Genomic DNA, 71150 nt, shown 5'->3' with positions numbered 1-71150 from the left:
GGGGGGGGGGGGTATAGTGTTCACAAAACATGCTAGTTCAATTACAGGGAAAAGGGCACATGGTGAAAAAGATCAACACTTAGAAGAGTTTCAGTTATTGACCCCATATTCACGCGGTGGGTGGGTGTGTGCGTAGTTGCGTACTGACCGGTCATTGAGTTTCTCCAGTAAGTAGGACCCCAAGCCTGAGCCCGTCCCACCGGCGATGGAGTGACACAAGACAAAGCCCTGCCAGGAAAGGACAGAAGGTGACTTAGTACAGTATGTGCAGCTCAATAGGCCTATCGCAATTATTAAATGATTAATAATTAATTAATTATTAAAACAAAATCGTCATCGTTTCCATGTTCCCGCTATTTACCGTGATTTCTAATAAAATAATTAAATGTCAGTAATTTATTTGTATATTTGTCATAATCTGCCCCGTGCAATTTGTGATTAGAGCCTAAAAAAAACAAATTTAAATTGCATTCACAATGTTCAATCATGCCAAACTCACAATTAAATCGTTAATCACAATTATTTGAGTGACAATTAATCGCCAACTTAAATTTGTAATCGTGACAGCCCTATCCAGCTCACTGCTACTGTGAATGCCACGTTCGCGTTTCGCCCTATACTATAACTGCGTGCCCAACGCAAACGTCTGTGTGTGTGGGAGAGCAATTGCCTCCCTCCCTAGGCAGTTGGCAGTTATATAAATGGGAGTGCAGCCCCACCTCACAAATAGGCTCCCTCTCCTGTAATACCTGCCTTCTACACTAGCCCAGCTATTATCACCCGACCTCCAACACGCCACACCCTGCCAACACACACATACACACGAGCACTCCACCTACCTACCGTCCAACCCAGCACACACACACACACACACTAAATAATAATGTGGGGTCATAATGTGAATGAATAACAGAGCTCAGAGCTCCAAGGGGAGGTCTGAATGTTGTTTTATGGGGTGGCTGGCTGTTGAGGAAAGTCTCAGAATAATACCGAGCATAGCTTGGGCTTTACGAGGACATGCGTGAGCACTGAGCAGCACCCGTTTTACATGGACTTTCTACCAAGTTGGTCATTCAATGCTCAAGGAAAACATTTTCTACCAAACCATTATTTTAAGAGGTATTGGAAGTGGGGCGGGCGGGTCTATACTCTATAGGTTAACACCTATCAGTCAAAATAATCTAACCCATTTCTCATTTTTCACCCCGAAGCTGCTCCTTAAAGGCCCAATCCGCACGTCCACACACCATTCTTCCTCTCCATTGTGTGTGTTTATTTGAAACACAAACTCTGCTGTTGAGTGATGCAAGCCATGTTCACACTCAGTCTAACAGAGAATGATTGTCTGCTGGTGAGATTGGTACAAAAACTCTCTCTCTGCTGTTGGAGATGACATGTTATTGTAACATCTGGCCTTTCATGTTTAACAGGCAGTCAGTGTGATGTTCCTTTAATCAACAATATGACACAAAGCATGCCAGCATTATCTCAAATGTTCTGCTTTGCCCCCTTTTTTGCAGGCATCATATGCCAGCTACAGTTCAAAACTGAAAATAAAACAATTAGAAAAACAAAACACTCATTAAGCTACACATTTTAAAATTGCTTCTATTTTCACATAGTTTGCAATGTTTTGTTGTGGCTCTTGCTGTATTGGCAGTATCGATTAATTATACCTGTAAAGTGTAAATGAGGTCAGCCGATTACAGCAATGCTCGTGATTTTACTATCGTGCATCTGTCAGTCTAACATCCCACCTAATGTAAACCTGCTTCTGTAACTCATCATGAATGCAAAAGTAAAAATAAAACTCTGAGCTTGCCTCCAAACTGTCGCTGCCATCCGCCTCCCGGTCAATGATGTCAAAGATGTCTTCGTGGATTTTCTCTCCCTGGAAATTACAGCATTGTTTTTTTTAAATTTAACGTAATTGAATGTGTTAAATTCAAATAAAGCAAAGATGGAACAGTGACTTGTTATGGTGTGACTGATTACTACCTGTGAACCCACTGGCCCAGTTGTTCCCTGGGATCACTAACCTGTGAGTACCCACTGGCCCAGTTGTTGCCTGGGATCACTAACCTGTGAGTACCCACTGGCCCAGTTGTTGCCTGCTCCTCCACCGTGCTCAGACAGGTAGATGTTCTCTGGGTTGTACAGGTTGGCGTACGGGGAGTTGAGGATGGAGTGGATGACCCTGGGCTCCAGGTCCAGGAGGACAGCCCGGGGGATGTAGTGTTCGTCATCCGCCTAGTGCGGTTCACACGGGAAGGGAAAGGAGGGAGAGGGCTTTTAGGAGGACGACTAAATATATTTCCAATAGGAATATCCTGAACAATGGGGGTCGTCTTATAATGAGAGTCATCTTATATTCGGTTCAATGCTGTATGTCAGTGGTTACCAAACTTTTCAGGGCGAGACCCAAAAGAGGGATTAGACACTAGTTAGAATAGCAGCTATACAAGCACACAACTTGTCTTAGATGTTTGTTTTAAAATGTATACAATTATTTAAAATATATTATATAATATATATACTTTTTTAATGTAGGAAAAGAAAATGGGATTTTTACTCGAGTCATGACCCATAAAAATTGGTCCGAGTCCCACAAATGGGTCCCAACCCACTGTGTGGGAAACAGTGCTGTAGTGTCTTTTTAACAGCCACCTTACTCCAGTTTACACTGCAACTACTCCATCTAGTGGCTGATGGAGGCACTGCAGTGGAGATGTGGGTCATATACTGTAAATGGATGGATCAATTATTTCCTACTCAGCTTTATTTAAAATTTGACAATGCTTTATAGCAGTGGTTTTCAACTAGTGGTCCAGGGACCACCAGTGGTCCTTGAGGGGGTTCCAGGTGGACCCCAGCTAAATGGAAAAATTGACCATAAAACAAATTGACCCTTTAAGATCTTTAACTCTTGAGAGCATAAAATGAAACCAATCACACTCAAGATTTAAATTATTGTTAAACATCTGCATTACTTAATTTACAAGATGTCTACATAATTAAAGAATGTAGAATTGTTATTTTGATCACTTTTTGCCTGTTTTCTCTCTTATGGTTCAACATCAATACAACATGGAATTTTGGACAAAATCTTATCCACCGACAAATTATTTTTTAGTCTTGGGTCTGAGAGGCTAAATGTCATCAAATGGTGGTCCGTGGCTCAAATGCTGAATACATAATGGACCTTGATGTGAAAAAGGTTGGAAAACCCCTAGTTTATAACAACATAAGCTCCAGCTGGATGAGAACAACAGGATCCTGTCATTCATTACCTGATAGAAGAACACGTCCTTTCTGTCGTTCCCTTCGGTTGCAAACTCCTCCACGATCCCCTCCGGACTGATGCCGTGTTCCGCACATAGCTGCTTCCAGAACTCGAACCCAACTGGAACACGAAAAATAGATGGGAGGTCAGTCACGTTAACAACATGTCATGAACTACAGAAACATGGCCGTTTGCCTCCATCAAAGTTTGCTGGACTCAACAAAGTCCACAATCACACCAGAAGGAGTTCAACAAACCACGTGCAACCCAGATTCGGCTCAAAGGGGTTCAATTAATTTCGCTCCTATGCCAATAAAACGTGGAACACCCTACCAGCGGCCGTTAAGAAATGTGAATTTATTTTTTCTAAATGTAGTCGGTTAAATTAAGTCTCATATCTGTATGCAAATTACATTCTGCACATAATTCTAATCTACATTCATTCAAACGACGTAATACGTCTACGAGAGTCTAAATCTTGGGCTGATCAATATTCAATGTTTCACATTTGGATCTATTATATTAAGGAGTGGGACATCCGATCCATCCACACACCAGCTAACACACCTAGCCCGTCTCCGGACCCCCCGGGTTGAGCTCCTTTGGACCCCTACCACGTAGGGTCCGGTATCACCGGCTTCAAGCGACATGGGATGCAATCTGATTTACCCTGACTTAGCCCTGTGCTGCGCTGTGGGTGTTACGCTGACATATTCCAAACGAAGCATATGAACGCTATAGGAGACAACGAACCATCTGACCCCCCCGCGAACGGCTCAGAAGCCGTTAAGTATTTTTAATGTTTGTACGACCGTTTTGGCAGCTACCTGCGACAGAGGCAGGAACGCGCAGATAGCCAGTTCCGGCGCTCTGTCGCAGGTGATGGAGGCGGTACAATAGGATGTCAATAAGGAAGTCAAGGAAGGAAGGAAGAGAGCTGCCAAAACGGTCGTACAAACATTAAAAATACTTAACGGCTTCTGAGCCGTTCGCGGGGGGGGGGTCAGATGGTTCGTTGTCTCCTATAGCGTTCATATGCTTCGTTTGGAATATGTCAGCGTGACACCCACAGCGCAGCACAGGGCTAAGTCAGGGTAAATCAGATTGCATCCCATGACGCTTGAAGCCGGTGATACCGGACCCTACGTGGTAGGGGTCCAAAGGAGCTCAACCCGGGGGGTCCGGAGAGGGGCTACTAACACACCGTGACTTCATTCACCATCACTCAGTTCAACATAATGGCAGGTGGTCCCCAGCTAAATGATGGAGAGTTGGTAACCAAATGGACCCGTAAAATTGTTAAACATCTGCATTACTTAAGTTAATTTACAATTGATTGATTGATTGAAGAATTTATTAACAAGACGTCTACACAATTAGTAGCTCTGGTCCATAGCCCTGACCTAATGCCCTTTGCTGCCGTTGCAGCTATGGACCAGAGCTACTGTGTAGAATAATTGTTATTTTGATCAACGGTTGCCACTTTGCCTGTTGTGTCTCCTAGCATGGACGTCACATGTGTGATGTGTACATATTATTTAGTTTAGTTTTGGGTCTGCAAGGCTAAAAATCTCATCAAGTGGTGGTCCGTGGCTCAAATGCAGAATTAATTAATAATGGGCCTTGATATGAAAAGGGTCGAAAACCACTGTACTAATAGCTGACAGTTTGAGGGCTGTACTGTATGTATCCAGCTGATCAAAATACAACACATCTTTAGCCCATGCAGTTAGCTACATCCACTCACTCTAGTCTACACATACACAATAGCCAGTTGGCTAGCACCAGGCTAGCATGGAAAGATCCATGGTATGGTATATAAAACATACTTTGATTTCCACATTGTCCTAGTTGGAGAGTGATGATTTCTCGCGGCATGGTCCTTCCTCTCCTCTTCGTATGGGTGTTGTTTAGCTAGCCAGCTAGCTACAGTACAAACAAAACAGTCAGATGCAGAGAGAGATGTTGTTGTCAGTCAGTCCGCTGCAACCCAGCTCCTTCCCGCTGGAAACACAACACAGCAGTTCACGACGTGGTTGCGTTCCAGCTCACACTCACTGTGTTGAGAGACTGCGTCGTTTTTTAATTTAACAGGTTCACAATCACCACCCGAAAAGTAAAGCAAATTTGTATTTGTGGAACATAATAAACGTTTGAGTATTTTGAATTCATTATATTAAAAAAAATCTGTTTGCATGTGTGTTATTTTTTAATTACCCTTTAATATTTATTTTACATTTGGAATATAACAATATCCCTACCTATATGTGTGTTCGGTCTGTAATTAATACTAGAATACTACTATTTTTGTACATCATATGTATTATTATCATTATTACAAATTATTAATTTATTAAATATAATTTCATAATCGAGGTTCTCTGGAACGTCTCCATCACAGGGGCGCGCCGCTGCGCAGGAAGCACGAGCGCCGCACTGACGTGGACTCTGATTGGACGAGCGCGATCCCCTCACGTGAAGTCACGTGCTTCCAGCCTAGCCTACCGTGTTCGAGTAAAACAAAAACAGGTGACGCCATATTTGTGAAGAAGACATTAAAGATAGGCTACGACGTTATTCTTTCTGCCAAAATGTCAGAAGAATAGCCATGATATAACAACAAGTCAGGGTCAGATGTTGTTGTTGCGTCTCTTTCCTTGTCCTTCCCTGTGATGGTCTGACACCGAGTAGCGTGTCTGACAGTTTAGCTGCTACTACTAGCCTAGGCTGGCCCGGCGTTTGCACACGGTTGCTAACGTTAGCTTAGGTTGCTAAGCTAACGTTAGCTAGCAACCGTCCTGAGTCCGTGGTGTCATAGCGAGCTGTACCTGTTCGGTGAGTGACTAACGGTCTATTTGCAGCAGGCGCCTTGAATCAATATGCTGCACGCCAAGAAGATGGAGGAAGACGCCGCCACCAAGCAGCAGCAGCAGGGCTCTAGCACTAGTAGCGTCGGCCTGAGGAGTCGCCCCGGCTCCAGCGAGAGAGACGGCCAGGTGCGGGCTGTCAAAGCCGCCCTCCAGGCGAGGCTGGGTCCCTACGAGCGGCTGCTCACCTACCTGCAGTCCGTGCTGGTGTGGGAGAGACCCGTCCAGTGTGGTCTAACGTACATGGCGGTCAACGTTGTGTTCTGGTGAGTGGTGCTTTTATCTGTTTGTTTTGTTTTTTGCACATTAAACACAGAGTGTACAAATAGATTCACTATAACACTAACACTGTGGGGATTTGACTGCGTCTACTGTTGTTGAATCTAGGTTGTATATAGACAACCCAGATTCAGACAACACGGGATGGACAATGGATGCGTTTGGCCGTTATAATGCGATGCTTGAGCACAATACAAGCATGTCACCTGTCAATTCAAGACAAGACAGATGGCTCTCGCTAGAGTGGCTATTTATGGAGTGACATAAAGTGCCTCTGTATCTAGGGCCCCGACCAGAGGGCTGTACACAACACCCCTAACCTAAATGCGGTGTTTGACATGTGGCTTAACGATCAAAACACAAATGAGCAAACACCAGCTGAGTTTGGCATTGAGACCACAAATTGACAGGAAAAATCAACAATATTAATAATTATTACATTGTAATGATATCATGGCATGCTGTGTTTATGTGCCTAGCTTCCCATTGGGTCTCTAAAAATGCTGAACACAGTTGTCATACAGTAAAGTAAAGAATAAAGTAGTTTAATGTTGCCCTGTGACATAAATCACTTGACCTGCAGCCTGGAGGGACAGGGAGGCCTGCTCTTCCAGTTCAGGAATCCACCCTTTATTTGATTAGACCACTGGGCATATTAGGCACTCTACTGTTTGTCTCTCTCTCTCTCTCTCTCTCTCTCTCTCTCTCTCTCTCTCTCTCTCTCTCTCTCTCTCTCTCTCTCGCTCGCTCGCTCGCTCCCCCTCCCTCCCTCCCTCCCTCCCCTGGTTACTTGTGCGTCGGTGAACATTAGTTTCAGCCCAGGATTGATACAGTATCCCAAAGAAAATGCATGGAATGACAGGGAATGGAAAATCGTATGCATTATGAGGAAGGGTAAGGAATAATGGGTACCGTATCTCAGCCTTCCCATCCATCAACAGAACTTGTGGCCTTGATTAAACAACTGGGAGATCCAAATCATCCAATAGGATATTGTCTTATTGTCTTACTTAAGGATATATATATATATATATATATATATATATATATGAGAGAGAAAGAGAGAGACATTTTATTTAAAGGATAAGCCCTTTGAGATGCATCATCTCGTTTTCGAGGGGGTCCGCGGGCGCAACACATAGACAAAACAATACATCAAACATTCAACAAACATAGCAATAAACTTAACTACATCAACAATTACATACACACTCTGAACTATTTTGAACACATGGGCCCAATTCTGCTGAGAAATTTGCTAGTTTTCTTTTTATTAGGGTTTGCTTCCTATCTCGCTTAACCACTAGTTATTTGATTGATCTTTTTATAATTCTGGTGAGATGACTGAATCATGTTACTCTGTTGTGGTGGTTAAATTGTGAAGCCGCCCGTGACGTGTGTTCTTACAGAGGTACAGTGGTGCCATAGAGTCTGATACTGTAAGTCTCACAGGGCATATGTTATTCCTTCCTCCTAATACTAAAGCACTCCAGCCAGTGAATGTGAATAACTTTCTCCCAGAGCTAGAAACCAAAGAACAAACCACTCCTCCTGTGATCTCTGAGCTGCTTCCTGATCTTCAAACTACGAGCTCACAACGCGTTGTGCTCTTAGATGGAATAGTGTCGGTGTGACAAGGCTGTGCATGCAACAGAGTATATTTAATGACTGGATGGTGTGCTGACAATCTCTTAGGAGGAAACAGGAAAGCTTATTATACTTAAAAATATATCAAATTGCAGTAGGTTTGCTTTGCTTTCCCTAAAAACAATTATCACATGGGTTCACTTTATAAGCCTAAGGTTATCACATGCTATTGGTTCATTTATATTATCCCTATTTCTTAGTGATTGGGGATGACTATAAGTTGATAAATACTTAAATAATTTGTAAAGACATTGTATAACATTGAATTACTGACTAGCAGGGTTATTCCCTCCTTTAAAGTGGTGTGCTGTAAGCTAGTTTTTTATTCCTAGGATAGCTCAGGTTTAGGAGCGCTCGTTTTACCCCTCCGCCACATCTTTTACTACCGCGGATTTTTTAATAGTTTTTGGATTAAGGTTGGTGAGGGGTACGTTAATAGTTTTTGGATTAAGGTTGGTGAGGGGTGCGTTGCTCCCCTGCTTGCGGTTATGTTTAGGTTAGAGTTAGAGATAGGGTTAGTACTAGTCATAGAGTACTAGTAGGCATAAACACTTGTGTGCGGTCCAAAACACAGCCCAGCGCTTCCTACTCCACTGACAACCAATCACAGCGCTCCAAATTCCCTCCCATCATAGGAATAAAAAACTCGCGTACTGTAACAGGGGCAGCCCAAGTCTTGTAATGTATATTTGCTGCAGTGCTAAAGTACAGTGCTCATAGCTGTGGAAGTCGAAGGGCAACAGTTTATGGAACAATGACTGTGCAAATGTACAGTGTATATGGTCAAAACATTGTCTGCAGACTCTGGATCACTATTCATTTTAATTGAATTAAGGAATAAACCTGATCTTAAGTTAAATAGGTTCTGAATAACATCACGAGACATCCCAGTGACTCAGCCGACCACATAAACAGCAATGACCATGACTCGATTCCGGCCTTCTACGGTACGACACGGGTCGATGTTATTGATTGATTGATTTATTGCCATTATTTAGAAGTGACACTGACTGTTGTGCGACATTGTAGTACAAATTATAAAATCAGGCTTAAAGATCGAGTCATTGATCTTATAAAAAAATAATTTATATTAAATGTGCTATTCGATTAATAGAAACGGTAATCAATAGAACAATGCTAAGAAAATAACCGACAGTTGCAGTTGCAGCCCTAATTCAATTTCACTTTACCCTCGAATCATCATCCATTGTCAACTTTTAGTCTCTAGCTGAACATTGTACTAAAACGGTTACTATGCTTTGGTAGCACACACCTCATGCTCACAGTTGTGTTCTCTCTTTGTGTCATAGGTTCTTTGCTTTGACCTCGTTTCGCCTGCTCTTCCTGGTGGCCTCTGGACTGTTATTTGTTGTCTGTGTGGATACCTGGAAGAATAAGATCTGGCCTCAAATCAGAGGTATCTATCTGGGGGATCTCTCTCTTTGTAGTTCATCTGTATTCTTAAGTCTAATCTACTTCAACAGTGTCACTCTCGAATATAACCGATTTGTAAGAGAAACGTTGCTTATAAATCAGTTATTTTCATTCAGTGACATTGTTGTGCAACAAAGACTTTAGGGGCTCTGCTCTGATTCTGTCTGTGTCCTTACCTTCCCTGCAGAGTCCAATGGCCCTCTTTAATTATACCATAGCTCTAATTAATCTGAAAAAGTTCATGGCTCTTAAAGGACCACTTCACCACTTTTCAACCTATCTTCATATAATAGGTCCTCACTAATAATCATGAAAAAATGGCGCAATTTCTTTTCTACTCGGCCTGTGTTTCATAAGAGGGCTGTGGTCAGTCATCGATGGGGAATACAAGCTAATAAAAACGGCAGGCTTTCTAGTCCTGAAAAGTTGCAATGCGAAAATGGAAGCCATCGTTCTCACGGTAATGAAAATCTAAACATTTTTGTAAAAAAAATCTTGTTTAAAAAATAATCTGCCTAATGATGATGTCACTGGAAGACGGTTTCTAAACTGCCCACAGCCCTCCTATGAGACACAGACTGAGTAGAAAAAAACCGTGCCATTTTATCATGATTATTAGTGAGGACCTATTGAAGAAGATAGGTTGAAAAGTGGTGAAGTGGTCCTTGCAGACTCAGTGGGCGGATTTTTAAACGGTGGAAAAGTGCAGCTGAAAAGCGCAGCAGTGTGCAGAGACCTTTATTCCACTCTCCTTTCCTTTGTGTGAAATGTAATTGCTTAAAGATTAATTCTGCTGTGAAAGCCCTGTCTGGACATTGCAAGTGCTATTCATTATACCAGACACAATTGATGCTCCTTTTAAATCTTCATAGCCCCTTAAATCTTTACTGATAACTACAGTATGATCATGTACAGAACAGATATCCACTAAATATATGCTACATGAAAATGAGAACATTGGTAAAAGATGTGTATTGTACACTTTGTTTGTGGTTTTATAATAATATCATGGATATTCTCTCTCGTTCCACAGTCACAAAACTGGACGAATCAGAAAATGAAGGGTATGTTCCTGTGACTATGGTATAGTATGTACTGTAACCAGCAGCCGCTGAGAGATGATTATGATGATTAGTAACATGTTCTGTCTGTCTAGTTGGGGCCTGGTGCAGCCTGGGGTTCTGAGTGTGCCTGAACTGTGCCACCACATTGCTGAGACCTGGGTCACTGGAACAGCCCTCATGTCCAGAATGGCGCTGTACAAAGGACTTAATCCAGGCAAGGTAAAGAGAACACAAACTACCTAGTGCCGTCGCACACAACGATGGTGTTTATTTTACCTGGCGCAAAGTAGCAACATTAACTTTAACAATTTAATGGTTTAAGTGACACTTGCTGACTTTGTTGTGCGTGCTTGTGCTTCGTGGTGTCAGTTTTGCCTCATGAGCTGTGGAGTCCTCACCTTTCTGGCCATGATTGGACGCTATATTCCTGGATTGGTGCTGTCCTACTCTGCTGGTGAGTCCGGTTGTATGTTGGTCCCCAGACTACAAAGCCCAGCCCCATTCAGAGGGCGTAATTGGCAGGGAACACACAGCCTAGTTGCCAGTGTTAAAAATGCATGGGAAGGGAAACCAGATCTGGGGAGCCTTAGCAGCGAGCAGAGCCTAGTCTGTGTGGTGATTAATGCCACGAAGGGAGGGAGCTACCTAGTTGGTTAAGGAGGTCAAGCTGAGAAAGAGCTAATCTCCTAACCTCTAACACTAGTGTAGACCGGAGAGAGTCTTTGAAGGCCGTCTAGTACACACTCAATCATGTCACAAACAATCCAATGTAGTCTGTGCATGTTAACCGTGTCTATGTGTCAGTTAATATTCACGTGTTTTGAAAGGATATAATACCTAGAATTGTAGGTTTGTGTAAATGGGCCAAGGAGAGTAGCAATTTGACAGTTTTTGTTTGCACTATAGTAGATCACAAATGGATGCATTGTGCATTGCATCCCTTATGCAAAAACTAAAGAGGGAGTTATCCTGTCTATTCTTCTCCCCTCTCTCTCCCTACCAGTGTTGGCGGTTCTCTTGGCACCATTAGCAGCCTATCATCGAGTTTTGCAGCATGTGTGTGTGAAGCTGGAGCCAGTCCTGCAGCGGCTGGACTTCAGCGTCCGCGGATTCATGATGTCAAAGCCTATGGACAATCAGTGTAAGTAGTACAGTTTTACAAGCATCATTAAGTCGAACTCCAAACACAAATTTCCAAGCTATATTTGTCATATACAGTTGGAGGCCATCGATATTGTCCTTTTCTTTTTGCTGAGGTTTGCGTGATCTGCGCAAAAGGACAGTTAACCCATTTTGGGCGGGAACCCCTTTTGGTGTTTTAAACTATGTTATAATTTAGCTATTGAAAAATAGCAGATCTACAAGCTCATAGCGCGCCACCGAGTGGCGCGCTACGAGCTTGTAGGTCTGCTATTTTTGAAAAATCGTGAAAATATTTATTTCAGAAAACTGGAGGATTTAGAAGGATTTTTTAAAATGTTGAGGTCAGGCCTAAATGGGTCAAATGATAAGGGACAATATCGGTGGCACCCAACTGTATATGTTATATGTCATATGAGCAGTAGGCTATTTCGGTTGTGCACCTTAATGTCAGAGATTCAGAGCAGTACAGTAATATCTATGAACTTTGGTCTGACTCTGCATATATGTCTGTGTACTCTGCAGTCCTGCGTAAGCCTATCCACGGCGCAGCCTCGGGTGAAGCAAGTGACAGCGAGGAGGAGCTGGCTGCGTTCTGCCCCACAGTAATTTATATGTTCTATTTCAAATGCTGTTTGAAATAGAAATGTTCTGCGCTTTACATTAGCTTGTACAGTTGATGTTGTTGTTATAAGTGGCCGTGTGGTCCATGTAAAATGGAACGCACTAGACTTCTACACTTAAAGATCGCTACTATTAAAGGACCACTTCACCACTTTTCAACATCTCTTCATATAATTGGTCCTCACTAATGTTCATGATAAAACACCACCATTTTTTCCCTACTCAGTCTGTGTCTCATAGGAGGGCTTTTGGCAGTTCGGACACCCGTCCACCAGTGACATCATCATTAGGCAGATTTTTTAAAAACAAGATTTGTTTTAAAATATATTTAGATTTTTATTATCGTGAGAACGATGGCTTCAACTTTTGCATTGCAACTTTTCAGGAAAAGAAAGCCTGCCGTTTCTATTGGCTTGGATTCACCATCGATGATGTCACTGGTGGACGGGTTTCTGAACTGCCCACAGCCAAAAAATTGTTTTTGCGATTATGTTCTGCATAATATCACTACAAGTCATTGAAAATAACGTGCTTTTTCCTGTGCAGTATGGCCTAACATCTGTGAGACTGCATAATGAAATGTATTGAAAACGTATCGATCTTATCTTTTTCTAGTTTGATGACGATGTTGTGGCAAAGGAACTTGCGCTGACTGATTCTGAGCACTCTGATGCGGAGGCGTCTTACACTGAAAATTGCACCTTCAACCTGTCCCGTGGCCAGACACCTCTCACAGAGGGTTCTGAAGGTGAGCGCCCAGTCACTGGAGATGTAGAGGTGGCCTTTAATTTAGTCAGTGACGCTTTCAGTAAATATTATCTTGTCTTACAGTATGTCTGCTCTGTTTCCCCATCATCATCATCAGATCTAGACAGGCACAGTGACCCCGAGGAGTCCTTTGCACAGGATCTTCCAGACTTCCCCTCTATAAACCCAGATGCCACTTTGATGGACGATGACGATGACACCAGCATTGGGCTGCCCAGCCTGGGCATGTCTGGGCGGGCTGGTGGTCCCCGGGGGGGTTCAGTGCTGGATGTGGATCACCTGGACTCGGACCAGGACGACCTGGACGCAGAGCTGTCCCTCAGCGGCCTGCCGCCCGCCTCTGACTTCGCAGGTGACTTCGCAGGTGACCTAGCAGGAGTCATCGCCAGCAACATGATCCAAGCGGCGCTGGCCGGGGCGTTGCAGCCGCGACCCCGACGTAGGGAGAGAGAGAGGCCCCCGCAGGGGACCCAACAACGAAGCTACCGCAAGCAGTCCAGCTCCGAGCTGGACACAGACTTGGACGGAGAGGACTTTGAAATGCTGGATCAGTCTGAACTGAACCAGATGGATCCCTTAGCAGGGGGTAACAGCAGGCGGGGGGAGGGCCAGGGGTTCTTGTCCAACTTGTTGGGGAAACCACAGTGAGGTGTCCTGGTGTGTATGCGTGTGTCTTTAGCCCAATTCCAATACCTAAATATCTCTGCCACTCGCTCACTCACACTCTTTGAAGATATGTGACAACATGACAGCCATCAACACCACCAACATCAACTTGTGGGACCCAAAGAGTCTGGAGATCCGTACTTTGGCTGTAGAAATGGCGGACAATGTCTGTGTCCGAATGTAAATCGTTGCAGTTTGTTTATCAGCAGAGTTCAACCTAGGCAGGTAACCAGTTTTACCATAACACGCCATGCTGGAGTGTGACTGAGCGAGTGGCTGAGATTTTGGGTATTGGAATTTGGCTTTTGTGAGGTTCGTGTGCAAGTGTGTTTGTCTTTGCGTGAGTGCGTCTGTGCGTGCGTGTGTGAGATGTTGTTTGGTTCCAGCAGCCATGCTCCTGATTGTTTCAGTTGATATCACTGTGAAGTACATTTTATTTTAAATCTTCCTCCTATGTTTTAAATGAATTCACCATTATCTAGTAAAACTTTTATTTTTTTAGGCTGAGCATTATAACCGCTACAAAAAAAGGTAAGATAAACTTAAAATATTTAAACGAACCAGCATTATTGAGTTATATGCACCTCTGAGTGATAAAGATTCTTCACTGATCACAAGGAAGAGAACGATACATTATCCAGAAACATACAGGGCTATTTAACATGGGACCAAATACTACATTCCTGTTGGTTCACGTTAAATTGTTACAACTTAACACAACCTCCAGCGAAAGATTTGAGCAATATCTCATTGGTCTTACCATTTCGGAACATTTGCTTATTTGTTAGGAATAATCAACTATGTTCAGCATCCCCCTCAATGTCTTTTTTTATGTTTACAAACATTTATTGAAATGCGTTTTCTTTAAATAACCTTTCAAGTGACATTTGGCTGTGGACCATTTGGGGACATTTAAATTCACATCTTTTCAGAACGAATTCAAAAGGCTTGTGTGTAGATGTGAATAGTGTTTGCTGAAGCATGGGTTTGCAGTTTGGACAAAAGTTATTGCGTCGATAAGGTTTAATTTATCTTACTTCCTATTGTTATCCTCTGATCATCCTAAGAAGACATGTTTACGCAATGTATTGCTTTTATGTTCTCCATCCTAAAGAGTAAATGTGACTATCTTATGATACAGATCTCAGAGAAACTTGTAATGTTTTTAAACCATAAAGATATATGATATATAGATGTTAGATGCTCCCTTGCATCTGTCCCTCAAGGTGAGGTGCTTATTTCTGTTTGGAAAAAGGAGGTAAATGTCAGTTTTGTTTTATGCCATGTATGTTCAACCCCCCCCCCCCCCCCCCCCCCCCCCCCCCCCCCCCCAGCAACATCAACCCATTTTGGTTCCCCTTTCTCATTTCAACAAATTGACATGATCCAACCGCGTTGATCATAGAGCTTATTATAAATTACTTATTTATTTCATAAATCTGTGCTGTTTAAGGAAAGATGTTTGCGACAAAATGCAACCATATTCAAACTTAACCGGAGCAAGAATATAAATGATAGGGCCTGCCCTGCTTTATACCGTTTATTTAATTAAAAGATGTTGGTGCTGTAAGTATTATTTAAAAAAAATAAATGGGAATTGCACGTGGTCATTCAAACTCAAATGAGCCACAGCTGTGGTACTGAAATAGCTATCAAACAATCACATGACATGGCAATGTTGACTTCCCTTTTTTCCCCTTTTTTTTTAATAGAAATGGCAAATTGCTCAATTACATTTTCATTTTGTAAAGAAAAGCTGTGGGAGATGGAAGATAGAACTGCTGGAACCAAGGAGTTGCAGGAATTCAAGGAGGTCGCCTTTAAAAATCGTCAAGGGGAAGTTGTTCCGTTTTTAACCACATATTCAACCCTATAGCATCCCTATTCTGCAGCAAACATTCATTGACAATAGCAAAGTGAGCTTGTAAATTGGCTATTTATGGGAAGAGATTTGGTGTAGGGCGGAAAAGAAGGGATTGTATAGAGACCTTGGGGACCCCCAGTCAATTAATTATATAGGGTTGATGTGGTTAAAACGTTTGTATATGATTTGGCTACTCCAGTTCTGATGATGATGTCCACCATCTCTAGCCTGGGAGTCTGGCTTATTAGCCAGGCTACACCATCTCTACATAGAATCATTTCCTCAATATATATATCCAGACAATGTAATGTGCACAGTAGTGTATTTCTTCCTTCGCTGTAATTGTTTTTGATATGTTTTGATGTGGACATCTTATTAAATAGAATGTTTGGAATTAATAGTTTGTGCCGATGTGCCCTTTTTTATAGTAACAATTACATTGTAGATGGGCTATTAAATTAAAATAACTATTTGACCAAAACATGAATTGATATACAGCCTAGTCTGTGTATAAACAACAAGCCTATACATAATTATGGACTGGCCACAAATGAATTTGGTAATGAGCCAATACAATTAATTACATTGTGTGTGAAGGAACATAGCAACAGAAACACAATCACAAACAAACATGGATACATTATGAATCTTTCGTTGTGAAATCGTACCACTGTCTCCGATATTAGCAAACTGTAAATAAAGTACCCAACGGAGAAAAAATACATTCTGCTGCAGGGGGTCAATTTCAGGTTTAAAGGGTAAGACCACTTTTGTAGAGGTTTGGGTTTTGTAGTTACCTTGCCATGATGTAACTCCAAATGTGGACAAGAAATCAAAAATAATTTCTCCAGTGATTAGAAATTGATAATTCAAAATATGCTCCTCATTGACTTACATTGTACGCTGAAACAGCTCTCAAAGTCACTCTTTTAGTACGTAAACAAACACAAACAAAGTTGTTTCAGACAATATAGAGCAACACCAAAACTCATGTGGTTTTATTTCTTCATAAAAATGGTAACTTCCTGTTGATTTTACTATATGAAGATCTGGATCCGGATCCATGGATCCAGTCCGGGTTTTCTTCTGAATAAAAATGGACAAATCAACAGGAAGTTACCATTTTTATGAAGAAATAAAACCACATGAGTTTTGGTGTTGCTCTATATTGTCTGAAACAACTTTGTTTGTGTTTGTTTACGTACTAAAAGAGTGACTTTGAGAGCTGTTTCAGCGTACAATGTAAGTCAATGAGGAGCATATTTTGAATTATCAATTTCTAATCACTGGAGAAATTATTTTTGATTTCTTGTCCACATTTGGAGTTACATCATGGCAAGGTAACTACACAACCCAAACCTCTACAAAAGTGGTCTTACCCTTTAACACCCTTGACACTGACAGTTATAAGAGCCTGACGTCTCTGGATACGTATTGACATTGTTGATAAATGTTTTCAGTGCAAATGTTTTTTGTGACAATACTGAGATGGATTAGGGGCAGTTTCAGTGTACATAACATAATTTATTTAGCTGATATTTGAGTTCATCATGGTCTCTCCAAGTTCCAACATTGCCATGCGTATAAAGGCGCAGGGGTGAGTCTCCTGTCTAACCCTCTGCGTAACAACAGAGTTGAGTTGCTACCCTGAATGTTTTGTTCTGTGACGTATATTTCGCGCGTAGCACGACTCTTCTCCAAACTCCAAAGGCAGGTTGTTGTGAAAGGAGAGAAGGAAAATGTCCAAGAAAGACAGCGGAGGTCAGTCCACTTTACATTTCTGTTTTGGTCGTGACTAGCGCCTGCCACGTTTGTGCTGTAGTGTAAAACAACAGCTGCTATTGCTAAGCTATCACAGGCAGTTCCCAAAATGCTTCCCGGCGCTAGCGTAGCCAACCAACTTTTGGCATCTCTTTTTAACTGATCGTCTAATTTTGTTTAGATTCCTCATGCCATGGCCCATGGTCACACACATTTAATTTCACCTGACCAAAGTGAAGTTATCAGTTCCCATTGCTGAACACATTCATTCACAGGTGTGGCACTCATTCTTTCTTATCTGAATGAAAAGAATCGCCCATACAGTGCCCAAGATGTCTTTTGTAATTTACAAAAACAACATGGATTGGGAAAAACGGTGAGATTTACAAGATTTACAACATTGACATTGTTTACATGCACAATACAATAATTATGCTAACTTGCTCATTGGTTATTCACGTTACCAGGCAGTGGTCAAAGCAATGGAACAGTTGGCTCTGCAGGGGAAGATCAAAGAGAAACTATATGGGAAGCAAAAGATTTATTTTGCTGATCAGGTTGGTGTGTGAATTTATAGTTGGATGATTGGCACATGTTGGCACAACAAGCCCCTGCCTGAATATAATGTATTCTTCCCTTAGGCTCAGTTCGAGGAGGTGAATGATGGGGACCTAAAAGCAATGGACAAACAGATCTCAGACCTCAATGAACAAGTTCAGGCCCTTACCCAAAGCTGTAAACAGCTGGATGCAGGTGGGATACGCTTTCAGTAAATGCAGTGTTTGCTTTAGACATGTTCCTTATGGCTATCATTACATTACACAGTGCCAAATGCCAATAATGTATGTTGTATGTATCTGTATGTATAAGAATTATATTTAGCATGTAGGCTATTATATATTTTTTATCAAAAACAATTACTGCATTTTGGGATCTGTATTTTGTAATGTGACGAATTGTATGCCTACAGAGCTGAAAGAGCTTAACAGTGCCCTGACTACAGAGGAAATGATGACAGAGATCCGAGAGCTGAAGGCAGAGTGTTCTGGGTACAGGTTACGCACAGAGAAGATAAAGTCAGCCACAAATCATGTCTCACCGCACGAGAGAGACAGGGTGAGGAATGATTGTTTCATTGTCAAGTTGGAATTCACATTGTTAGAAATCCAGCAAAGGATGGTCTTTTTTATTATTACAATTTACCTAAATATAAAATGTAATCTTTGCTAATTGTGTTTGTTTAGGTTTACAAAGAGCAGACTGTTTATGTGAAGGAATGGAAAAAGAGGAAGAGATTGGTAATATTACTTTTAATTTAATGAAACATGGATCTTTAAATGACTACACAAACTTTGTTTCAAATATATTTTCATGTTTACATTTTTTCTGATGACCACCGCATGGATTCCTACATTGCTTTTGTTCTGTGTTTCTCTCAGGCATCAGACATGATGGATTCAATTTTGGAGGGATATCCTAAGAGCAAGAAGGAGTTCCTGGTGAGTCATCATACAGACATACACTATACTAGTCTACTAGATCTGTTAATGGCACTGACAATATGCAGTGCCACAGAATAATGTGAAATCATGGTTATCTTTTTTGAGTGGTGCAACCACTCCAAGGAACAGCAATGTCTGTGTTGTTCACCTATGTTTGTGACTATGTATGTTTGTGTGTGACTCATGAGTACCAGTAGGGGCGCTGTTGTGCCAGAAACAGAGACAGAGAGATAGAAATTACTTAGTGATAATTTGGATGCTGCTCTCCCTTTTTATAGGAAGAAGTTGGTGTGGAGACTGATGAGGACTGTAAGGTAGCAGTACCAAGTGTTTGAGGGAACACATTCTGTCAGCTTGCCAACCGAAACCGATGTGGTTCACTGCAATGCTGGTGAAAACTACAAACCAGAGGAAATAATTGTATTTATATATCTAAGATTTATGTTTTATTTTTGAAGGAACATTTCCAATAAAATACAGATTGATAAAACATTGAATTATGCAGTATTTCTTTACAATAAAAAAATAGCTGACTGTAATCTGCACACAGCACAACATTAACAGACCTGATTTAATCAAACCAGCACTCCACTGAGATGCTCATCTCAAAATCCCAGAAATATTGATATATAAATTCCCTTTTCAAAGCCTGAACATGAAATCAATAGATCCTGATATTTGCAACATTGATTTCCTGAGCTTAATTGAGAATATAATCTAGCTATTTATTTTGACAAATACATTTGACAGTTTGATTCTTTACGTTTACACATACGCTTGCGGCTTGCCAATAATTGATAGCATGTAACTTTCCTAGACATCCGTTTTGGTACCAATTGCAAAACAACCATGCACTCGTTTAAGCATATTTGATTTAGAGTCATCAAAATGTTACATATAAACAGAACGGAGAACAGAATATTGCTCCTAATCATGTACACAAGCTGATCAAAAAGGTAAGTCTGGCACTGTGAACTGAAGGCCTGGTCATCATGGGCAGGCACATTGGGACAAATGCATAGTGGGAGCAACTGGAAAGGTGAGGGAAAATACGAGGTTTATTCCAGTATAAACACTTCCAACCTGGCATACCTATTTTGGGCATGTCATTGTTAACATTTACAACATTGGCCATTTTATTTTATTTTACAAGCCATTTCGCAATAGGGGGCCACAGCAAGATGCTATTGGGGGTTCTTGGCATGGGAAAGTTTGGGAACCTTGACTTAACATTTGTTGATCAGCCCTTGTGTGTAGAAACAATGTTCTCCCATCTACAAAAATAAATGTGTCACAGGCACATTGGTTACACTGATGGAGAACTGAGACCATTGTTCTGCTCTTATACTCAGCATCTTGATTCCTACTGCATCTTGTAGCCATTCCCTTTTTCATTCAGTTGTTTACCTTTGGTAAACATAACATTTACAGCATGAATAGCTATTCAGGAAAAACATGATCCAAAAAAATACTGACAGCATCCTAGTGCACAGCATCAATTACTCAAACAGACCATAATACATTTGTTAGAAACAAACCTTTTAGAAGCTACAGGCATTCTGAAAACCACATCTGTGGTTTATTATAAATTCAGACCATGTACAGACGATGCAACAATGTTGCAGCTGTGGTGCCTTGATAATAGTTGAAAGCGTCAAACTTGAATTATCTGAGATCTGATCGGTTTGCACATTCATGTTGAAATGTTTTTGAGCCCCTCCCTAATCATGAAACTGAAACGGTGATAAAACAAGCCCTCATTTATCACATGGAAAATAAACATTGATTTGATAAAAAAAGGGCAAGAACTCATACCAGACAATTAACTAGAAAAAGACCATTTCAAGTACAAACACAAAACGGTGACAGACAGTACGTAACGCTATGATTGCTGACAGAGCTCATATTGAAGTCTTCATTCAAACAATGCAAAAAAAGTTAAGAAAACAACTCTTCACTGAACACTCACAATTACAACAGTCAGTCGTCAAAACATTCTCAGACACCCCCTCACAGTCCTATCTACTCTATTTTTAAGATTAATATGGAATTCTCCTGTACAATTTATACAATACTAGAATTATCTATTTGAAAGCAGCCAGTCAACATTTCTGAAGCAAATGTTTAAACTATTGGCTTTCATACTGTGATTCTTTGCCATGAAACTATTCAAATGGCTATAGGCTCCACTTTATTCAGAGGTCTACTGCTGACTACAACTGTATTTTATCTATGCAAATCTTGTAGTTATGTCAAAGTTAGTGTCGAGGTGTCCTTGAGCAAGACTCTGAACCCCTAATTCCTCCCGATGTGCAGGTTGGTGCCTTGCATGGTTTCCTCTACCTTCGGTGTTTGGATGTGTGTGTGAATGTAATGCACTATGTAAAGCGCTTTGGAGAAAAGATACCATTTACGACAATGTCATAACACAACGTGGTATTTCTTGCCCACATTAAACAGTTACGATTGGTATACTGCAGTCACATTGCATGCTTTGCATAGAGATAATCCAATTGCCGCCTACACAACACATGAGGAGATTGTAAATACTGCAGTGCAGACTGGCCTAATGGGTGACCAAACTGGCAAACACGAGTTTTTACAACACCCCAAGACCAGAGTGGGCCCACGGACGGTCCATCTCTGGGGAGAGTGATCAGTCCAGTGGTAGTAGAGGATCAGTACAGCTGGCCATTGAGCTGCCTTAACACTCCAACCACAAACTCTCTCAGTGTCTAGGAAAGAAAAGAGGGGTCACAGGTTACATGCTGTAGTAGGGATGTCCATGACAGACCAAAACAACAGAAAGAATGTTATCGCCATGAATCTAAATGACACCTTTCACCATCATAGCCTATGATAACAGTATTGCATTTTTCCTATCTACCGGTTTTCATAAACAAAAACATTAATCTTGTTATATCGACTGGCATGAATATTCAAACTTATACCTAATCATGGGACTCGACTCTCAACATATCTAACAGCAGGAACTAATCAACTAATGTTTCTCACAAGCCAATGTGTTTGGTCTAAATTTGGATTAAAATAGGGTGCATTTTGCATCCCAAAACGCAGTTTATAGTCAAGGGACGCAATGAAACAACGACCTCTGCATCCACGGGATGCACTACTGTACTATACTGTTTTTTATCCTAGTTTATTTTGCTAGCTTTAGTTATAGTAATCATTTCTTCTTCTGTTTTCTACATGAATATAACCACATTATAACCATATAAAATGAAATGGGAGTTAAATGCTGCAATTTGTAAAAATGGCAAAATATGACTCCTAACGTCATTGAAGTGGGACTCATAAAATGTCCCTGGGACTCATCTAAAAGACCAACCCTGCATCCCGGGACTCATTACATTGAAAACCTATTTACATCACTGTCTATTGGAACGGCGAAATCATCCGTTATCAGCACGTTTGAATGGTGCCAAAATGTTGATACTGGCATCCTCACCACATAGCCTGGTCAAGGTTTCCCCCTGGTGGACGTGTCATTTTGGTGCATGGAACTAGGAGCTACTAATATATACTATTCTCTGCCTATCAGGACGTAACTCGAACGGCGCTGAGTCGGGTCTGGTGGCCTTCGCAACGCTCGGCACGGCGACTCGCTCGGCTAGCGCCTCGCTCGGCGGTGCCTCACGTAGCTCATGGCCACCAGACACGGCGCGCCTCCGTCAGGACATCAGTGATAATGACAATGCTACAATCGCAGATAATGACATACTGAACAGTGAGGATGCCAGTATCAACTTTTCAATTTTGGCACCATTCAAACGTGCTGATAACGGATTATTTCGCCGATTATATACACGATACCAGTCGAATGGGGTGCGTGTTCCTTACCTGGGGTTTGCAGTGCTCCTCAATCCAACTGAAGACACAGGCAGAAAGTTCTTGGAAGCTGTTCATTGACACAGAGTTGCTGAAGGACTGGAACAGAGAGTCCATGATGCTCTGAAAGATGCTGAACTTGACCTGGTCCGACACTTGCTCCTCTCCCTGCTGAGGGTTGTTCTGGTGGGCCTTCACTATGTGCTCATAGTTCCTGTACAAATAAAGGACATTGGCATTGTTATTTTTCCACCAATTTTACAGTTTAGTAGTAATTGAATCATCAAGGTTCAAGGTGGTCTTTATCTTTCTAAGTGTAACATTTATTTTTGTTCGGCTCCTCAGACATTGTACCAAAATAGGGATTTAAATCCAATTTTCTCCTCCACCTGACAGAGTCCAGAATCCAGCTGTTCCAAATAATCCCAATTATTTCTATTTATATGAATGTACAGTAGTATCAGAAATTAGGTCCCCTTCAATTGAATATGCACAATTGTGTTTTTAAACGTGATACAGTTTGGTATATAATGTTTTTTATAGTTTATTTTACAGCAGAATTATCTTGTTTCTGCGTTCTGTGCATGTGTCTTCACAAAATTGTACCGCAAAGATTAGGGAAAATAACTAAAATGCAGCTGAAAATCAAATCCGGGGGAGGTAATTGGCTTGCCCCATTTTACCTGAAAACAGCAATCATCTTACGTTTTCATGATTTTCAGAGCCATCACTTCCTTCCTCAGCATGGACACTTCCTCCTCTTGTTTTTTCTTCTCTTTGTGAAGGAACTGGATGTAGTCGATGGCTGTGAGAAACACCAAAATGCACTAGTCAGGGATTTATTGACTTAGACTTAGACGAGCATTAAAACGCTTGGTAGAACAGCAGCTGAGTGAACCATTTCTAGCTACTCAATCTGTCTCAAAGGCGGGCTGTGAATAGCTCGAAAATCTACCTGCTGGTTACTACATGATAAAATAGTATCCACAGTTGTGGCATGAATCAAAAGGTTTGAAATCTCTGATCTGATGATGGCAACAGCAGCAGCTTTCTTTTCTTTTTTGTAAATGTTATGTTTTAACTGGTTAATCATGTACAATTTAACTATTACTTGCATCAAGTGTTACTGTAGAAATAGCGATGGAGCACAATGCATGTAGAGCACTATAGTTATTGCTCTTACTTTTCTGAAGTATAGTAGCCTTGCTGATCTTCTGCGTTCCAACAGCAAAGTCAGACTGCTGTTGGCAGGTGGGCACGATGGACTGGAGGTCATCATAGCCTTTCTAGAGTGACAATAAACATTCCTTGATTAGTACAGACTAAAGACTAAATTGGGAAAAACAATATGCAAATTAAAAAAGTTGAATTCCATATTGATCCGTCTTTGTGATATGAGTAATACAACAGGCTGAGCAACAGCTTTTTGAGTGGTGCAACCACTCCAAGGAACAGCAATGTCCGTGTCCGTGTGACACCTATGTGACTCGTGTTAACCTATGTTTGTGTGTGACTCATGAGTACCAGTAGGGGCGCTGTCGTGCCAGAAACAGAGAGAGAAATAGTGCTGGACTGTTGCCTGCTAATGAGAGCGAGAGAGAGAGGGGGGGAGTTACACCACTCAGTTCACACAGGTGTGATTTTTCCAAAGGCTGTGAAAACACTACTCGATTCACGCGCACACACACGCACCCCGTGGTCCCCCTTATTTGATTTGGGATTTGAACATTGAAGCTGCGCATGAACTTTGTTCTCTCTATTTATGATGCAAGTGCAATATACATTATATGATTCGCTGTGGTCCCTTCTTATTTATCCTTTTATTTTTGTATTTTATTATTTTTAACGGTGCATCAAAGATTACTAGACGGAGATGACTCGACTTGACTATGACGGACTAGCAGTTTATGACATGGTGTTGCTCCATCAGTGTTTCTTTCTTCTTTGTTGATACTACTGTTTGTTTGTATGGATGCACTAAACAAAGTTTTGTTGTATGTCTCATACAGTGACAAATAAAGATCTTATCTTATCTAACCCATTCTGGGCGGGAACCCCACTTGGTGTTTTAAGCATTATGTTATACTTTAGCTATTGCAAAATAGCAGATCTACGAGCTCATAGTGCCGCGCTACGAGCTTGTAGGTCTGCAACTTTTCAAAAATCGTGAAAATGTGGCGCAAATCTTTGAATATGTATTCTTTCAGCGCGAACGTTTTCAACTCAAATCTTTGCTCCTGGGGGGGTCCCTGGAACAACATATTTTCAGATGGGGGTCGACGGAAAATTACATATAGTTTTTGGGTTCCTTGACATGAAAAACTTTGAGAACCACTGAGATAGTAGATAGAAACTGAAATGATTTAGAAGACATTTTGTAGAATCGTCCTCAGGTCAAAATGGGTTTTAATACAATAGCGTCAATCGCCTGCCATCTACTTACCTTGATAGCGTCCCTGCGTTTCTGCTCAGCCTGTGTGTGTGCTTGTCGCCGTCTGTCTTTATAGGAGTCCTTGTATGATGTCTCATGCCTGTAGTCACTGTCTTCATCATCTATAACCAGAAGATACAGTTACAGACAGATATTAGACCGTGACAGGCAACGCACATAATGAGTAATGACAGTTTGATAACAAAATGCACACCCACGCAAAACACACTTCACTTTTAATTTAAAGACTTGGATAGAAAAGGGTGAGAATAAAAACCCATCTATGCATTAAGATATTATATATTCTAAACACTATGTAAATGTTACTCTGTAATAAATGCACCATCAGTTAAATCGACATTATTCAGAAAACAATACCAGTGTTTGGAACCGATGAGGCACTTGTGGATCCGATGCTGTTAGCCCTGGAGACACCTGGAGCTCCCTTTCTGGCAGTCTCGGCAAAGAAACCTAACAGGATAACAAGAGTCGTCAAAGCAATTCTCACATGATATAAAACAACATGGAACGACCAACCGATCACAGATCTCTTCATAAGAAACACAACATTTCTATCCACATAGCCTGCTTCTGAAGTGGATCTATGGTTATTTTTTTGCATAGAAGTGTATATTTCTGTCTTTATATGTTCCAATGAATTGAAAATGGAGGACCCTTATGTAAACAAATCTTAGTGCTTTTTCTGGTTTTATCCTCTCAGCAGTTTTTGTATTGACCTGTACTTTCCTTGAACTGTACCAATTCTACAAACTGTTAATACAATTTTCAATCAATCAATCTGTCAGCGAGAACGATGCTGCTTTGATGAATTGAACAAGGTGGACCCTCTTGTAAACAAGTGTAATGCTTTATTGGGTCGTCCACTCACAGTTAACAGTCTTTGTATTGAGTTTGTGCTGGAAATTTACTGTAATTCTGCAAACTGTTAATAAATATTTCAATCAATCAAATGCAATACTCACTGTGGTCGAAGCCGTTGTCACTGAAAGCACCATCAGCCTGTTGAGCCATCATCACCAGGGCAGGCAGTGAAATATGAAATATAAGGAGATCAAAAAGAGAGAGAGATGAGGAGGCATCAACCACTACGATGAAATGTGTTCTATGAGCAGGGCCTGGCTGGAAACAAGTTCTTGAGCTTAGCCCAGATACCCTGGGTAAATATAGATTTCATTTCATTTCATTTCAGGCATCAAGTTAAAATTAGCTACCCAAAGCAGTGTAACAAAAGGGGCTATATTTGCTATAATAATAGCCCAGCGTCTTGATAGGTGGTCACTCTGAGTCCTGCTGAGAATCGTCCCGATTTGGGTAATTGGTGGTCGGGGAGGGCATAAAGAGAGGCACCCAGTAGTGTATTACTGCTTCCAGGAACCCAGCCTCGGTCCATTGTCTAATCTAGGACACCGGCCACAGTTATAATAGTTACAGTAAGTGTAGTGTAGGCTGACTGTGTCCTATATTTATACCAGGCAGTCAGCAATCAACATAAAGGACAACTACAACTGATGGGAAGTTCCAAGTCACATGTCAAAGAGCAGAACAGACAGAGATCATTTGTAACATGACATTCGTACTTTACTCCAATTAACTAATAAGTAACTTACTACTCCACTATTACTACGTTAGCTGTTAGCAAGTTAGCTGCCAAGGCAAGCTAACAACGCTAAACTTCTGCGACCACAGCGTCAGTGATATGCTAAACATCAATGTTTGTCCGTATTCGTTTTTTATAACGAATCACACGCGCAAAGCAATTTAATTGAGATGATTTACATTGAAGTTACTTACTTTCCAATGGTCCTCTGGCGACGTTGGATCAGTCATCTTTGACCAACTTACTTGTTGTTATGGGAGAGTCTGTGTCCCATAGCCCGGAGGGGTGACTGTTCTGTGATTGGCTGGGTGGTTGTCAAGCAACTGCCAACGCCGAAAACACATTGGTTTGTCTAAATCCCATTGCCCGTGGTGACAGTTGAGTTATGATTTTCTTTTGTATGTTTTCAATGCTTTTTCTTATTTTATTCTTATTAATTATTATTTTTTAGTTATAAGTTAATAAAAGCTATGTTATTTGGCTTTTCGTCAGCCATCAGGCAAATTCTGCTGATGCGACATCTATCCAGGCTGTGGTGTCTAAATTCTAATAATGATTCACATACTTGCTTTTGAATGCTTTCAGTTTATTTGCTCTTTACTGCATGCAGCGTGTGGCTTCAAACGCAGGGTGGCGCTATTGGACAATGCTCCAGTGGACCACCTCACCTGCACACAATCAATCCTGTTACAAACAATTCTCACCAATGAATGGACTTGACATGATGAATGTATTCGACTCCGTGCACGGTGCTGATGTTAGCATTGTGCAAATTAACTTTCCTCAAGAAAATGTGCCACTTTGCTTCGATGTAAGCTGCACAGCACTCATGAATGTGTGAGGGAATGTTTTCTTAATCAGGCCATTCTCATGGCTTTCCAATCATAGAATGGCATCATTTGTTGTAGGTAGGCCTATTTGTATTTCCATTCTCTTGTCGTGCCTACGTGCCTACCGTGTTTTCATCCAGCCCTGCACCCCCTTCTTCTTGCTGTTTCACACAGGAAGTTAAAGTTCTGCTTTTGTGCGGCTGTGGTTTTTCTGTCAGTGTCAAACTCCTCTCCTTCCTCCCACACCCTCTGTGCAGATCTCTGAACTAAAGATATAGAGCTAAGGTAAGAGTGTGTAACTGTAAGCTACGGGGAGGGCATTTTATTGTGCCCTATAGTTGGGCCCAAACTGGATCTAGGCCTACTACTGTTCTTCTTAGAAGTAGGCCTATACTTGTAGAAGGAAAGAGACAGTAAGGACAGTTTGAAGAGTGGACAGGACAGGCATGAGCATCAAACAAAATGTGTTTTCTCAGTTGCCCAGCTACACCACAGGACTAAGACAGGTGCAGTAGACCGGTGACTTGATGTTTTCTCTCACTGACAGACAGTCCAAAAGGACCTGCTAGGAAGTTAGTCTGAGGCTTAAGTTCTGAAGGCTTTGGGGGACTGAACAGACAGTTTTTGTGTTTTGGTTTGAGTTGAAGCCAAGGCGGCTCACTTTGTTGTGGAATACAAGTGTTTTTTTTTCTCTCTGGGGAAGGTGTTTGTTATTTTTCCTGTCCTGGATGTACTTTTGGAGATTAGTGATGGGCAATGTGGTGGGGGGCTCTGAGCAGCAGGAGGTGGCTCAGGGCCACCGGCAGAGCCACCGGGAGTCCAGGAACTCTGTGAGTTCTGACCCGACACCGGCCTTCCAGAAGAAGCAGCCGGCGCCCCCCAAACTGCCCATGCCCCCTGAGCAGGAGCTGGTGGAAAGATTCAACGTGGTGCTGGTGAGTCACTGGCTGGCAGTCTATGTATGGTGGAAAAACTACCAGGCTACTCAAATGTTTTACTTATGTAAAAGTATGAATAACAATAGTGAATAGTCTACTGCATTATAGAAATACTGTTACAAGTAAACGCCTGGAAGTAAAAGTATTGGCATCAAAATGTAGCCTACAATATATACCAAAGGTGAAAGTACTCATTATGCAGACTGTCCCATTTCAAGATTTTAAATGTATGTGTCCTTCGAAAATATGCAATGCATCTCATAGTGAGTCACGACACATTGTGAGCTTGTAGATCGGCTATTGTCAAATGGCCCAAATGTATAATGTTGAAGTGGTTAATGTTTTGTGATAATATTCAACATCTACAAAGTAACTAGTAATTCAAGTTTTCAATTAAATGTAGTGGAGTAAAAGTACAATATTTGCCTCTGAGATAGAAATAGTATTTGAAATTGGAAAGTACAGTACTACTTGAAAATGTACTTAAGTAAATTTAAATTCCACTACTGCTTTTATTGAGTACAATGGCAGAAGAAGGATCTTTAAATGAATATAGTAAAATAAATATACTTTATATTATTATTTTACAGTAGTACACTGCTTATAAGTATTTCCCTTCTCTTTTTTCTGGGGAGGATAGAAGTGTTGTTAAGAGGAAGTTAAGCAACACATTTGACGAGAATGAGTGACATGAGACCGGAAGAGACATGTTTCAACATTATGTCAACCGTTTCAAAATGTTGGAAAACACAGATTTACACAGCTTTACAATAATGACACGCATGCTTCTTTTTTGACCGGCCAGTTTAAAACATTTGAATTACATTTTGATAAAAATCAAATTGCTGAAATAGTCTCGTTTTATAATTAAGTAATTTAACGTTTTAGATCATTCTAGCAAAGCTAGATCCTCCTTTTTATAGAAGAATGAAAATGAGCAACATGTTACATACATAGTAGGCTAAATTAAACACCTTCTTCTAAAGTATCTTAACGGAAAGTACAGGAATTTAGGCATTTAGCAAACGCTCTTTATCAAGAGCTACTTTAGGCCTACCGGTCATGGTAAACAAGGTAAACTCATCAAATGCAGAGGATCATAGCAGGTAAACCCATTTAGACCTGACACCAGAATCTACAAATATCTTCTAAATCATGACAGTTTTCTGAAAAACCTATGTTTCTATGTCAGTGGTTCTCAAACTATTTCATGTCAAGGACCCCTAGAATTTTATGTATTTGGCCGCCGACCCCTATCTCAAAATATGTTGTTCCAGGGACCCTCCAGAAGCAAAGATTTGAGTTAAAAACGTTCGCTCTGAAAGAATATATATTCAAAGATTTGCGCACACAAAAATACAACCTACAAGCTATGAGCTTGTAGATCTGCTATTTTTCAATAGCTAAAGTATAACATAATGCTTGAAACACCAAAAGGGCTTCCCGCAACAAAGAACTTAGCATCAGTCTAAAAGCTTCCATTAAAAAAGGCCATGCTTTGCATTGTGAGCTTGGCAACATTTAATTTTTTTCTACCAAAAATAATATTTATAAAAATGTGTTGTATGTCAACGAATCAATTAACCATTTAGCCCTATTTTATACCTATATTGCATGGCACTACTGTGTCATGCAAAAATGTGAAGATCTACAAGCTCACAAAGTGTTGCATGCTAGTATTTCTTTTTCACAATTTAAAAAAATATAAAAGTGTATATATATTGAAACCTTTCACCTATGACATGCCCAAACTAGGGATAGATTATTAATTTATTATCCTTTTCAAATTATTATTATTATTTATTAAATCATCGATTTGATTAGGTTGAACTGTTGCACCCTAGTTGGAAAGTTTGAGTTTCATGGCAATCTGCCCAAATACAGTAGATTTGGAGATATAGTGTGTGCAATTGAAAATTGAGGTCTAAAGCCCAAACCACACCAAAGGGTCGGGTTGGGACAAAACGTTTTTTTAAGGTAGACCACACCAATGCAACTCATTGCAACTCAGTGAGTTTCATTGCTGTGGTTTACCTTAAAAAACTGTTTTGTTAGACAAAAGGCCATGTGGTCATCCAAAAAAATCATTCTAGAGTTCATCTTGTGGGGAGCATGAAGGTTCACAATCACAGCAAGCTCTATGGCAATCCAACCAGTAGTTTTTAGGCTGATTCATACTGCTATTTTTAGAGAATAAATAGGACTTCCGACTATGATTAATCTGCCCTATAAGAGATATGTTGCAGGAGTAAAATGTTGAATGAGTGATTGACCCCTTCCTTAGAGCCTTAAAGAACTGAAAACATTTTGTGACTCTACTTAATTCAGTTTTATCATTTTGCCTTGTTTTTATGCAATGGTGGCTTTGAAGAAAAAGTCTTTATGCACACATATGGAGGGACATGTCGGAGTAATGAATTAGAATTAATCAATGATGCCTGATGAAGGTCCAGCCGACCGAAATGTATCAATAAAGTTTCCTAAGTGAAGACGGCGGGACTCCCCTCTTTCCTACTCATGCAATGGTGGTTTTCATGAAATGTATGGGTGATGAATTGAAGAAATTATAATAAACTATTTCAGGTCCTAAACACAATAGCCCAAGTACCAGAATGAAAGGTCACTCCATTAAGCCCAAATCAGTTGAAAAAATAAACATTGGCTCAAGTATTTAGAAGCAGGAGGAATACCTTGTATCACTTTGATCACTCTCACCATTTGAGCCATTTTCAGTCTACACATATAAATACCCATAAAAACGCAATCCCAGACAAATGGGAATAATTATGGAATTATTGTGGAGGTTTTACCTTGGGCCCTAAAGTAAAACCCCCACAATAATAATTCCATTAATTACCAGTAACGGTCTGTAAATAATATGACAGAATTTGACAAATATGCATAATTTCCTTTACCCATGAATCATCCATCACCCTTTGCATCTACTCAGATTATGAATCTTTCCCCCTCTAAGAATACAAATGTCACATGATGGTAGAAGGTCTGAGTTCCAACATGAAGGGAATTAATATGCAGCATATCGAGATGACATTCGTATTTCAGAATGTGTGCATAAAAGATATTCTGTTATGCTTCGTTAAACTGAGCAAGTATAGTCCCTACCCAACATTTCCTGCCCAACGCCTGCAATATCTAGAAGAATGAAAATATGATCTCACGTCACTTCCCTTTACACTAAACTACAACAATTTGTTCCATCAACAACTGTGAGTGAGAGAAGGTGAAGGTCGCTCAGCAGCGAATGGGAAACGCATCAGTAAGAAGAACTGCGAAGACATTTCTGTTTCCAAATAGTGTTTTAAAAAAGGACAGGTTAAAGTAACTTAAAAACACATTTTGTGCCCAAGACGTCTGTGGAAGTCTTTGGTATTACCGCACGTGCAGTGCCCAAGACGTCTGTGGACGTCTTTGAAGAAAAAAAATATATATATATAGTTTTGTTTTATTTTTAAAAAACAATCATGTTTTTTTTTATACGTGGTGCCAAAGTTTGTGTTTTCGCCATTGAGAATGCATTGGGCGTTTAAATTAAATAACTCAGAAACTATAAAACATTTCAAAGTAAAAAGTTCCAGCATGTGTCTCCACAGTCAGCTGAATAAAAAAAAATGAATGGATTTTCTAGGTAAAAGTGATTTTCATCCACTTTTGCGTGGGCGCACACATTGTGCTTACTGAGTTTCTTTCCTTTCTTTCTTGTCAGTCTTATTCCACAGAACCACAATGAGACCCCTCCCTCACCCCTACCATGAGTTTGGCGCTCACTTGCAAAGCAAGGGCCTGTAAACCCGCCTAGGTGGGGGTTTTATTGTGTATGAAAATGAAACCACAAGCGGTTGCCAGTTTGATGAAACCACAAGCGGTTGCCAGTTTGCCACACATTATTAGGGGTTTTGTTCCTCCTCCTGACACCAATGTACAGTTGGGTGCCACCGATATTGTCCCTTATCATTTGACCCATTTAGGCCTGACCTCAACATTTAAAAAAATCCTTCTAAATCCTCCAGTTTTCTGAAATAAATATTTTCACGATTTTTCAAAAATAGCAGACCTACAAGCTCATAGCGCGCCACTCGGTGGCGCGCTATGAGCTTGTAGATCTGCTATTTTTCAATAGCTAAATTATAACAATGTTTAAAACACAAAGGGGTTCCCGCCCAAAATGGGTTAACTGTCCTTTTGCGCAGATCACGCAAAACTCAGCAAAAAGAAAAGGACAATATCGATGGCCTCCAACTGTACAAAAAAAAACGGTTTGCCCCAGAAAGGCATAATGTTTTAAACTAAAGCATTACATGAAAATAGAGATCATCACAAATCACTATGCAAATTAGTATCTTAGAGTAAGCAAGAATTGGCCTTAAATCCCTTGATGAGGTATTGGGGCATAAACGGTTCAGGGATAAAAATGCGTTTTGCTCTATCTTGAATCAAAAGTCTATTAGATAATGTAATTTAAAGAATTGAGGTTATATGATATTCTTTCATTTTACTACAGAAAATGATTCGTTTTTCTCCTAGCTGGTGAAAGTAGTTGGTCCTACTGCAGAAATATTTAAAATTCAAGTAACAAGACGGCATCTAACGGTGTCCATGTGGATCTCAGCCTTCATGCGTCCAGTCTCAGGTTTTTCTTTAGTGTACAGGCAGGAGCTAGCTGGCGATATTAAATATTAGGCTTTTCCCTGATATTTGAACAAAACCATGTCTGTATTCTTAAACTGAGACCTACAACATTTGTGTGCACTTTTGTTTCTGTTGCATTTACTAAGCCCCAACTTCTCTTTCAGGGCCACATGAACCTACCCCCAGACAAACTGAAGCTTTTAAGTCAGTATGACAACGATAAGAAATGGGAGCTGGTTTGTGATCAGGTACAGTAACGCCTGATTTCTACGTCCTCTTACGCAGTCTGATCTTGTTGCAGATGGACTATTTTAGGCATGTGTGTCGCACACCTAAAATAGTACTCATACGAATCAGTGTGGTTTTTGGCAGCAAATTTCTATTTTTGTTTGGTCATAGTCTTTGGACTGAAACTTCATTTGGAATGTTTTAGTCGACTAAGTGTCATGCGATTTTAGTCGACTAAATCTACAGTTGATTTAGTCGACTAAAATGTATTTTGGCGGGTCTTGATGCTGTTGTAATGACAGATCTGCTATTTTCAGCATGCAAACCAAGTGTAAAATGACTTATACTGGATATCTTGTCCACTAGTCCCTTCCTAACATTTTAGTCTAGTTTTTATTTGTTGACGAAAGTGTCAATATATTTAGTCTTAGCTTTAGTCACCAGAGCTTAGTTTTCATTTAGTTTCCATTTAGTTTTAGTCAGTGAAAAAAGGTAGTCGACGAACATTTTTCGTCTTAGTTTTAGTCGACGAAAACAACACTGCTCATACGAATACAAATAAGCATGAGAGCGTGAGAGTTTCACGTTTACAACTTTATACAATGAACGGATTAGCTCAACAGACAGTATTATTTTCCAGTCTTCTCTTGGGGCACTGTGATGGCTAGTTTTACAGTACATTAGTATATATATATATACAGTATATAATCCCAAAACTGTATCTGGTGTGTAATGCATAACACCATGCAAACTACAAGTCATGATTTTGTAGGAAGTCACTGTAGCGTGTAGTGTGTGTGTGTATACTTAACTTCTTTGTCTTGTTTATATCCTTCGATGTTAATATGTCTTGTTTACTTTTTGTTTTTTGTTTTTGTACATTGTATTTTTGTTTGCTAATGGTACAAGATTCCAGGGTTGTGGCTCTTTCGGAGCGGGAACCTTGGGGCTGGGATGGGTAACATGTGCCTTTTTGTATGCTATTGTTTTTATTAAGTGGTGCAACCACTTCCTTAAGTGACTATGTGTGTGGGTGGGTGTGTGTGTGTGTGTGTGGGTGGTTGTGTGGGTGCCATAGAGTATATAAAAGGTTAGAGACTGAACTGGCGCGAAGCTCCGCCCCCCCAGCTATTCATGTCAGTGGAAGTTGCTGAGTGGCGTTTTGAAGCACCCGGAAGACTGCCGGAAGTACCGTCTCAGAACGTCTACTTCCGCATTTGACCACCAAATTTTGGTGGTCAAATGCGGAAGTGCAACCGAGCGCTCAATGTTAAAGCCCAGCTGCACGGGGTTTCCCGGTCATGAATCCACGGGTCTGCCTGTAGTCCCTCCTCCTACCACTAGGGCCCAGAGCTTCAACGTTGAATAGCCTCACTGGCCCCCTGAGCACGAAAACAGCATGGTTGTTTTTCACCACCTGTGCGCAACCTAACAAACACACGCACATATTAACTGTATATATGGTGATTGTGGGTGTGCCAGTACAGTACAGTAGAGGGTACAGTAGAGGGACCCCCACACGGTAACTCTGTAATTTCTCAACCGTTTCGGACGCGGGCCGGCACCCTGGGTGCCGGCCCGCGTCCCCCCCCCGGGACCCCCACACGGAGTTGCACCACTTACTTCACATGGGTGTGATTTGTTTGACTCTTGACTCATTTTGAACAAAAAGAGCCACTGTAGGTTAGACCCATGGACTCTGTGGCGGCAGCGGATATCTGAGGGTGGTTTGTGGCTTTGAACAGTTTAAGAGAACACACTGCTGTTACGTCACACATGTACTGTTACAGCACTGGTTCCCAATCACTGGGTCGGGACCAATTTGTGGTTCGGGGACACATTTGTATGGTCCCTTTTATTTTTTTGTTTCTAATTTCAAAACATTTTCAAAAAACATTCCCCAAAAAAACGAAATTCAGTGAAAATATTTTTCACAACATTGTGAGCTTGTAGATCAAACGTCTTATTTATTTTTTGTGTCACAAGCTGCCTGAAGAAGGTCAGTAGACCGAAAGCTTGCAAAATAAATACTTTGTGCACAGATCTGAGTGGGCGGAGCTTCCCTTTATTTTTTTTCATTATCCCTTTGTGACTCCAGCACCTCACTTAAAGGACCACTTCACCACTTTTCAACATCTCTTCATATAATTGGTCCTCACTAAAGTTCATGATAAAACACCACCATCTTTTCCTACTCGGTCTGTGTCTCATAGGAGGGGTTTGGGCAGTTCGGACACCCGTCCACCAGTGACATCATCATTAGGCAGATTTTGTTTTAAACAAGATTTGTTTTAAAATACATTTAGATTTGTATTATCGTGAGAACGATGGCTTCAACTTTTGCATTGCAACTTTTCAGGAAAAGAAAGCCTGCCGTTTCTGGTGGACGGGTTTCTGAACTGCCCACAGCCTTCCTATGAGACACAGACTGAGTAGGAAAAAATGGTGGTATTTTATCATGAACATTAGTTAGGACCAATTATAGGAAGAGAAGTTGAAAAGTGGTGAAGTGGTGCTTTAAGTTTTTTTCAGCAGATGAGCTGTGGTTCTTTTTACATTTGGGTCACAAGCTAAAAAGTTTGGGAACCACTGCTTTACAGGGTAAATAACAGTCACATCATCTCACTGATTCCCTCCTCCACATGTCTGTCCACCTGTCCCATGTAGGAACGCTTCCAAGTGAAGAACCCTCCTTCCATCTATCTGACAAAGATCAAGAGCTTCTACCAGGACCAAGGCGGGGTGCCACGCAGGGTTGGTCTTCAGAATCCCTCTCCTGTTGTGTAGATTTGTTATTCCATGAAATTCATGATCACTAACATAAACAGTCCTCTATATCAGGGGTTCTCAACCCGTGGGTCAGTATTTATTTATGGTGTATTGTCTCTATTATTAAGGTTATTGTAGCAGTCAATTTATATTGGGGGTCGGGAGGGGGCGGGGCAGGGGTCCCGAGACGTTGCCAAAGCATTTTCGGGGGTCCCCGGCCAAAAAGGTTGAGAACCCCTGCTCTATATCATGGTTAAGAAACACCCACACCACCAAGACAAAAAGGAAAACAAAACGCTTTAACTGAAACATTAGTAATGCAATTCATATGTTGCCTCAATTGATAGACCTGTCTACGTTGTCTACAACTTTACATAATAAAATCATGACAACCCAATAAAAATGTCTAAATAATTACATATTACCTATTTGACATACTAATATAAGACATTACTTCCCTGCAGAGTGATGTCTTATATTACTTTCCCAATGCTTTAAAAAAACACCATAAAAACAGGACTTGGCATAATAATAAATGGAAGAGAGTAGGCCGACTGGAATAGAGACAAGCGCCACAATAATGGTATTAAAATACAAATTTAGCAGCCTAAAATTAAATGTAACAATCAAAGTAATTCCACAGTCACTCTAATGGCTTATAGATGCTTTCTTTCACTCATTCTAGTTCAGGAAGCGTGTCCAAGATGCCACCCAGATCCTTAAAGACTTGGAGATATCCCTTCGCACCAATCACATTGGGTAAGCACCTAAAAGCCTCATTTAAGCCTTGATGACAAAGTGTCACGGACGCCACGTGGTGCTCAACAACGGATTTACAGCTGTGACACCTAAGGCAAGCAGCCACCTCTGCCAGTTGTTTTCCTGGTGTCTAGCTGAACAAGAACACATTCTTTTCATAGAAGTGTGTGTATATATAAATAGTCTGGTCACGAGTGACTTTGGCTGTCCTTAATTCATTCCTGTTTCTGTTTTTCCATCACATTTAATTGTACCGTAGGTGGGCCCAGGAGTTTCTCAATGAGCGGAACAATGGCTTGGATGTTTTGGTGGAGTACCTGTCACATGCACAGAGCGATTCCTCGTGAGTGGATATTGTCATTGACCTCTGGCAAAGTCAGAGCCATTTAGAGAGAGAGTTATGACACTCGCATAGACTCGCATAACATTCATATAATATTCAATATTCAATTATCTTTTGCAACAAAAAAAAAATGATTTGGAATTTGCTTTGCTCAGACATGATACAAGACAAATGTGTGGGGGCTTTTTTCTCCATAGGTTTGACGTTGACTCAGTTGAAAATGGTGGCACACTATCAGACAGAGGAAAGCTGTCACTGGAGGACATGCATAAGAGTGTCAGCAGCCCCCAGCATCCCCATGGGATGACCAGAGCTGCCCGTGCCCTCACTATCAGGTAGAAACCACAGATGGGAACATACAGGTTCAGTAATGGACTGTATTTTGTCAATGCTTAGCATCATCATCATCATCGTCATCGTTGTTCACCGGGCTCCCCCACAGTTACTGTCCAAGTGTCCTTGAGGAAGACACCGGACCCCTAATGGGCTCTATGCACACACGTCACACGCCATTTTGGAATGAACTTGGGCCCCTTCCCTACTTCCTTCACAGGTGTTACCGATGATACTCTTGTTTTTGATATTTTAGTTTTTAAGTAGTCTATGTGGGGTTTCCAGGTGAAATGAAATGAAATGAAATCTATATTTACCCAGGGTATCTGGGCTAAGCTCAAGAACTTGTTTCCAGCCAGGCCCTGCTCATAGAACACATTTCATCGTAGTGGTTGATGCCTTGTTCAAGGGCATTTCAGCGGTGGTAATTTTAACATGTCGGACGGCTGGTTCGAACTGGGAACCTTCCGGTATCTAGACCGCGCCGCTATCCGTTCGGCCACCGCTGCCGCAGGTGAGTTTATTGTCCTAGGAATCATGATTGACAATAAACCCCACATACTGTAGACATAGAAACTAAAATATCAAAAACGATACCTATATAAAATGAAAGACATCATTAATTCCAAATCACTCCAGACACTATGCAATTAGTGACTATGCATGCACCTCATGGTACCACAGCACCTCAAAGGCCCATCCCAAAACAAACTCGTCAGGCTACTACGGTACTTGTCCTTACTGCCAGAACCCACCTCACCGCTCCCCTTTTTGATAGGCTGGAATTGCTTAGGGTTGACCACCGAGTACAGCAACTTGCAATGGGCCTGGTCTACCCCCCGCTAGCCCCTCCTACACAGGTTTAATGTTTGTCTTATATAACTCCCTGTGATTGATTGATTGATTGATTGAAAAATGTATTAACAGTTTGCAGAATTACAGTACATTTCAAGCACAAACTCAATACAAAGGCTGTTAACTGTGAGTGGACGACCCAATTAAGCATTACACTTGTTTCCAATAGAGTCCACCATGTTCAATTCATCAGGTTTGTATTGAGATGTCCATATGATACCCACCACTGCCTCATGTACAAATCACTCAATTGGCTGCAGCCTAAAGCAAGACGGCAACTACACACATTCTACAAACTGTGAATAACAATGTCAATCGATCATCTGACATGTCACCTCTGCAGGCTAGGCAACACTCTGACACACAGGATCTATAAGAAGCCACATTCAACCAACCAGCGGGACGATGTGCATGTGTGCATCATGTGTCTGAGAGCCATCATGAACTACCAGGTACTCAACCTGCCCTTTGCTTCGCACGCACGCACGCACGCACGCACGCACGCACGCACGCACATGCGTACGTAACGGTGTTAGACAGTAATTGATGGGCACCTAAAGGTACATATAGCTGCTTCCCCTCCACACAGACAAACTGCCTATAACAGCTGAAACAGAGCAATATTAACAAGTTGTTTGGCTTTGCTCTTTGTCATGCCAGCGATGTTCAGGCCACTCGCTGTCGGTTTATATACATGGCCCAGGCTTCTAAATATGAGTATGGAGAGTCTATATCCGTACCCGAAGTTTGTTATGATTCTAAGTAACGGTTGGCACTTTGAATGCTTCTTGAAAAGCCTTGTCCATGTACAAATCAAAAACCCAGCCTACTTCTAGAATCAGGACCTCCCTTGTAACTGGTGTCAACAAAAACAACAACGCACGCACACACACACGCAGCATATCTACAAGCTTACAATATGTTTTGATGTGATTCAATCAATCTTTATTTCAGACTACATGGTCCATAACAATTAACAATACAGGGGACTATACAACAGCAATTAAAAACGGCAACAAAATCATATACAAAAATCTAAAAAACACACTATCCAGTGTTTCCAGAAGCAGGAAGTGTACCTGATGCTGCTCTTCTTAGGCATGGTCAAAGTCATTATGATTCAACCTCATCATAAAACTGTACATTAGATTCCTGAGAACAGCATCCAGGGTAGGAACACCACTGTTTACAAACAGATGGCTGGCACTTGTCCACCTCGGGAACCTCAGCAGGATTCTGAGAGCATATATGCCGCCTGCAACTTATTATATTTACCTTTACTGTAGCTGCACCACAAGTGGGCAGTATACGACCGAGTACAGTACACTTTAAAAAGGGCTATCTTGACATCATCAGTAGACATTTTCGAGATAACATGTTGGCTTGTGCATACAATTTACAAAGCTGTCTCTGTACATCATTATCATCACTGAGGTCATCCCTAATGATGTGACCCAGATATCTGACCCTGTCTACAACATTGAGCACCTTGTTGGCCAGAAAAAAGAGGGGATGTTGCCTTCCGATCCGACTGCATTGTGATCTTCTATTCTTAGAAATCTGTCTTAAGTGCTAAAACACCTTTTTCTCCTTTTCTTGCAGTCTGGCTTTAACCTGGTGATGACTCATCCGCGCTGTGTCAATGAGATCACCCTCAGTCTCAACAGCAGGAATGCCAGGTATGTACATATGTGCGTGCGTCCATATCTTAGTCAGAGTTCTCAAATTCTGCCCGACCCTGCCTGAACCCGACACAACCCGACGTTGTTGTCCGGTCTACTACCCCATAAAATAATACATTTCAACTGCCCCTAGCAGTTGAACGGTAAGACCAACGGAAGTGGATGTGTTGGATGCAGTTCAAAGTGAACTTTACTACGTAATCTAGTTTGTAGCTGTCCGACCTTCCTAGCCCGTGTTATTAAAGAAAAACGGCAACAATGGCAAAAACTCAATCTGAAAATCGTCACTCGAAAATTGGGGGAAAGTGGCTGTTTTAAAGATGTTTTGGCCATTATCTCTGGTTCAATCTGCTCAGTTCAAAGCTTGGTGGACTTTGAGGACATTAAGTGCATATGAGAACTTTATACTCCATCCTCTGTGACAGAACTAAGGCGCTGGTGTTGGAGTTGCTGGCTGCCGTGTGTCTGGTGAGGGGAGGCCACGACATCATTCTCTCTGCTTTTGACAACTTCAGAGAGGTGAGGCGTCATCGTCATATGGTTTATAATGTCATCACATCTGTTCATTTGTGCTATTTCTTTCCAAACTTCCCTTCTCTGACTACTCGTCCATCTGACTGCAGCCTGAGTCATACTTAGTTGTGTGGGTGTCGCCCACTGAAAATAGACGATCAACAAGCTTGCGACGCATCGTGCAGTGATGCGATGTGAGCTTGCATATCTGCTTGTTTCCGGTGCGCAACCAAGTATAAATCGGGTTTAACACGATGCGTTCTTGGCACAATATATCCAATACATACTCTTATTTAGAAAGAGCAGAGCTGTGTGCGCACACACGCCATATACCAAGAGCTCTAAATGTAAACCCAGCAGGCCTGTATCGTCATGAACGGGACTCGAACACGCAACATGCTGTCCGGACAAAGCCTATATGTGGCATGCGCCTGGACCACTTGGCCAGCGGGCGCCAATCTGTATACTGTTGTGCAACTGAAGCATATATCAGTGAGCCAGGATATCTGTTTGATCATGGAAGACCAGGTTTACATTCATGGCAGGAGTGAAAAGTATACAAGTTTGAGAAGCAGAAGCCAGGCATCTGGCTTCCTTATGCCCCCCTGTGGTTTATCAATGTTAATGCATGTTTTCTTTTTTGGTAAACCTTAAGTCCCATTCCACATGTCCGAAGTGGTTTACATCCTCAGAAAAAACTATTTCTTATCAATTCAATGTTGATATCAAGTCTCACCCACAAAAGGGCCATGAAGGAGTTTTATAGTACCTCAAACTTGGCTCTATCTCTGCCCTCATTTAGCATTACAGGGCCTGTTAAGTATGCCAATAGAGCGTCGCAGTCCCGCCCCCTCGGGAAATAATTCCCTGTTCATTTTCCTCATAGACTTTTCAAAGTATTTATTTAAAGACGTTTACGCCGCGGACAAAGCCAACTCGAGTTGTGACAAATCATGACAATAAACACAATGTTTTGGGCTGATCAAATAATTAGAATGCATTTAGTTATGGGTTACTTGTTAACTTTATGAACTTTATGAACTTAAATGCAAATACATTGGACATAAAAAAGACAACAAAATTCTAATTCTAGTAATCCAGCTACTAATATAGACAGGTCATGTTTATTTGCATGTTTTGGAATTGTAACAGTTGAAATAAATAATATATCAATATACGGATATTTACCTGCGGGCCACATTAAGTGAAGGTGGGGGCCGCATGTGGCCTCCGGGCCGCCAGTTGCCCATGTATGGATTAGAATGCACAGCCTGGTGTTATGAGAAGAGAGGAGGAAGGGATCAACCTCAGGCGGCCATTATGTGTTGTTGCATTCTAATGTACACATCAATGAGGTTTAGTGGTATCATAAATACACATTTTTCAATAGGCTACACATTGATTCTGAGTATCTGAAATGGTTTCAATGCTCAGTAGTTATTTGTCGGTATCGTTCGTTCTCCACTTTTCCTCGTCTCGGCCACCGTGGCAGCGGTGGCCGGTTGGTACGTTAAAATTACCACCGCTGAAGTGCCCTTGAGCAAGGCATTGAACCACTACCATGAAATGTTCTATGAGCAGGGCCTGGCTGGAAACAAGTTATTGAGCTTAGCCCAGATACCCTGGGTAAATATAGTTACTTTGCTTTGCTTTGCTTTAGATAGACTGGGTCCGTTTCCCAAAAATATGAACCCCGAAGGCAAATCGTGTTATTTATTACATACATGTTTTCTAGGGGTATTAAGGTCTGCTGAATCCAAATCTGCTGTATGTATAACCCAAACATTGAATTGGATTCCCCATATATGAAAAAAGTTTCTATACCTTTTTTTTTTGTCAAAAAGATGCTATGTAATATATTTCAGTATAGTGGTGGCCGCCTTTTTTTTTTGAGGGCTTAGCATCCATTTTTGAGTTATACATACAGCAGATTTGGATTCAGCAGCCCTTAATACCCCTAGAAAACATGTATGTAATAAATTAACACGATTTGCCTTCAGCACTTTAAATAAGCACATTTTCTGAAATCAAGCCTAGTCTAAGAGGAACTCACACTCACGCACCAATGATCAATTGAGCAATAATGTTCTTCACTTATTTCTGTCTAGTAGCCTCCTAGACTAGAGAAAATACTCTGCAACACATGTTGCGTGTGGTGCTCGCGTGTCGGCGTGTGTGTGTCACACACTGCTTTATCAAGCAGTGTGTGACACACACACACTGCTTGATAAAGCAGTGCTTGCAACACTAACTTCCTGTTTGTCTGGCAGTCCCATGCTGGTCTGTTGTTCAACGAGAGGCTGATTAAAACATACTGTATATCAGGTGATTAAGTTTGTCTTTGACGAGGAGGCGAGTGTTGTAATTACACCCCAACTGAGTTGTGTGCAATACAGTACTTCACACCAGTTTTCAGTGCGTGGCGATCTGAATACCAGATGTTTGGTTGTAAAAGTCCATATGGATGATTTTAGATATTTGCAGAGTGCAAAAAACAAATGAGGACTTTCATGGGTTGGCTTTAGAAACAAACTCACAAAAGAAGATGATCTTTGGTAGAGTGGACTTTCTTTTTAACACATTCTCTTTCTCAGGTGAGCAGAGAGAAGAACCGCTTTGAGAAGCTGATGGATTACTTCGCCAATGACGACAGCAACATTGACTTCATGGTATGTGATCAACATTAATGTGTACAGTTGGGTGCCACCGATATTGTCCCTTATCATTTGACCCATTTAGGCCTGACCTCAAAATTTTAAAAAATCCTTCTAAATCCTCCAGTTTTCTGAAATAAATATTTTCACGATTTTTCAAAAATAGCAGACCTACAAGCTCGTAGCGCGCCACTCGGTGGCGCGCTATGCGCTTGTAGATCTGCTATTTTTCAATAGCTAAATTATAACGATGTTTAAAACACCAAAAGGGGTTCCCGCCCCAAAATGGGTTAACTGTCCTTTTGCGCAGATCACGCAAACCTCAGCAAAAAGAAAAGGACAATATCGATGGCCTCCAACTGTATGATTAGGCCACGGGCCACAAGATCTTTATCTCTGGGAACCATTGATTCTGTCTGCTATTTTGTCCTTTGGTCCATTATTCTGCATAGTAGACATAGCGATAATGACAGTGCCATTCTTGAACAATCTCTCGTATTTATTTTAACGTGTAAAGCTTCCCCCTCCAGGACATTAAGAACCACTGGTCTAGATAATGTCTGCCAATCAAAAAAGGGGGGATGATGGTATCCTCGGGGGTACAAGCAGTTAAGCCTAATTTCATGTCATCACAAGAAGATGTCACTGTTTGACACAGACAAGTGATTTTTATGTGCCTTTTGCTTAAACACAAGTTGTTATCGCTGTGCGACTCGGGTACATCAGGTATTCTAATGCAGGGGTTCTCAACGTTTTTGGCCGGGGACCCCCGGAAATGCTTTGGCAACGTCTCGGGACCCCCGCCCCGCCCCCTCCCGACCCCCAATATAAATTGACTGCTACAATAACCTTAACCCATTTTGGGCGGGAACCCCTTTTGGTGTTTTAAGCATTGTTATAATTTAGCTATTGAAAAATAGCAGATCTACAAGCTCATAGCGCGCCACCGAGTGGCGCGCTACGAGCTTGTAGGTCTGCTATTTTTGAAAAATCGTGAAAATAAAATTTTTAAAAAAATCTTTTTTTTTTTTTTTTTGGAAAATAATTTGGGGACCCCCTAAAATAATTTGGCAACCCCCCGAGGGGTCGCGACCCACGGGTTGAGAACCCCTGTTCTAATGCATTATTAAAAATGTCAATGTCCTGAGTTGGAATCCCCAGTTTGGAACTAGTGTTTGCATGACTCCTCGTCCATCTATGTCTTCCTGCCTGTCTCCACTGTCCCGTTCAATACAAACGAGGCACAGATGATGCCTGGAAAATAATTTGCTTACAAATGTGAGCCCGAAGCTGTGGTTATAATGACCAAATGTGTACATCTCTCCAGGTGGCCTGCATGCAGTTCATCAACATTGTGGTCCACTCGGTGGAGAACATGAACTTCCGTGTCCATCTACAGTACGAGTTCACTCACCTCGGCCTAGACCAGTATCTGGAGGTAAGCTGATGCTTGATTGTGATTCAGATGTCCACTCCTGGGGCCGATTCACACTGAGTCAGTTTGATTCAAACTGTTCCCGAATACGATATTGCCTGGTCCCCGCTGGCCATGATTCACATTGGCCTTGATTCTTCCGCACCCGAGTACACTTGATTGATTCAATTGTATTCAGTGCTTTCACATTGCATCGATCCGTATCCGAGTACACTTCAATCGGTCCCGAGACCACCTCCATTACTACCGTGTCTGTGTGTGTGTGTGTGTGTGTGTGTGTGACGTGACATCAGACTCTGTCGCTGACGGAGAGCGAGAAGCTCCAGGTGCAGATCCAGGCGTACCTGGACAACGTGCTGGACGTTGGAGCTCTGCTGGAGGATGCAGAGAACAGAGGGCCGGTGCTCGACCACGTCAACGAGCTGCAGGAGCACAACACACAGGTTAGCCCCCGGCATGCACGCTGAGGAGCTCCCGTTCATGCTTGGTCGTGTGGAGGAGTTTATTTTGATTTAGTTTTAGTCATCTAGTCTTTTGAATAAAATTCTTCTAGGTTTTTAGGCTCTAAACCCCTAATTGCTCCTGATGTGCGGGTTAGGTGCCTTGCATGGTTTCCTCCGTCATCGGTGTGTGAATGGGTGAATGTAAATAATGCACAATAAATCCATGTAAAGAGCATTGGATGAAAAGCTATATAAATGTACCATTTACCATGTAGTCAACTAAATCTTTTTATTTTTATGGTTTATTAGACATGTAAAAACAGCAACAGAGTACAGTCGAACACTGAGGGCTCTATTTTTGTCCATGCTAAACCCTTTATCCCTAAACTACTTTTTTTTTTTTTTTACTATTTTGAAAGTTTTGAATAGTTAAAATAGCCAATCTACAAGCTTACAATGTGTCGATGTAGATCGGCTAGTTGAACTATTCAAAAATGTTTTCAAAATGGTAAAAAAAGGCAAAGAAGTTTAGTAGACTGAGTCCGTTTCCCAAAAATATGAACCCCCGAAGGCAAATCGTGTTAATTTATTACATACATGTTTTCTAGGGGTATTAAGGTCTGCTGAATCCAACGGTTATTTTTTGAAACCACATGGTTTCATGGAAATCATAAACCTACATTTCTTATCTCTTTACACAACTAACAGTAATAAAACAGGGGAGTAATTATGCCACTCAGTCACACATAATTTTGATATCAGATTATCAGGAAGCTCAAAGTCTAGACATTAAAGTGCATGCCAGTGAATTACACCTTTAATGAGCCTAACAATATGCTGTTGGAGGACAAGCATAAAAAGCTTTTTTTTGTACAGTACTGACTACAGTATGTGGACCATGGTGACATTGATCAATTCTTGATAAAATAGCTTCTAATATATTATTTAGGCCCCAAAATCTATACATCTCAGTCACACTATTAAGGCAACCGGCCGGTTCCACGCGCTGCACAAGGTGCCCTTTTTCACTTGAGCACCTGCCCCTCAAAATGTCTGTGCACACAGTCCACTGCATCCAGTCCTAGTATTTCAGAAATAACAGACCTCACATCCAGTCCTAGTATTTCAGAAATAACAGACCTCACTCTTGGTTATCTGAACTGACTTGTATATTACACATGGAGAAAATGTGTTATGTTATGATGGATAATTCAAGCAAGTTCCATGCGATTTGGCATGAGTTTGAATGAGTTTACTGAGCCAAGAGTAAATGAGACAGTTAACCAGGTACTGGAGTTCTTCATTCTGATTGGTGTATGATCATGTGATGTATTCTGATTGGGGGTTTCTCAATTGGGTGAAGTGGGGAGGAGAGCACCCTGGGCAAGACCTACGCTGAAAAGACTATCAGCGGAAGTGGCGGAAGTGTTGCGTGTAAGATAACTACGTCACGCGGTGCGGCTGTGTTTACTAGTCCCCACCCAATGATCATTTCAGCGGGAATACATTTTCGGGAACACAACGCTGCGATTGGTCAAAAAACGTTAACTTCCGGGGGCCTTTCGATAGCTTCTCTGCCTTAGGTTGTGACCAGGCTCTTCTTTTTCGCAGTTAAGTGAGCCTGGGACCGAGGCTAGGAGGAGAGAGAATATTGAGTGAGTGGAACTTTACTGGACAGTTTCACCAGAGTGTGTATGACCTGACACAGGTTGACATGACACAGAAGTGAAGTGGAAGTTTTCTCTGATAGTTTGATGCACAGTGCATGATTCTTGTGTCTGTTTTGTTTGAGTGAGTTATAAAAAGTCTTAAGTGAGTGGTAAAGTAACATGTGCTTGGACTGAGTGAAGAAAGCAAGTTAGTTCTCAACAAGAGGAGACTTTGGCTCATTCTAAGAGACTGTGTTTTGGAGTGTGTTCCTGACGAGGATTCGACGTTCCTGCAGTCTGCTCGGCTTCATCACATCTCGCCACCTCACGAACTGTTCTACAGATCTGACAAAGAACTGTGAGTAGGACTTTTGCAGTTGCTCATCAACAAGGACGGAGGATTAAATCATCATCACCCCTAGCCTGATTATCAGACTGTAGTCTGACATTGTCTCCTGTCTGAGCGATTACAAGGGGGAGGGGATTAGAATTTCCCTCAACCAATCACATGATAGCCACAGATCCGCCTTCATCTGACGTCGTTTGCAGGCGACACGGGTGCTCACATTGCTGCGCATGCGTGAATCACACTTGAATTAGGAGGGATTTATCAGTGGAGGCAAAACAACATTAATAAATAAGGAGAATAAAAACAATGGCGAACAACGACAAAGGGGAGGTAAAGAAGTCGTGCCGTCTGTGTAAGAAAAACGTGGAAGTTAAGGGGGTTATAACAAACACACGAGTGTTATTTAGCAGCGTAAATGCAGAGAAACTCTTAAGCGATCGTTTCAAAGATATCGGGGTCGTTCTCCAGTGTCGACCCGGCATCTCTTCTGGGAGGATCTGCAAGGCATGTTACTTACAATGTACTTGTCAGGGTAGAAGAGTCCATAAGTACTATTAATAAATGGAAGCATAACGTCGGGACCGAAACAGACGACGGAGGATCTGACAGAGTGGCGAAGAGGGACCGTGACACGCCAACGAAGACCCCATGCAAAAAGAAACTTTGTAAAAGTCTCAACCCAGAATCTCGTGTCAGTACAACAGAGGTAAACGCAACACACTGCCATGCTGAAACGTGTCAATAATGCAACATAAATGACTGCAGTTTTTAGTTCTCAACGTCCATTGAGCTTAGCCTGATTATCAGACTGTAGCTTTCTTGAAGAGACTCAGTCCACTCAGAGAGTGGGCGGGGTCTTTGGGCTGGATCCAGGCTACATCACCCCACCATCACCATGATCAGGCTGCAACTTTTGGTTTGTGTGTGCGCGCGTGTATGAGTGTGGGCCCACTGTGTGTTTAATGTATTAGGGTTTTGTATTTTATATCTGCTATTTAGGAATAGTAATCTGATTTTGGTTAAAGTCATGTAAAAGGGATTTTGGTACGAAATCTAAAGGTTTTGAAGAGTTTGGGTTTTGATATTTTATTTTAAGCCAAGTCAAGAGTGTTTGGTTTTATTGAAGGGACTCTACATTAGGTAGAGTTTATTTGGTTCCACTGGTTTAAAGGCTAGAGCCTATTTGGTTATATTACAAGGCCTACAAGGCCTAGTGTTGGTTCATTCTAAAAAGGGTTTACCACTGTTCTTGTATTGTCTACTGTATTGTATATTTCATGTTTTTATTATTTTTCTTTACCACTTTAAAAAGGGTTAAACACATTTGTAAAAGCAAATAACTTTATTAACCCTATCAGTAAATCTGATTTACATTTAAAGTGTGGTCTGGTATATTTCTTTAAAATAGGTATATGAGTTTTACGCAATTTACTCACACTTTATTTGAAATCTGAATATTTCATTTTATTCCCCATATATGAAAACCTAATTAAAAAAAAAAAAAAAAGTTTCTATACCTTTTTTTTTTTTTTTTTTGGTCAAAAAGATGCTATGTAATATATTTCAGTATAATGGTGGCCGCCATTTTTTTTCAGGGCTTAGCATCCATTTTTGAGTTATACATACAGCAGATTTTGATTCAGCAGCCCTTAATACCCCTAGAAAACATGTATGTAATAAATTAACACGATTTGCCTTCAGCACTTTAAATAAGCACATTTTCTGAAATCAAGCCTAGTCTATAGGGATAAAGGGTATAGCTGAGCATGGACAAAAATGAAGCACTTAGTCTAAAAGAGATAGCACCAGAAAAAGTCCTTGCGGTCTCCATTTAGGCCCTAAACTGTACAATCGACATGACATAGACTAGATGAGTCACATGACATGAAGAATAACAACAAAATTCAATAACTACAAAATAAATCAATATTTGTATTGTCGTGAGCTGCGTGGCGTTGCACATCAAAAACAGCGGATCTACAAGCTCACCCGTTGTGAGCTCGTAGATCAGCAATCTCACACACGGCACACACAGCCAAGCAGTGGCGCGCACAGACAGACACTAGGGGGTGCTAGAGCACCCCCTGCCCTTTTGGCAATGTGCCCTTTTGAAAAAAAAAAGAAGAAAAAAAACTTTTTTCTCTTTTTTTTTTTTTTGATTTTTCAAAAATAGCAGACCTACAAGCTCATAGCGCGCCACTCGGTGGCGCGCTATGAGCTTGTAGATCTGCTATTTTTCAATAGCTAAAGCATAACATAATGCTAACACCAAAAGGGGTTCCCGCCCAAAATGGATTAAGGCAACCGGCCGGTTCCACGCGCTGCACAAGGTGCCCTTTTTTAACTTGAGCACCTGCCCCTCTAAATGTCTGTGCACGCCACTGCAGCCAAGTCTAAATCTGGCATAAGAGTCCCTGGTCTGTCCATAATAACCGAGACTTTATGTAAATGTCATTAAAATCCTGCGGGACCCTTTCTTATATGTGCTGTTCTAGCTGAGCAAGAGGCTGCAGGAGGCTGCGACTCTGACTGCAGAGAGAAGCGCTGAGCTGGAGACTCAGCTCATGCAGAGCACCAAGGAGAACGGCCTGCTCAAGGTGAGTGCCGTGCTGTACTGCCTCGTGTGGACGAACGCTGCGTGTACAGCCTGATGAACTTAACCACTTAAAGGGGCATTCCACTCATTTTCAACATTTTACTATGTCATTAATATACCTTAGAGCTGTTGCGTGGAAATAATATAAAAGCCCCCCCATTCTGTGTTTCCTAGAACTGTAATTATGAAAAAAATGATTTTTTTCAGACTTCTAGTTCTAAATGTTTTTTTTTAAGTAATACATTTATTTAAAAAATGCATTTATGATATGTCTTTTTAAATGGTGTTTACTAGAGTACTTATATGTGCTTATATAATGCTTATATAATGCTGCCAAGCAGGGAGGCAATGGGTACTCATTTTATAGTCTTTGGTATGACCAGACCGGGGATTGAACACAGACCTACTAGTATCAGGGCAGACACTGTAACCACAAAGCCACTGAGCTGGTAATTAATGGAGGGAGTATTCAGAATTTCCAGAATAGCCTTTATATCTTGCTGAGATATTGTGTGTGTGATTTTTACATCACATCTTTTTTGGTGGTATTTATTTCCATCCCCGTCAGAGCTTTATAAATGGCATTCTAAATCCATCCCCACCGTCTGCTGTGTGTGTTTGTGTGTGTGTTAACACAGGAAAGCCTGCGGGAGTACAGCTCTCAGGTCGGCTCCCTGCAGCAGAGGGAGCGAGAGAGAGAGCTCGACAGGGAGAGGGAGAAGGACCGGGAGCGTCGTGTGAGTCACACGCCGGCCCAGAGCTCCTCGTCCTCCTTGGAGCTGGAGCAGAAGGTCCAGGAGCTGCAGGACAAGGGGCTGATCCGCCTGGGGCGCTCCCCCTCCGGGGGCCTGGACATCCAGGTGATCCCCGTCACCGTGGTAGAGTACATCCCTGCCGCCGCCGCGGCGGCCTCCGACCCCCCGCAGCCCACACCCTCCGAAAGCGACACGCCCGATTCAGCTTCTTCTCCTTCACAGTCACCGCCCGTCCTCCCTGCCGCTCCACCTCCTCCTCCTCCACCTCCTCCTCCTCCTCTGCCTGGTGGTCCAGGAGGGGTGACTGCTGCTTCTCCTCCTCCACCTCCTCCTCCACCACCACCACCTCCTCCTCCCTCACTGGGTTCTTCTGTTCCCGGTCCTCCTCCACCCCCGCCCCCTCCACCTCCTCCTCCCCCGCCTGGATGTTTGCCCCCGCCTCCTCCCCCGCCTGGCTTTGGACCCCCACCCCCTCCCGGAGCGCCACCCCCACCCGGACCCCCACCTCCCCCCGGAGCGCCACCTGCCCCGGGCAGTGAACCCGGTAAAGAGACTGGCTGAGGACCAGCCCTATGTTATGGAACGTTCATGTACAATCATAACTCCATCATTCCTGAAGGCACTTCTTGTATTGCATTTATCGTTCTCACTATTTAATAATTTTCTTTCTTTCTTTCTTTCTTTCTTTCTTTCTTTCTTAATAGATAAACAGATTCTACTGTTAGACGGATGTTAGGTTCTTAGCTTGCTTCTGATTCTTGATGACTATTTCTATATATTTGATGTATTACATGTATTGTTCTTGCTTACTGTAAATGTCACTGGATTAAGAGCGTCTGCTAAATGCCTAAATTGTATTTCTCTCCTCAGCAGCAAAGAAGAGGAAGCCCATTGAGACCAAGTTCAAGATGCCACTGTTAAACTGGCAGGCGTTGAAACCCAACCAGGTGTCGGGCACCGTGTTCAGTGAACTGGACGACGAGCAGGTGTTGGAGGTAAGATGACTCATGTCCTCGGTTCTCCAACCAATGACGCAGAGCTCATTCGTTCACTCCCTGCAGCCCAGGTTACTTTCTCTCTCACTGTGTTTCATTAGGAATTGGACATGGATCTATTTGCAGAGCAGTTTAAGACCAAAGCCCAGGGTACGCCGAAAGCTCTGTCCACAGTGAGGGTGTCCATGAAGAAGTCGAAGACCCCCAGCAAGGTGTCCCTGATTGAGGGCAACAAGGCCAAGAACCTGGCCATCACGCTCCGCAAGGCGGGAATGAGCCCAGTGGACATCTGCACCGCTATAGAGACGTATGCACTGATCTCACTGCTTTTACCATCTCAACAATAAACATTTGTGGTTTTCCCACTACAGCTATTATCATTAACACATTATAATTATAAATATGAACTACTTAAACCCCATACGCCTTGTTGATCAGGGTCCGTCAAGGGTCTATACTTGGTCCCCTCCTTTATGAGGGTCACTAGCCCCTCCAACATCTGGCTTTCAGAAATGTCGTCATAAGTCTATGGATTTTCTAATGTTTGTTTAGAGTACTTTAAACAAACATAGAGTACGATGTCCGTTTAAAGAAGTGACGCGCCCCCTCACTTCACACGAGTGTGATTATTTTCCCTCTACACCAAATCACGCATAACTGATCTACAAGCTCACAACGCATTGTGACGCAAGGCCTTGTGAGCTTATAGATTTGCTGTTTTCAATGAATGTTTGCGTATTGTCGTCAAATCGTTTGCCTGTTATGAATGTGATTATTAATAATTTGTACATGATTCCACTGATCCTGTATCACACGTCTGGTCTGTCCAGCTATGACCAGCAGGCTTTGGAGTTAGACTTCCTGGAGCTGCTGGAGCACTTTGTCCCGTCGGACTATGAGCTGAAGCTCCTGCAAAACTACGAGAAGGAGGGCCGTCCCATGGAGGAGCTGTCCGACGAAGACCAGTTCATGATTCGTTTTGGGAAGATCCCTCGCCTGAGCCAGCGAATCAACACGCTCACCTACATGGGAAACTTCCCGGAGACCGTAAAGCGCCTGGCGCCTGCAGCCGGTTAGCATCGTGTGTGTGTGTGTGTGTGTGTGTGTGTGTGTGTGTGTGTGTGTGTGTGTGTGTGTGTGTGTGTGTGTGTGTGTGTGTGTGTGTGTGTGTGTGTGTGTGTGTGTGTGTGTGTGTGTGTGTGTGTGTGTGTGTGTGTGTGTGTGTGTGTGTGTGTGTGTGTGTGTGTGTGTGTGTGTGTGTGTGTGTGTGTGTGTGTGTGTGTGTGTGTGTTCTCTCTAAGATTTGAGGTTTATTGTATTGATCTCTCATCCACAGCAACTGAACTCCATCATCGCTGCATCCCTGTCCATAAAGTCTTCGGCCAAACTAAAAAAGATGTTAGAAGTGAGTATGGCAGAGAGCACAGCAGGTATAGATGGTGCACTCCTAGCAGTATGTGATGTTCTCCATCTCCTCTGTTGTCCTGCAGATCATCCTAGCCTTTGGTAACTACATGAACAGCAGTAAGAGGGGAGCAGCTGGCGGGTTTCGCCTGCAGAGCCTGGACCTGGTCAGTTCCTTCGTTCTTCCTTTTAAAAAAAAGGCTTCTAACCTAACATTTTTCTGAAAAACCTATGTTTCTATGTCAGTGGTGCTCAACCTTTTTCATGTCAAGGACCCCCAGAATTATCTCTATAGGGCCACGGACCCCCATCTCAAAATATGTAGTTCCAGGGACCCCCCCAGAAGCAAATAGTTTAGTTAAATGTTCGCTCTGAAATATATATTCAATGATTTGCGCCACATTTGAACGATTTTTCAAAAATAGCAGACCTACAAGCTCGTAGCGCGCCACTCGGTGGCGCGCTATGAGCTTGTAGATCTGCTATTTTTCAATGGCTAAAGCATAACGTAATGCTTAAAACACCAAAAGGGGTTCCCGCCCAAAATGGGTTAAAACAGTGGTGTTCAACCCTTTTCTTATCAAGGTCCATTATTTATTCTGCATTTGAGCCACGGACCACCATGAGATGTATGCTTGCAGACCCAAAACAAAAGAATATGTCCACATAAAATGTGGTTATCAACTCCATCATTTAGCTGGGGACCACCTGGAAACCCCTCAATCACTCTACTATTGTTTCTTTTTTTCTTCAGCTGTTAGAGACAAAGTCCACGGACCGCTCCCAGACCCTCCTTCACTTCATCTGCAGCATAGTCCAGGAGAAATACCCTGACCTCATCTCTTTTCACTCAGAGCTTCACTTTTTGGACAAGGCTGCTCTAGGTAAAATAGACGTAGTGCTTTTCAAACGTTTTGTTACTCGCAGTCAAAGTCTAAAGTGTATTCGTTGTGAAAATAGCCTATTTAAAATGTGTGTGAAAGTCATGTAAATATGAATGCCAGGTTGATGGTGGTCAAAACTTTCTTTTTACTATAGGATTATATAGTATAGAGGGTATGCAAGTGACATGACATCATCATCACACCCGGAAGTTATGCGGGAACGCCTACTGAGTGGCAAAAACTACTTCCTGGCCTTGACCAAGGACTGTCTAAAGAGGACGAGACGCGAAGACCGTACGGGCGACGCCATGTTGCTTATGGAAGGAAAGAAACATGCGCAATGGGCTATATGCAGCCAACACTTCCGTGTTCAGCTTCCTTGGTCTCAACTGCGCATGTTTCTTTCCTTCCATGGAGCACCATAAGCAACATGGCGTTGCCCGTACGGTCTTCGCGTCTCGTCCTCTTTAGACAGTCCTTGGCCTTGACAGCCCATACATCCAGAAAAGTTGTATTTGATTGCATTAAACTGACTTTGTCACTCACTTTGCCACTCGATTTGCCACTCACTTTATGCATGTGCATACCCTCTATAGAATTTGCCTCTGCTCAGTGTGCTGTTAAATGTTGGGAAAGGAGTATATAAGGAGTATATAATTTATAAATGTGTAATAAAAATAATTATACCAAGACACACCCGGACTCGTCCGCTAAAGTAGACATGCCAGTAAAACCCCGATTTAACCACGTGAACCCCAATCTGGGAACCCATCAACAAAAAAAGAAAAAACGGCGCCCTGTTTTCCTTGGAATTTAACTCTGGATGGCAGGAGTTGCCTGTTTGGTGAGGTCCGCCTTCTGGTGGGGTGCCTATTTTTTTATTCCCACTAACGACAATGTAGACGGGTTCTGAATACCCCTGCCGACAGATTCATAGCGCAGCTCGGAATCTGTTCTTTAGTGATTACATGAACCCTAGCATCCTGATTCTGGGCTTGTAGAACAGCTATTTTCTCTATCGATGCACACCGTGTGGACTGGAGGGTTTAAGTGATTGACTCTTTGATTTGTTTTTATTCTTTGCCAGTCTCCTTGGACGGTATTCTCCAGGACATTCGCTCCTTAGAGCGGGGAATGGAGCTGAGTAAGAAGGAGTTCTTGGTGCAGGAAGACAACACCGTGTTGAAGGAGTTCATCAAGACGAACAGTGAACAGTTGGAGGCTTTGATCAAAGACAGCAAGAAGGCACAGGTTGGTGGGTGGTGGTGGGACATGACACAACGTCTTTGAGCAACGCACTTCTCATAAACATAGTGTTTCTTGCTCTCCTCTCACATTCCCCGTTCCTCCTCTAGGAGGCCTATGGCTTTGCGGTGGAGTATTTTGGAGAGAACGCCAAAACCACGCAACCCTCAATGTTCTTCCCCACATTCGTCCGCTTTGTGAAGGCCTATAAGGTGAGGATGTGTCCCAACCAACTGGCTTGTGGTGTTCTGAAAGTGTGTTCAAAGGCCTCAATCATCGGGTTCCCAAACCTTTTCATGTCAAGGACCCCCAAATTGACACTCATTAGCCCGCGGACCCCCATTTGAAAAGATATGCCAAGGACCCCCGTAAGAGAAGATCTTTACGGCTCTAGCAGTGATTCTCTGCGGCGGCAGTGGCTCAGCGGTAGAGTGATCGGATGGGAACCGCAAGGTTCCCAGTTCGAACCCGGGCTCTCCCAGAGTCGAAGTGTCCTTGAGCAAGACTCTGAACCCCTAATTGCTCAGGTTGGTGCCTTGCATGGGTTTCCTCCGGCATCGGTGTGTGAATGGGTGAATCTCTGTAAAGCGCCTTGAATAAAGGCGCTATATAAACGCACCATTTACCATTTAACTCTTTGAGCGTTTCAAGGATTTCTATATAGTAGGTAGACTTCTCTATGGCATAATCCCGTTTTTGAATGATTTATTGAAAATTCTCTGTTGTGAATGTGTGACAACGAAAGACCTTCAGAGAAAGCTTGACTTGTCTGCTTCCAGGAAAAAAATGAACTGAGTTGATAAAATGTTTAGTTTTTGTGTTGGAAGCCATTTAAAAGAGCCTGCATTTACACTGGGTAGTGTTTCTAGGACAACAAAAAAAGTTATGCCCGGTTGAAGTTTTATTTTCTAAATAACTTTTTTTCTGCTGGGCGTACATAGCCATGCAATATCTCATTTTAAAGGGTGAGTTGTCTAGTTCAATTAAAATAAAATAAAAAGTTTCTCACATGTACCACTGTAGATATTTTGCCATCTATAAATAGCATGGTCAGTCATGATCAATCTGACCTATCCAGCTAAAAGTCCCCATATCTCTGAATTGGAACATCATATAAACTCAATTCTTTTTTGGGGTAAAATTAGACATTCTAACGCACATTTTGATATATACCATGTTTACATAGTCTTACCAGTACCTTGTCTATTCATGCATGTATCTCAAAAACCTATTATGAAGAAACACAGTTTTGATAAAAAACACATCCAAGGACATTGTTTTGATATGACTTGGTGCCCATGAAATGTATCAAAATATAGACTTGAATGTATACTGTATTATAAAAAAGAAATTGAGTTATTACCATCTACCGTTACAGAGTAAATCACAGTTGAAACTCGCTTAGTCATATACAATAAACCTCACAATAGTGAACAAAATAGCCATGACAGGTCTAACTCATTGTAAAAGCGTCTTTTATTTTTTATGACTACTAACATAATAAAATTATAATAAATATTACAGAAAATAAATAGGCCTACATACAAAACAGTTGTCTCCAAACTCCCCAGTGTCCCCAAACCACTGCATTCCAGTTGTTCTTGACAGTGTGTGTAGGCTAAATAATAATAATAAAAAAATAAAAAACTGCCCCCCTGAAATGAATGAATCCGGTTCAGTGTCGGAGAACTCCATCGCAGTCTTGACTCTTCGTCTTCATCATCATCATCCTCCTCCTCATCTGATGTCAGTTCTAAATATATAAAAAATAAACATTTAGCTGTTGTCAGTGCACGCTACTATTACATGTGTTTGTAGCTGGCTGCTAGTATCACGATAAAATAATAGGCGACGTTAGAATGACACCAATGAGTGCTCGCAGGTATAATATCCAGCACCATCGCGTCGCCACATTCCACTGGCTGTTGGCTAGTTGCTAGCAAACACTGCAGAAATGGTACTGGCTATTGGCCGGGGGGGGGACGTAGGCTATCTGACATCATCGTCATCATCATCATCATCACACGGTGACACACTAAACAATGTAAAATCATGATTGTTGAGTGGTGTAAACCACTCCTACAACTGGCTTTTTTGTGCAGAAAAAATGAGCATGGTTGCTATGTTCACCCTGTTCACCCGGGTGTGATTCCTACAACTGGCTTTGTTTGTGCAGAAAAAATGAGCATGGTTGCTATGTTCACCCTGTTCACCCCGGTGTGATTTCATTACGTCAGACATGATTTCATTACGTCATACAGACCTTACACCACTCAGTTCACACGGGTGTGATTGTATACAATACAATGAATGCGATTATCATGCAAGCTCATATAACTCATGGACAAAAGAAATCTACAAGCTCACAACGCGTCGTGCATGTGACCTGTTTGAGCTTGTAGAGCTGGCTGCTAGTATCACGATAAAATAGGCGACGTTAGAATGACACCAATGAGTGCTCGCGGGTATAATATCCAGCACCATCGCGTCGCCACATTCCACTGGCTGTTGGCTAGTTGCTAGCAAACGTAACCTGCAGAAATGGTACTGGCTATTGGCCGGGGGGGGGGACGACGTAGGCTATCTGACATCATCGTCATCATCATCACACGGTGACACACTAAACAATGTAAAATCATGATTGTATACAATACAATGAATGCGATTATCATGCAAGCTCATAACTCATGGACAAAATAAATCTACAAGCTCACAACGCGTCGCGCATGTGACCTGTTTGAGCTTCATGTTTGTTCTCCGTCTTTGTAGACAGTAAAAGGTGCTGGCTAATGGCTGGAGGGGGGGTTAGTGTCGGTCGGTGCAGTTCAAATGTATCATAGCAGGCATGCAGCCATGCACGCATGGCAGTACAATTATTTTATATTGTAGCGTGCCATATAGGCGATCTGATCTGAAGAGTAACGTTCGCTCCTTTTATTTACCGTCTACAAATACGGAGAACAAACATGCATCGTTTACTGAAGCAACGCGTGGTTATGTGCGACGCGTTGTGAGCTTGTAGATTTCTTTTGTCCATGATTTCTGATCACTATAGAAGGGCATTTTCTACAATAAGATTACCTCAAAACATTCCGGGTTGATCGTCTTCTTTCAATGGTTTCCCGGTATAGCTCATCGGACGACGATGAGGAGACAATGAGTGGTAGTGGCCGGTCCCCGCTCCGGTTCTAAGCCCAGCCACCGGTCCCAGCGACCGGGCTGGTGGGGACTGGAGAAGGCGACTGGGACGCGTATGGATCAATACTACTACCACAAAACTCGCTCAAATAAATATTACTGCTTTCAACTTTTTCTGATAGAAAATCGCTCGGGCGAGACGTCAAACAGTGAAAACTATGAAAACTCCCTCCGCCCCCACTGTTTACTGGGGTGTGGGATCAGCTTCCAATGGCAAAGCGTACACGTGTGTCACGTGACACGGGTTTTCTGGGAAATGTAGTTGATATTTATGCTCAATACTCTATACAGAGGTGCGTACCGAATTAATCAATTGGTATTAATAAAAAAAGAGAACTACGGAAAATCACGTACAAGTCAGACAGAACTAATGCATAACTCCACGTGTTTTCCAGTAGTAATCTGTCTAAGGGTTAAGGACCCCCCAGTTTGACATGCGTTAGTATACGGACCCCCATTTAATGGCATTTCTATCTCTGGGACCCCCAATTTATATTGTAAAATCAATGTTAATTTAACTCTGAGTCCATTTGGTTCCATTTGTACACTCTCAGAGTTACAGACCCATAAAAATCCATTTGGTTCCACACTATCATTTAGCTGGGGACCCCCTGGAACTCCCTCAAGGACCCCTGGGGGTCCCAGGACTCCACTGTGGGAACCACTGTTCTAGTGTCTTGTTTGTTTTATTTCCCCAGAAAGCAGAACAGGACATTGAGAAGAAAAAGAAACTGGAAAGTGAGAGCACTGAGGAAAAAGTTCTCCAAACAACTTCTCCAAACAAGTCTGGGGCACAACAGGTATACATGATCACCCCTTGATACGCTAACGTTTTTGTGTGTGCGCCAATTTCCCACCCTTTTTCTTCCAATTTTGTCTTTATGCCAATTGCCATTCCCTTGTGTAGTCTTCTGGTTTGCCTTCTGACTGGTTGCTCCTAGGCGTGGTATTGAAAACACGTGCCTCCTCCGATACACATTCCACTTATTTTCATCGCATGGAAAAGTCACGTTTTGACTTTTCAACAGTCAAATACTGACTTTTCTTAAGGGGGCGCTGTTTTTCCTTTGTCTTGCCAATGGTAAACCAAACGGGGATCAAAACAGTTAAAACACGTGGATTAAATGCAACATAACGCACGTCACTCACCACCTCAATCCTCGGAATATTATGATATTGATTATTTTTCGATTAGTATTTTTTGAGAACGAGAGTTTTGCGAAGAAATAAAGTTTCGAAAATTTGTCAAACTAGGGGTTTTTCATGATGCTGAATCCATTCCAAGCATTAGTTTTGCATAAAAACACTCATTGGGCCAAATTTGGCCAATGTGCTGACCTTACATTTGTGATGATGGCTATGGCCGTTTTTAGCACAAGGAGTTTTTTATGCAAAACTAATGCTTGTAATGGATTCAGCATCATGATTACCCTCTAGTTTGACATATCACTTAAAGCAAAAGGAAATCTAGAAAATATTTGCCATATATTGTTATTCAGGAAATATTGAAGATACAAAATCAGTTTGGTTCTTTTGCAATTAGTTTGAGGTTGATCCTGTATTTTCCATAGATTTCCTGTACTAACTTGGTTGCATTGGTTTTCAGCAACACCCTAGCGCAACCAAGCATAAAATGACTTGTCTTTTAGTTCTACTGGATCTCTTCTCCACTAGTCCCTCCCTAACATTTTAGTCTAGTCTAGTGTATAGAGCGTTGCAGTTCCCGCCCCCTTTCATGATGACGCCAGGCCCAGGAAATAACTCCCAATGCATTTTTCCCATAGACATTTCAAAAAGTATTTATTTAAAGACCTTATAAGCGTCGTACAAAGCCAACTCGAGTTGTGACAAATTTGGACCAAACAAATAATTACAAAGAAGAAAAACAACAAAGAAAGTGTTGTAACCTGCCGTTTTCTTCTTCTTTCTAATTATTATTATTTGTCACAACTCGAGTTGGCTGTACGAGGCTTAAAATGTCTTTAAATAAATACTTTTTGAAATGTCTGTGAGGAAAATGAACGGGGAATCATTTCCTGGGCCCTGGTAGGGTGCGGGACTGCGACGCTCTATACTGCAGACTTGGTATAGAGCCCAGGGGTACCCCAGTCAGCTAACTAACTTTTAATGTTTGTCTTACTAGACCGGTGCCCAGCTGTAGAGCACCGAGTTGGTGCCCCACCCAAGTACCTGTGCCACCCATCTGTCTGTGTCCCTTGTATGCCCATATATGGAGATTTCTGTATCTGTCTCTCTGTGTCCCTTTATTCCTATATATGGAGTTCCCTTTATTCCTATATATGGAGTTCTGTGTCAGTCATGCCCAAATATGAAGGTCCAGGGCCTGGGCAGAGGCTTTTGTGATGGTTCTGGACTACCGGCAGACTCCCTGTGGGGGAGTGCAGAGTAACTCGGTTCTCGAGTTATGTGCATTACAGACGTACAGACATTTATAGATAGATTCATGCCCCCCCCAAAAAAAAAAAATAATAATAATAATAATCAGCATGCCCTCCGTGACTTCATCATGCAGCAACACGATTGTGATTTTTGAGGGCCCCGGCTATATACAGCTTTTGTCCCCTTACGTCTCATATTTGCCATTGACAATTAAAGGAGAATATTTGTTGAAACACAAACATTAAATGCCATTGACAATGAAGGGAAAAGTTACGTCATATGTAACCAATCACATGCATTCAGTTGTTCATGAGATGATGGTATCATTGATGATGTATGATGATAAGAGCGCCCCTCACTTCACACCGGTGATATTCAAGTATGTTGGTACAGTATCCAGGATTACAATAGTCTTGTTTGTTTGCAGTCCCCCATGACTCCCAAGATGCCCCAGATGGACCTGATAGCGGAGCTGAAGAAGAGGCAGGTGAAGCCCCAGGTGAAGGACGGAGGTCTGGAGGACATCATCACAGGTGTGTTGTGTTATCAACTCTTATTTTTACACACACTCTTTTGACAAGTGTCGCTCAAACTGAAACGGTGTACATTTCAACGGAACACATTAACCCATTAAGACCTGAGGCTTAAATCAGTAGTTCTCACACTTTCAAGATTTTTCAAAAATGTTCAAAAATAGCAGACGTACAACAACTCAGTGCGGCACAAAGTGTGGATTACTAATCCAAATGAAGTGTGGATGGATTAATGATTCATAATTTGTATGAAGCAAAAAAACATTTGTCTGCCATCACACACACGTTCTCTCTACAACAATGCTATGAGTTCTGCTAGCGCTCCCTCGGTCTAACGTCTAATTTATTTAAGCAATATTACAAGAGAGGGTGTGGTTTAACGTGATTATTGCCACGACAGTGATGCAGACATGCAGTCAGGAACGAGACGTAGTAGAGTTCCGCAAGCATCACTGAAGTGGCAATAATCACGTTAAACCACACCCTCGAGTGTAATATTGCAATTATACAACAGTTACCCTTAAAACTAAGAAAATCGCTGAAAAAAAAATATTGTTAATGACCGATGTAGTCACTACGACCACAAATGTCCCAAGAAACTAGCTAGCCTAGCCACCGAGTGGTGGCTAGGCTAATGCGGTGCAACGCATTATGAGCTTGTAGATTGGCTGTTTGTTTGTTGTTTTTCTGAGTATACTGTAAATCAGAAATATAAGTCAACTTGTCTGTGTTCTGTCTCAGACCTGAGGAAAGCTCCCTACAGACGGACAGACGGCCGGAGAGCAACGCCACGACAAGATACCTGAGCCCAGACACGTAATTTGTGCATGGAGTCGCATTTAAGCACACGGAACATGAACAAAAATGGACTGTACATAATATAAAATTTCATACAGTCTGGTGAAGTACCCTTACTGTATTTCCTCCACACAAAAAAATGCATTTTATAAAAAATGACATGGAGGAGGTCTCCCCAAGGCTTTGTATGTTAATGTTTTTAGTACTTTATCGTTGAAGAATAAAAATGGGTACACCTAGAGGCATTGTTGAGCTACTAAAATGCCACAACTTCAATGTACATTTGTTATTTTATATGATCTACAATAGAGGGTATGCGCATGCATAAAGTGAATGGCAGAACGAGTGGCAAAGTGAGTGACAAAGTACATTTAATGTTGTTTAAAGTCATTTAATGGAATCAAATAGGACTTTTCTGTTTGGATGTATGAGCTGTCAAGGCCAGAAAGTAGTGTTTTGCCACTCAATAAGCGTTTCTGCATAACTTCCGGGTATGATGATGTCACACGCATACCCTCTATAGGAAACATAATGCAGGAAATTTAACCGAGACAAGCTTTAAAATGCAAGCAGTCTCAACCTATAATTAATATTATATATATATACAACAACATGAATCAAGAATTGATATTCTGGATCTTGACCTTGTCCATCAAATTGCACCAAATGAGAATTACAGTTACGGTAGAAATGTAATATAGAATTATGGATAAATTGTTTTTAAAATAGGTTTGTTTTCATTTGTTATCATTTTGGTGCATCTGTTTTCTGTCTGCAATGAAGTCGCATGGGGCTTTTAAATTTATATTTCATGTTGCTGAAACCATGCATCTCCATATTTCATTTTGTTATTTTAAAGGTTGATTACGTCTGTCTGTGGGTTTCTATAAATATTCAACCAATAACCAATGAAAGCTATTGACACAAGTGTTTAAAATTATTATTACATTAGATACCTTGGATCACAGGTTATTATTTTTGTTTACTGAAAAGTAATGGTTTTGGACAAACAAGGTTTACACTTGACCTGACAGCGGTGATATTATGGGTTTATTTTCTCTATTATTGTGTTCATTCATATATCACACTAGTACTCCACAAACGGCCGGATCACTCGGTGTAAAAAGTATGCTATTTCTGGTGGGTTTTCTGGTTGAGGTGCAGTCGAGCACTCAGAATCGTCCTAGACCACCGGTTCCCAAACAGTGGTCCGAGAATCATTTGTGTGTTGCGGACAAATCTTTATGGGTCCCTTTATTTATTTTTTGTTTCCTACGTTTTTAATTATTTCAAAACACTTTCAAAAAACATTCCCAAACAAGCAAACATTTTCATGAATTCATAACGAATTCCAGTAATTTCATGGAGAGAAAAAAATGAAAGATTTAAGAAATTCCATAAATTCGAAAACAAATCAAATTTGAAGTAGTAGTGATAATAGCCGATCTACAAGCGTGCAACACGGTGCGAAGCGACGTGTTGTGAGCTTGTAGATAATCGTCTAATTTCTCTTTTGGGTCTTGAGCTAAAAGTTTTGGGAACCACTGTTCTAGACTCATCACTCCAGACTACTTTCTTCATCACATCAGATCACATTTCTGTGTCAGTCACAGATACCAACACAATACTTTGTTCTCTACTGTTGTAAACATTGACATGGCACACTTATTTTTCTTTATGTCAATCATGAGGAATCATCTAGAGTTCTAGACATTAGTTTTCAATCACACCTGCATGCGATTGCTTGAAACTATTAACTACAATGCATTGTTCTTGTACAGTATAACAGCAGTTTCTACCCGTCATATTTTCTTAATAAAAAAACGTTTCATGTTGGACAATTTGTTGAACCTGCTGGAAGTATTTATCCGTATTGTCGTACATGTACATCCACACATTCATGTAAAACATGTCAAAATATGTACACGGCTAAATCAGTGTCTGTGATCTGAGTATCACTGCATTACACACATGTCATAATACCATTTGATGCCGACAGTCTTTAGTGGCTCATTCCTTCTCTGCTCTTCCAGTTATCTTTGTAGCCACGGAGCCACAGGCCCAAAATTGGACAAGACCTGTGATGTCATGCCGTACTTTTTATTTGTGTTTTTTGAGTGGTGCAACCACAATCCATGGAACAGCAATGTCCGTGTCCGTGTGACACCTATGTGACTCGTGTTAACCTATGTTTGTGTGTGACTCATGTGTGACTCATGAGTACCAGTAGGGGCGCTGTCGTGCCAGAAACAGAGAGAGAAATAGTGCTGCACTGTTGCCTGCTAATGAGAGAGAGGGGGGGGGGGGGGGGGGGTGTAAGGGGGGGAGTTGCACCACTCAGTTCACACGGGTGTGATTTTTTTCTATTAATTTGGTCATTAAGGTCCACAGAATGCGAGGCCTGCTCTGCCGGAAACATTGCGAAAAAGAAGTTATGACACTATTTTTGTATAGCACACCAACCAATATAAGGCAACATTTTCCAAATTCCATCATGCTTTAAGTAGCATGTGACAATTGTGACATGTCAAACTAGGTGGTTTTCATGATTCTGAATCCATTCCAAGCAATTCGTTTTGCATGAAAAACACTCCTTGGCTTAAAAACGGCCACAGCACATTTGGGCACATTTTGGCAAGTGGCTATGGCCGCCGGAGACAGCGCATGCAAACAACGGCCGTGAGGCACGAGGTTGTTGTGACACAAACATACACATTACTAAAATAATAATGGAAGGCATTATTGCAACCTTCGGTCCCAAAAGATTTGTCTATCGTTTGTTGTGCTGTTGTTTATCTAGACGTTCAAATGTTTATGAATCACAATGGAAACAAGCCTCTGTGGCTTTTCTGTCATAATCTATTTGGCTTTTTTTACACAGCAAGCACAGTGGCTCACTTATAGAAACCCCATTCAAACCTATTTCATCTTATGGTGAACATGGTGAAAGGAATCTTTGAAATGTTTTAGAAATATATAGTACTTTCAAATGGGGGTCAATGGCAGATTTTGGCACATCAAATAATCACACTACTAATGCTCACACATCGATGGTTTATTTCCAAAACCCAACCACTGTCAAGTTATTCTGTGGTGTCCCGTTTGACTAGCCCACTGCGCCATTGGTACGAGTCAATTCATGCTGCTTCTTTTGGTTTTGAAGTTGTTCTAATAGAAATCGGTCTTCAAAGTAAATACTTGAGTGGGGTTTGAACACACAACCTCCAGATCATGAAGCCAATGACCTAACTCACTAAGCCATGGTACCTGCAACAGCACAGTCTTCCTTTGCCTTTGAGTAACAACATTGGTACAAAAAAGTTAACATAAAATAACAGGAGCTTTGTCTATCGTTTGTTGTGCTGTTGTTTATAGACGTTTGAATGTTTATGAATCAAAATGGAAACAAGCCTCCAGTTTTTATGTCATTATCTATTTAGCTTTTTGTACACAACCAGCACATTGCCTCACTGGGTAAAGAGCCTGCCTGGGAATCTGGAGGCCACAGGTTCAAGTCCCATGTTTGATGCTGGAACTTTTTGCTTTGAAATGTTTTGTAGTTTCTGAGTTATTTAACTTAAACGCCCAATGCATTCCCAATGGCAATAGCACAAACTTTGGCATGCTACTAGTCCTACATACTTACACCTAGAAACCCCATTCAAACCTATTTAGGTTCATCTTACGGTGGACATGTTTGCCTGAAAAGGAATCTTTGAAATGTTTCATCGTTTTAGAAATATAGTGCTTTCAAATTTGAGACATTTACAATGGGGCTCAATGGCAGATATTGGCACGTCAAAAAAGCACTTTCACCTAGAAACTCCAATCACACTTTTTATTATTCAGCTGTCTGTGGAGACACATGCTGGAACTTTTTACTTTGAAATGTTTTGTAGTTTCTGAGTTATTTAAGTTAAACGCCCAATGCATTCCCAATGGCAATAGCACAAACTTTGGCATGCTACTAGTCCTACATACTTACACCTAGAAACCCCATTCAAACCTATTTAGGTTCATCTTACAGTGGACATGTTTGCCTGAAAAGGAATCTTTGAAATGTTTCATCGTTTTAGAAATATAGTGCTTTCAAATTTGAGACATTTACAATGGGGCTCAATGGCAGATATTGGCACGTCAAAAAAGCACTTTCACCTAGAAACTCCATTCACACTTTTTATAATTCAGCTTTCTGTGGAGACACATGCTGGAACTTTTTACTTTGAAATGTTTTGTAGTTTCTGAGTTATTTAAGTTAAACGCCCAATGCATTCCCAATGGCAATAGCACAAACTTTGGCATGCTAAGTGTCCTACATACTTACACCTAGAAACCCCATTCAAACCTATTTAGGTTCATCTTACGGTGGACATCGTTTTAGAAATATAGTGCTTTTAAATTTGAGAAATTCAGAATGGGGGTCAATGGCAGATTTTGGCAAGTAAAGATTTGAGTGGGGTTTGAACCCACAATCTCCAGATCATGCAGCCAGTGTGCTAAGTCACTGATCTACTTGCTACCTGCCACAACACAGTCTGCTGTTCCCTTTGAGTACAACATTGATACAAAAATAAAATACAAAAAATAAAATAACAGGAGATTTGTCTATTGTTTCTTTTGCTGTTGTTTATCTCTAGACGTTTGAATGTTTATGAACCACAATGGAAACAAGTCTCTGGCTCTTCTGTCATTATCTATTCGGCCTTTTAAGAACAGCATGCACAGTGGCTCACTGGGTACAGAGCCTGCCTGGGAATCAGGAGGCTGCAGGTTCAAGTCCTGGCTCTGACATAGTGTCCCTAAATCATGAAAATATGACAAAATATATTATGCCGTCCCAAACCATGGACTATAGTATGTCGTTTTTTCATGATTTTCATCTTTTTTTCAAACAGTCCAAAATCACGAAAAACGACATGCTATAGTATGCCGTCCGAAAAAATATATAACTTTGGCATGCTACTAGTCCTACATACTTACACCTAGAATCCCCATTCAAACCTATTTAGGTTCATCTTACGGTGGACATGTTTGCCTGAAAAGGAATCTTTGAAATGTTTGATAGTTTTAGAAATATAGTGCTTTAAATTTGAGAAATTTATAATGGCAGATAGTGGCACGTCAAAATCACTTTCACCTAGAAACTCCATTCACACATTTCATAATTCAGCTTACTGTGGAGACACATGCTGGAACTTTTTACTTTGAAATGTTTTGTAGTTTCTGAGTTATTTAAGTTAAACGCCCAATGCATTCCCAATGGCAATAGCACAAACTTTGGCATGCTACTAGTCCTACATACTTACACCTAGAAACCCCATTCAAACCTATTTAGGTTCATCTTACGGTGGACATGTTTGCCTGAAAAGGAATCTTTGAAATGTTTAATCGTTTTAGAAATATAGTGCTTTCAAATTTGAGACATTTACAATGGGGCTCAATGGCAGATATTGGCACGTCAAAAAAGCACTTTCACCTAGAAACTCCAATCACACTTTTTATTATTCAGCTGTCTGTGGAGACACATGCTGGAACTTTTTACTTTGAAATGTTTTGTAGTTTCTGAGTTATTTAAGTTAAAACGCCCAATGCATTCCCAATGGCAATAGCACAAACTTTGGCATGCTACTAGTCCTACATACTTACACCTAGAAACCCCATTCAAACCTATTTAGGTTCATCTTACGGTGGACATGTTTGCCTGAAAAGGAATCTTTGAAATTTTTCATCGTTTTAGAAATATAGTGCTTTCAAATTTGAGACATTTACAATGGGGCTCTGGAACTTTTTACTTTGAAATGTTTTGTAGTTTCTGAGTTATTTAAGTTAAACGCCCAATGCATTCCCAATGGCAATAGCACAAACTTTGGCATGCTACTAGTCCTACATACTTACACCTAGAAACCCCATTCAAACCTATTTAGGTTCATCTTACGGTGGACATGTTTGCCTGAAAAGGAATCTTTGAAATGTTTCATCGTTTTAGAAATATAGTGCTTTTAAATTTGAGAAATTTACAATGGGGCTCAATGGCAGATATTGGCACGTCAAAAAAGCACTTTCACCTAGAAACTCCATTCACACTTTTTATAATTCAGCTTTCTGTGGAGACACATGCTGGAACTTTTTACTTTGAAATGTTTTGTAGTTTCTGAGTTATTTAAGTTAAACGCCCAATGCATTCCCAATGGCAATAGCACAAACTTTGGCATGCTAAGTGTCCTACATACTTACACCTAGAAACCCCATTCAAACCTATTTAGGTTCATCTTACAGTGGACATCGTTTTAGAAATATAGTGCTTTTAAATTTGAGAAATTCAGAATGGGGGTCAATGGCAGATTTTGGCAAGTAAAGATTTGAGTGGGGTTTGAACCCACAATCTCCAGATCATGCAGCCAGTGTGCTAAGTCACTGATCTACTTGCTACCTGCCACAACACAGTCTGCTGTTCCCTTTGAGTACAACATTGATACAAAAATAAAATACAAAAAATAAAATAACAGGAGATTTGTCTATTGTTTCTTTTGCTGTTGTTTATCTCTAGACGTTTGAATGTTTATGAACCACAATGGAAACAAGTCTCTGGCTCTTCTGTCATTATCTATTCGGCCTTTTAAGAACAGCATGCACAGTGGCTCACTGGGTACAGAGCCTGCCTGGGAATCAGGAGGCTGCAGGTTCAAGTCCTGGCTCTGACATAGTGTCCCTAAATCATGAAAATATGACAAAATATATTATGCCGTCCCAAACCATGGACTATAGTATGTCGTTTTTTCATGATTTTCATCTTTTTTTCAAACAGTCCAAAATCACGAAAAACGACATGCTATAGTATGCCGTCCGAAAAAATATATAACTTTGGCATGCTACTAGTCCTACATACTTACACCTAGAATCCCCATTCAAACCTATTTAGGTTCATCTTACGGTGGACATGTTTGCCTGAAAAGGAATCTTTGAAATGTTTGATAGTTTTAGAAATATAGTGCTTTAAATTTGAGAAATTTATAATGGCAGATAGTGGCACGTCAAAATCACTTTCACCTAGAAACTCCATTGACACATTTCATAATTCAGCTTACTGTGGAGACACATGCTGGAACTTTTTACTTTGAAATGTTTTGTAGTTTCTGAGTTATTTAAGTTAAACGCCCAATGCATTCCCAATGGCAATAGCACAAACTTTGGCATGCTACTAGTCCTACATACTTACACCTAGAAACCCCATTCAAACCTATTTAGGTTCATCTTACGGTGGACATGTTTGCCTGAAAAGGAATCTTTGAAATGTTTAATCGTTTTAGAAATATAGTGCTTTCAAATTTGAGACATTTACAATGGGGCTCAATGGCAGATATTGGCACGTCAAAAAAGCACTTTCACCTAGAAACTCCAATCACACTTTTTATTATTCAGCTGTCTGTGGAGACACATGCTGGAACTTTTTACTTTGAAATGTTTTGTAGTTTCTGAGTTATTTAAGTTAAAACGCCCAATGCATTCCCAATGGCAATAGCACAAACTTTGGCATGCTACTAGTCCTACATACTTACACCTAGAAACCCCATTCAAACCTATTTAGGTTCATCTTACGGTGGACATGTTTGCCTGAAAAGGAATCTTTGAAATTTTTCATCGTTTTAGAAATATAGTGCTTTCAAATTTGAGACATTTACAATGGGGCTCTGGAACTTTTTACTTTGAAATGTTTTGTAGTTTCTGAGTTATTTAAGTTAAACGCCCAATGCATTCCCAATGGCAATAGCACAAACTTTGGCATGCTACTAGTCCTACATACTTACACCTAGAAACCCCATTCAAACCTATTTAGGTTCATCTTACGGTGGACATGTTTGCCTGAAAAGGAATCTTTGAAATGTTTCATCGTTTTAGAAATATAGTGCTTTTAAATTTGAGAAATTCAGAATGGGGGTCAATGGCAGATTTTGGCAAGTAAAGATTTGAGTGGGGTTTGAACCCACAATCTCCAGATCATGCAGCCAGTGTGCTAAGTCACTGATCTACTTGCTATGCTACCTGCCACAACACAGTCTGCTGTTCCCTTTGAGTACAACATTGATACAAAAAGTAAAATAACAGGAAGATTTGTCTATTGTTTCTTTTGCTGTTGTTTATCTCTAGACGTTTGAATGTTTATGAACCACAATGGAAACAAGTCTCTGGCTCTTCTGTCATTATCTATTCGGCCTTTTAAGAACAGCATGCACAGTGGCTCACTGGGTACAGAGCCTGCCTGGGAATCAGGAGGCTGCAGGTTCAAGTCCTGGCTCTGACATAGTGTCCCAAAATAATGAAAATATGACAAAATATATTATGCCGTCCCAAACCATGGACAATAGTATGTCGTTTTTTCATGATTTTCATCTTTTTTTCAAATCCTCCAAAATCATGAAAAACGACATGCTATAGTATGCCGTCCGAAACCATGAACTATAGTATGTCGTTTTTTCATGATTTTCATATTTTTTTCAAATCCTCCAAAATCACGAAAAACGACATGCTATAGTATGCCGTCCGAAAAAAATTATAACTTTGGCATGCTACTAGTCCTACATACTTACACCTAGAATCCCCATTCAAACCTATTTAGGTTCATCTTACGGTGGACATGTTTGCCTGAAAAGGAATCTTTGAAATGTTTGATAGTTTTAGAAATATAGTGCTTTAAATTTGAGAAATTTATAATGGCAGATAGTGGCACGTCAAAATCACTTTCACCTAGAAACTCCATTCCCACATTTTATAATTCAGCTTACTGTGGAGACACATGCTGGAACGTTTTACTTTGAAATGTTTTGTAGTTTCTGAGTTATTTAAGTTAAACGCCCAATGCATTCCCAATGGCAATAGCACAAACTTTGGCATGCTACTAGTCCTACATACTTACACCTAGAAACCCCATTCAAACCTATTTAGGTTCATCTTATGGTGGACATGTTTGCCTGAAAAGGAATCTTTTAAATGTTTCATTGTTTTAGAAATATAGTGCTTTCAAATTTGAGACATTTACAATGGGGCTCAATGGCAGATATTGGCATGTCAAAAAAGCACTTTCACCTAGAAACTCCAATCACACTTTTTATAATTCAGCTTT

At 41.3% G+C, this 71150-nt stretch overlaps 5 protein-coding genes across 6 annotated transcripts in view; 3 read left to right on the top strand and 2 right to left on the bottom strand.

Moving 5' to 3' along the window:
- tubg1 (tubulin, gamma 1) overlaps window positions 1-5324 on the bottom strand; it is a 10919-nt gene extending 5595 nt beyond the window's left edge. The window contains exons 1-5 of one of the 2 annotated variants that reach the window (XM_079520592.1): window positions 5113-5324; window positions 3291-3403; window positions 2083-2250; window positions 1823-1891; window positions 149-228 (exon numbers count right to left, since the gene is read on the bottom strand). In XM_079520592.1, coding sequence (XP_079376718.1) covers window positions 149-228; window positions 1823-1891; window positions 2083-2250; window positions 3291-3403; window positions 5113-5161 — 479 coding nt within the window. In that variant the 5' untranslated portion in view covers window positions 5162-5324. Of the gene's footprint in view, window positions 1-148; window positions 229-1822; window positions 1892-2039; window positions 2251-3290; window positions 3404-5112 lie in introns of both variants that reach the window. The other variant, XM_079520593.1, reaches the window with a different exon arrangement.
- A 481-nt stretch (window positions 5325-5805) lies between these two features.
- retreg3 (reticulophagy regulator family member 3) lies at window positions 5806-16034 on the top strand. The gene is made up of 9 exons (XM_079520682.1): window positions 5806-6416; window positions 9387-9493; window positions 10544-10574; window positions 10667-10793; window positions 10944-11028; window positions 11578-11715; window positions 12240-12319; window positions 12954-13086; window positions 13204-16034. Exons 1-9 carry the CDS (start codon window positions 6163-6165, stop codon window positions 13752-13754), a joined length of 1506 nt encoding a protein of 501 aa, XP_079376808.1. The 5' UTR covers window positions 5806-6162; the 3' UTR covers window positions 13755-16034.
- Window positions 16035-17240: 1206 nt separating this feature from the next.
- On the top strand, window positions 17241-19389 carry psmc3ip (PSMC3 interacting protein). The gene is made up of 8 exons (XM_079519332.1): window positions 17241-17397; window positions 17673-17773; window positions 17865-17954; window positions 18039-18150; window positions 18368-18513; window positions 18642-18695; window positions 18837-18896; window positions 19178-19389. Exons 1-8 carry the CDS (start codon window positions 17376-17378, stop codon window positions 19232-19234), a joined length of 642 nt encoding a protein of 213 aa, XP_079375458.1. The 5' UTR covers window positions 17241-17375; the 3' UTR covers window positions 19235-19389.
- A 1254-nt stretch (window positions 19390-20643) lies between these two features.
- mlx (MAX dimerization protein MLX) lies at window positions 20644-27121 on the bottom strand. The gene is made up of 8 exons (XM_079519331.1): window positions 26992-27121; window positions 26163-26199; window positions 25558-25650; window positions 25192-25301; window positions 23932-24034; window positions 23454-23553; window positions 22761-22962; window positions 20644-21634 (listed from the first exon to the last, which is right to left on the bottom strand). The coding sequence occupies exons 1-8, from the start codon at window positions 27025-27027 to the stop codon at window positions 21578-21580; spliced, it is 738 nt and encodes a 245-aa protein (XP_079375457.1). The 5' UTR covers window positions 27028-27121; the 3' UTR covers window positions 20644-21577.
- Window positions 27122-27412: 291 nt separating this feature from the next.
- fmnl1a (formin-like 1a) lies at window positions 27413-62273 on the top strand. Its single transcript, XM_079519334.1, has 26 exons — window positions 27413-27912; window positions 28331-28562; window positions 33377-33460; window positions 36108-36194; window positions 36895-36968; window positions 37228-37311; window positions 37509-37646; window positions 38843-38951; window positions 40102-40178; window positions 40607-40700; window positions 43289-43363; window positions 44676-44786; window positions 45077-45226; window positions 49720-49821; window positions 50459-51119; window positions 51446-51570; window positions 51672-51877; window positions 52401-52635; window positions 52907-52975; window positions 53061-53141; window positions 53729-53858; window positions 54946-55109; window positions 55214-55315; window positions 59000-59101; window positions 61129-61234; window positions 61976-62273. The coding sequence occupies exons 2-26, from the start codon at window positions 28356-28358 to the stop codon at window positions 62038-62040; spliced, it is 3438 nt and encodes a 1145-aa protein (XP_079375460.1). The 5' UTR covers window positions 27413-27912; window positions 28331-28355; the 3' UTR covers window positions 62041-62273.
- The last annotated feature ends 8877 nt before the right edge of the window (window positions 62274-71150 follow it).

This window comes from Electrona antarctica, assembly GCF_951216825.1.
Source record: "Electrona antarctica genome assembly, chromosome: 14".
Lineage (NCBI taxonomy): Eukaryota > Metazoa > Chordata > Actinopteri > Myctophiformes > Myctophidae > Electrona > Electrona antarctica.
Note: the sequence above shows the minus strand (reverse complement) of the source record. Positions and strands in the feature narration are given on the sequence as shown.

What these genes read in the sequence shown, in the direction of transcription:
- retreg3 (XM_079520682.1), top strand. Translation starts at nt 6,163, where the DNA reads ATGCTGCACGCCAAGAAGATGGAGGAAGACGCCGCCACCAAGCAGCAG. An exon ending in GACGAATCAGAAAATGAAGG is followed by an intron (nt 10,575 to 10,666) that starts GTATGTTCCTGT and finishes CTGTCTGTCTAG; the next exon opens with TTGGGGCCTGGTGCAGCCTG. An exon ending in TCTCACAGAGGGTTCTGAAG is followed by an intron (nt 13,087 to 13,203) that starts GTGAGCGCCCAG and finishes CATCATCATCAG; the next exon opens with ATCTAGACAGGCACAGTGAC.
- psmc3ip (XM_079519332.1), top strand. Translation starts at nt 17,376, where the DNA reads ATGTCCAAGAAAGACAGCGGAG. An exon ending in CACCGCACGAGAGAGACAGG is followed by an intron (nt 18,514 to 18,641) that starts GTGAGGAATGAT and finishes GTGTTTGTTTAG; the next exon opens with GTTTACAAAGAGCAGACTGT. An exon ending in GGAAAAAGAGGAAGAGATTG is followed by an intron (nt 18,696 to 18,836) that starts GTAATATTACTT and finishes TGTTTCTCTCAG; the next exon opens with GCATCAGACATGATGGATTC.
- mlx (XM_079519331.1), bottom strand. Translation starts at nt 27,027, where the DNA reads ATGACTGATCCAACGTCGCCAGAGGACCATTGGAAA. An exon ending in TGACAACGGCTTCGACCACA is followed by an intron (nt 25,651 to 26,162) that starts GTGAGTATTGCA and finishes TTATCCTGTTAG; the next exon opens with GTTTCTTTGCCGAGACTGCC. An exon ending in CTCATCGGTTCCAAACACTG is followed by an intron (nt 25,302 to 25,557) that starts GTATTGTTTTCT and finishes TTCTGGTTATAG; the next exon opens with ATGATGAAGACAGTGACTAC.
- fmnl1a (XM_079519334.1), top strand. Translation starts at nt 28,356, where the DNA reads ATGTACTTTTGGAGATTAGTGATGGGCAATGTGGTGGGGGGCTCTGAG. An exon ending in AACTAAAAAAGATGTTAGAA is followed by an intron (nt 52,976 to 53,060) that starts GTGAGTATGGCA and finishes GTTGTCCTGCAG; the next exon opens with ATCATCCTAGCCTTTGGTAA. An exon ending in ACAAGTCTGGGGCACAACAG is followed by an intron (nt 59,102 to 61,128) that starts GTATACATGATC and finishes GTTTGTTTGCAG; the next exon opens with TCCCCCATGACTCCCAAGAT.